General features: G+C 50.8%; 2 protein-coding genes and 1 pseudogene across 3 annotated transcripts; 2 read left to right on the forward strand and 1 right to left on the reverse strand.

Moving 5' to 3' along the window:
• The first annotated feature begins 23,376 nt into the window (after nucleotides 1–23,376).
• Nucleotides 23,377–47,656, forward strand: LOC128836846 (integrin alpha-D-like; annotated as a pseudogene).
• Nucleotides 47,657–56,952: 9,296 nt separating this feature from the next.
• Nucleotides 56,953–60,564, reverse strand: LOC128836891 (zinc finger and SCAN domain-containing protein 2-like). The gene is made up of 3 exons (XM_054027593.1): nucleotides 60,488–60,564; nucleotides 60,113–60,227; nucleotides 56,953–59,640 (listed from the first exon to the last, which is right to left on the reverse strand). Exons 2-3 carry the CDS (start codon nucleotides 60,189–60,191, stop codon nucleotides 58,493–58,495), a joined length of 1,227 nt encoding a protein of 408 aa, XP_053883568.1. The 5' UTR covers nucleotides 60,192–60,227; nucleotides 60,488–60,564; the 3' UTR covers nucleotides 56,953–58,492.
• Nucleotides 60,565–61,272: 708 nt separating this feature from the next.
• On the forward strand, nucleotides 61,273–69,608 carry LOC128836887 (zinc finger protein 436-like). 2 transcript variants are annotated; one of them, XM_054027580.1, is made up of 3 exons: nucleotides 61,273–61,468; nucleotides 61,757–61,871; nucleotides 64,345–69,608. In XM_054027580.1, exons 2-3 carry the CDS (start codon nucleotides 61,793–61,795, stop codon nucleotides 65,538–65,540), a joined length of 1,275 nt encoding a protein of 424 aa, XP_053883555.1. In that variant the 5' UTR covers nucleotides 61,273–61,468; nucleotides 61,757–61,792; the 3' UTR covers nucleotides 65,541–69,608. The 2 variants fall into 2 exon arrangements, with proteins under 2 accessions (XP_053883555.1, XP_053883556.1); XM_054027581.1 differs by having other exon boundaries at nucleotides 64,348–69,608.
• Nucleotides 69,609–70,755: the final 1,147 nt, after the last annotated feature.

Consider the following 70,755-nt stretch of genomic DNA (forward strand, 5'->3'; position numbering starts at 1 on the left):
GGGGAACCAGGGTGCAGGACCCAGCCTGTCTGACTTATCAAAGACCTTTCCCCCCTCGCCCCCCGCTTGAAACAAAACCAATCAGAAGAAAGACTTACAAAAAGCAATGGAAAGGCCATGGAGACACCCCTAAACCCCCAGGGTAAAGGTGACAGGATTAAGGAAACTCCCATAGTCTCATTTGCATCAAAGATGGGACAGGAAGGCATCTGCATTAGCATACAGAATGGAGACCAGAGATTCCAAGGCAAGAACTGCACAGAACTCTGGGACCAGAAAAGCAGGGAAGCAGTGCATGATGGGGGATCTCTGCTCCAGATGTTAATGCACCCAGGCCTGCACACACCCAGCTCAGCAGTGATCAGACCAATTCTAGTAATAAATCCTTTATTGGTATCCAAACTACTGAAGCTGCCTAATTACATTGTGAGCTCTCTCCAAGGAACACCGCCCATAGCCAGTAATGATTCATTGTCTAGCCTGATCTATTGTTCCTATTGTCTAGCCTGAACAAAACAATTTTGGTATACTCTCTTGAGTCGTCAGTTTACCCATAAACAAATCCAGTGTTCTCCCTTAAACCATTGTTGTTTCTCTACAAAAACCCCTACCCACGCTCAAGTAAGTGTTCCGATGCCTGGATCCAAAATCTGCATCAGTTCCACTGGGACTTCATCTTCTCCTGACTGATCATGCTGCCTGTCTCCAGCACTCAGACCCTCAGCTACCACCACCACTTGCGATCCCTGATCGATTCAAGCTCCACAGACTGGTGAGAACCCATCTCTCTCTCTTTCTCTCTCTCGGTGTAGCCTTCTGACCCTGACTTGTGTGATCAGTTATTGTTTTCTAAACCTGACTTTTATAATCAAATTTAAGTTAGATTTAATATTATAGCTGTTTTGTTTGTTTGGCTCCCCTATGGTTATTACCTGGCAATAAATAACTTTCATGGTTAAGCTGATTGCCCCTCTCTCTCTCTCTCTCTCCCTCTCGTGGGTGTTTTTTGGCTTCCTCATTCGCTCTGCAGCAAAGCTCCTCGTACCTAAGCTAAATATCCCGTGGGGTTTGCTCATCAAGGTCACTATCAGAACAATTGTAACATGAAACTGGGGATAGGGATGTGCTGAACCTGGGACATATGAAGGTGGCACCTTGGAAGTGTTGCTTGACCCAGTCTGCTGAGTTCAGGGGCATATAAGGGGTCAGCTTGGGAGTGCTGATTAACCTGGTCCTCTCAGATGCACTCTGTTGTTGTCTGTGTTCGTGGTCGTCTGATTCTGGAGCTGGAAGTACCCAGCCCTGAGGAACCTGGGTCCTGCAGGATAGCTCCATTGGGAGGGGACTTGCAGAAGGGAGAAGTAGAGCTCCATATGAGAACACAAGTGACACAAGCAGAACACTGATAGAATTACAGAACTGCCCCCCCCCCCAGAAGAATAAAGCTAATAAATGAGCGTACCCCAAAGTAATGGGAAAATCTGGTAACACTAGACAGGTCTGTTCCATTGTCTTGCTGCTCTTACAGTTAGGAAGCTTTTCCTGAGATTTAATCTAATTCTGCTATGCTGTAGTTTGAACCCACTGCCTCTTGTCCTGCCCTCTGTGGCAAGAGAGAACAACTTTTCTCCACCTTTTTTGTGGCAGCCTTTCAAGTATTTGAAGACCACTATCATGTCTCCCCATAATCTCCTCTTTTCTAAGCTTAAACATACCCAGTTCCTTCAGCCTTTGCTCATATAACTTGCATTGCACACCTTATATCATCTTTCTTGCTAGTCTCTGGATCCTTTCCAGTTTCTCTGTATCCATTCTATACAGCAGTGACCAATATTGGACGAAGTTCTCCAGCTGAGGCTTAATCAGCGCTGAGTAGAGTGGTACTATCACTGCCCGTGACTTGCATGCTATGCCACTGTTAATGCAACCTCAAATAGCATTTGCTTTTTTTGCAATAGCATCGCTTTGCCGACTCATGTTGAGGTTGTGACCCACCACAACTCCCAGATCCTTCTCAGCAGTGCTGCTGCCAAGCCAGTTATCCCCCATTCTATATTTGTGCACTTGGCTTTTCTTTCCTATGTGTAGCACCTTATATTTGTCTTTGTTGAATTTCATTTGGTTGTCTATAGCCCAGTTCTCCAATTTATCAAGATCCCTCTGAATTTTAGCTTCGAAGTATTGGCATCTTCCGACCCCAAGCTTTGTGTCATCTGCAGACTTGATCAGTAAGCTCTCTATTCGTACTTTCAGGTCATTAATAAAGATGTTAAACAACACTGGGTCCAGAACAGATCCTTGTGGAACCCCACTTGAGACCTCCCTCCAATCTGACATCATTCCATTAAAAGTTACAAAATTGGTTAAACAACCACAAACAAAGACTATCCACACAATTGTAGTTCTGCCCAGCTCCATTGCTCCAACTTACTTATGAGAATGTCATGTGGGACTGTGTCAAAGCCTTGCTGAAATTCAGGTATATTATGTCCACCGCATTCCCCCTATTCACCAAATCAGCTACCCTGTCAAAGAAGGAAATCAAGCTGGTTTGGCATGATTTGTGCTTGGTAACTCCATGCTGGCTGCTATCGATTACTCCTTCATCCTCCAGGTATTCGTAAATTGAATGTTTTATACGTTGCTCTAGTACCTTCCCAGGTATCGAAGTTAGGCTGACTGGTCTATGGTTTCCCAGCTCCTCCCTTTTCCCCTCTTTAAGGATGGGCACCACATTAGCCCTTCCCAAGTCTTCCAGGACCTCTCCTGTCAGCCATGAATTTGTAAATATTATTGCTATTGGCACTGAGGTTTCTTCAGCTAATTCCTTCAGCAGAATTGCCAACTCTCATGACTTTGTCATGAGGTTCATGATAATTATTGTTGTCCTTATAGCCCCAGCTCCTGGAGTCAAGTGGATAGGTGATGATTTCAGCCTTCATTCTTAACAAAAAAATTATGTTTCTAGCCCTTGTGGCTGTGGAGAAAGCTTCAAAATGTGACCCCAGTGCAGCCTAAAGGCTCAAAACGCAAAAGGCAAAGAAAAACAACTCAAAATTTCCTGTTTTTAGCTAATCTCATGATTTTAAAAAACAATCTCATGATTTTTCGTGAACCTGCCTCATGATTTTTGAACAGTTGGGGTTGGCAATATCGCTTCAGTACCCTCCAGTGAATAGCATCCGGCTCTGCTGATTTGAATTCATTGAAACTGGTCAGAAGAGCTCTGATGTGCTCTTTACTTATCCCGATCGGCATCCCTTCCCCTTTATTGTCTGTGGTACCTTCGCTAGTCATCCAAACACATGTTATTTTTTCTGAGAAGACTGAAGCAAGGTAGGCACTGAGCAACTCTGCCTTCTTATCATTCTTTTTTGTCTGACATATTTTGTCTGAACATGCAGAAATGGAAAGAAAAACACGGAGGGGGGTTGGTCATTTCAGAAAAATGGGGAACTAGTGAGGCAACCTGGCTTTTAATTTCCCCAGTTCTTATCTGGAATCAGCCTGTGGCATCTGATCGCACGACAGAAGGGGAAGTGGCAAAACCACACCGAGAGCCATGACCCTGTTCCCCATTCAAAAATAGACAGCGGGCCCCTCGTCCGTCACCTCGTGCCTTCAAACCTGCACAACAACAATGGGCTTTCCAGGCTGAGCATTTATACAGGGATCCCTTGCCCAGCACTGAGATGTAGCCACCTGCATGTGGGGCACAGAGTGTGACTTTCTTTACAGGACACCCAGAATTGTGCGCCACTGTGTCACCCCTCTGTCTTAGAAGGAGTGAGCTTTACTGGAGATTAGACTGGGTGGCAGCTCCCTGCTATCCATCTGTCCACATCTCCAGACAACTCCTCAAAGTTCTGCCAGTCTTTACCTTGCCTCGCCGGTAACGGTCAGTGGCCCCAGTTCCCAAGTTCCCCAGAGACGTTTCTCTGCAGTGTCCGGTCCCTCTCCCTGGACACTCACAGACATTTTTCTTTGCTGCCTCAGAAGAGACAGTGTCCACACACCAACCTGTTAGCTTAGCTGAGGACTTTCTACATACGTCAATACAACAGCATGGAGGTGGTTTGTAGTAAAACTAAGTTAATTAACACAGAACATTGTTTTAAGTGATACTAAGCAAGAGAAAAAAGGAGAGGTCTGGCTACGAACCAAACACACTTTCAAGGGCTTAAAACTTAATCTTAGTTAGTTGCAATCTTTGCTTGAGTCGTTTTCTCACTTATGCCCCAGTTACCAGCATCTCTAGCTCTCCCCAGCCCCAGGGTCCCAGCAGTCACAGAATCAGAGGGTGCTCTGCCCAATGTGCTGGAAACTAAAATGCCTTTTGGGTCCCCTTATACTGCCCCAAAGCCCATTGTCTCTGCCTCCAGAACCAGGAAGATTCCCAGGAGTGCCAGACTATGTCCCCAGGTGAGCTCACTAAGCTCTTCCCTCCATTGCTTGTTAGCTCGATTGCTTCATTTAACTTCTATTTCAATGTATTTTCATTGTGCTCGGCTTGCCGGCGAGGCAGGTAAATCCACGTTCCTTTGTCTAGGGCGGGCTTGGGGCAGGCACTTCCTCCCAAGCACATTCCAAGAACATATTTCCAGCACACATCTGTAACTCTGAACACAACCCCTATGTACATCACACAAAGGATTTTTGTGCCCAACGCGTCACTAGTTTCTATCCAATACGTACCTAAAAAGTGTCATGTAAGGTATTATGACAGTGTGTTGGGGGCAGTGAGTGCATCAGGCCTGGTATGAGTTACAGCAGGGGGTTCAAACTGGGGGTCGAGACCCCTCAGGGGATCATGAGGTTACATGGGGGGGTCGCGAGCTGTCAGACACCACCCCAAACGCTGCTTTGTCTCCAGCATTTATAAAGGTGTTAAATATATTTTAAAGTGTTTTTAATTTATAAGGGGGGGGGTCACACTCAGAGACTTGCTATGTGAAAGGGATCACCAATACAAAAGTTTGAGAACCACTAAGTTATAGTATGGGGGCTGTGACGGGTTAGACCACAGAAACCCCCTGGGAGCTGCCACCTGATGTGCCAAGACTACTTCTGCCCCTGCTTTCCTGCCTGTGCAGCTTAGGACTTCAGTGCCCTGCCTGGTTTGAGCCAGACCCACTAGCCTGCTGCAAACCCAGACCCAGGGTCTGAACCACGTCCCCTAACAGCTGTAGGCTTAAACTGAAAGCAGCTTACAGAAGTATTCCTGTCTTTAACACTCAGATGCCCAACTCCCAGTGGGGTCTAAACCCAAATAAATCCATTTTACCCTGTATAACGCTTATGCAGGGTAAACTCATGAATTGTTCACCCTCTATAACATTGATAGATAGAGATGCACAGCTGTTTGCCGCCCCCTCCCCCTCCCAGTATTAACACATACTCTGAGTTAATTAATAAGTAAAAAGTGATTTTTATTAAATACAGAAAGTAGGATTTAAGTGGTTTCAAGTAGTAAGAGACAGAGCAAAGTGACTTACCAAGTAAAATAAAATAAACCACACCAATCTAAACCTAATACAGTAATACAACTGAATACAGGTAAAGATCTCACCGAGTAAGTTTCCTTTTACAGACTATTTTCCTTCTAGTTGGGGTCCAGCAATCACTCAGACCCCCTGTAGTTATTGTCCTTTGTTCTTTCAGGTATCCTGGGGGGTGGAGAGGCTCTCTCTTTAGCCAGCTGAAGACAAAATGGAGGGGGTCTCCCACGGACTTAAATAGACTTTCTCCTGTGAGTGGAAACCCCTCCTCTCTCCTATGCAAAGTCCAGCTCCAAGATGGAGTTCTGGAGTCACCTGGGCAAGTCACATGTCCATGCATGACTCACAGTTTCTTACCAGGTAGCAGCCATGGGTCACATGCTACCTTGAACATCCTCAAGTAGACTTCTTATGTGGATTGGAGCATTCCAAGATTCATTGTCCTTTAAGTGTTTCTTGATTAGGTACTTAATTTCAACATTCCTTTCTCCAGGAACTGACCAAATGCAGTGTCCGGTCCCTCTCCCTGGACACTCACAGACATTTTTCTTTGCTTAGTGTGTTAAACTCAGTTTGCGGGTTTTGTTTATTTACTAAGGTAATCTGCTTTTTTCTGTTTTCTCCCCCTTATAGTCCCAATTGTATCCGGGGGAGGGGGGGACAAGAAGCTCTGCATCTCTGCAAATTGAGAGAGAGGACAAATTTTTAGGAGCTTGTGCTGTGCAGATATTTCTATACAGTGCAAGACAGTATTATTTTGGCTTTATTGCCCAATAGGGGTATATACACGAGTGCCAGGTGAGTCCTCTCACACAGAGCTGACTTCAGTCAGTCTGCAGCTGGGTGTGACCCAACCTGTGTGTGTGCTGCATGAGGCCAGAGAGCAAAACAGGGAGAGGGAATCCAGGCTGGTGGAGCGGGGGGGCTCAGTGAAACCCCAGTACATCAGGTGGTATCCTGAACAGGGTGGGCTAACCTGTCACACTGTTGTATGGCTGTGTCCCATCTTACCTCCCCATGTCTCTCTCTTCCTTTGAGGTTATTCATCTCAGGTCATCACAGCCAATGGGCAGAGCAACTATGTGGTGGGGGCCCCTCGCTACCAATATATCGGCAAAGTCATCCTGTTCAGCCGAGATACCAAGAGTGGGCAATGGACACCCAGATCAGAGCTGTTGAGAGAGCAGGTATGGGGAGTGTTATAGGTGTGTGGGGGTGTGTGTGTGTGTGTGTGTGTGTGTGTGTGTGAGAGAGAGAGAGAGAGAGAGAGAGAGAGAGAGAGAGGAAGCTTATAAATTTTGACATCGTATAATATTTGTGTTTGGCTTCACCCTCAGGAATGATTTGGTCAGAGCCTCAGGCAGGGAATAAACTTGACTGGTGTAGAGAACTGCACCGCAGCTGACATTCAGCATCTCTCCAATATCTCACTTGCAGTCTAGACAGAACTCATACAATGGATATGGACAGAGGCTTAGGCATTGTGATGCTACTGGGAGGCACCTCCCTCTGCCAGCAATCGATGAATGGGAGAGGGATGATAGGTACTCTTCCATCTTGCCCATGTGTTGGGCCTCATCCAATAGGCATGCTAGATCTTCACAAACCAGCCAGAGGAGACAAGAGAGGGTTTCCATTATAGCCTAGGACATGGGCGATCCCTGGTTCAATTCCCTGCTTTCCCTGATGAGGAAGAAGGCTTTAACCAGGGATCTGCCCTCCCTCAAGGAGTACTCTGACCACTGGATTGTAGGGTGGCTGTGATTTGCACATGTTCTGTGGCCCAACTGATACTTAATTAGTCAATTAAAGTGGAACAACGTTAACAGGAGAGACTGAGGAGTCCACATCAGAATACAGCTTAGGGGTTACGACTCTGACATGGGAAATATCAGACCCCTGTTCAACTCCTTCTCCTCTGATCAGACGTACCAGAGGGGTCCTGCAAGTGAATTAGGTGGAGGAACGTCTGTCTTCCCACAGTTTGTGGATAATGCTGGGATGTGGTGTAAAAGGGGGCAACTGGATGCTTAGAATAAGACAGCAGTGCACATGCCCTGCCCTTGAGGCTGCAACATAAGGAAATTCTACTGCAAAAACTTAGGCACCAAGTCTGGTGGTTAAGCATATGAGTACCTTTGTTGATCTGGGCTAAAGAGACTCAGGCAAGGAAAATAACATTACTAATGATATGAACAGAGTCTAAAAAGGATCACACTACACTAACAAAGTGCATTTCTCCGAACTCCAACTGCCTATCCCTTCCAGCTAAACAAAACTTATAACTTGTTACAGTGGCTCAGTCAGTGAATAAATTTTACTCGTGCTAGCACAACTTCTAAAAAGAATTGCACCACTATTAGCATTCAGCATCCGCGACCCTCCAAGAGCTAATTGCCTATATATTCAAGAACACTTACAGTGATCGCACCACCTAATGTGCTGAGGGAGGGTGAGGCTAAAGATGGAATGAATGATGGGACTGAAACCTTATCCCCATCAGGTGAGAAGGGTCCCAGTGGGAGAAGGAGGAAGTGACTAAATTGAAGAGGTGACTTATCTGCCTCTCCAGATTGGCTCATATTTCAGGGGTACATTGTGTGCTGTGGACCACAACAGAGATGGAAACACGGACCTGGTTCTAATTGGAGCCCCCAGGCACCACACATCTCTGAATGGAGGATGGGTCTATAACTGCCCAATTAACTGGCTGGTAAGAAAGAGGAGTGAAGCCAGAGGGAAGATGGATGGCCTGGGGTTGTTGTTTGCCTAGATTGCTGTGGGATTAGTCGTCTGGAACACGGCGTAGAACAGATCTTGTTAGCACAGAAAGCAGGAAGATTCAGCAAAGTCCATCCATTAAATCGTCAGCTTCAATCTGGTCATAGCCACAGGAGCTTAAACTTTGTACAGTTTGACTTGTGCAGCGGCAGGCTGCCCCAGGGCTGTGGCCAGGGAGGACAACTCCCCCTCCCGGCACTCACCCAACCCAGACTCCACTCATCCCACCTGGAGAACCAGAGTGCAGTATCCAGCCTGACTCATAAAAGACCTCCCCGGCCAGCCGCTGCTTGAACCAAAGCCCATCAGAAGAAAGACTTACAAAAAGCAATGAAATGTCAGTGGGAGACACACCTAAGCCCCTCCAGACAAGGTGACAGGATTAAAGAAACTCCCCTAACCTCATTTGCATCAAAGATGGGACAGGAAGGCATCTCCATTAGCATACAGCAGGGAGAACAGAGATTCCAAGGCAAGAACCGCACGGAACTCTGGGACCAGGGAAGCAGGGAAGCACTGCATCATGGGGGATCTCTGCTCCAGATGTTAATGAACCTACACCTGCACACATCCACTTATCAGACCAATTCTAGTAATAAATCCTCTGTTGGTATCCAAAATACTGAAGCTGCCTAATTGCATTATGAACTCCCTTGAAGGAGCACCACCAACAGCCAGGAATGATCAGTTCCTATTGTCTAGCCACTCAAAAGGGGTTCCGGTGCCTGGACTGAGAATTGATCTAGCCCTGGTGTGGCTGCCACAACAGCAGCTCTGGTGGAAGAGGTGGCCGAGCTTGATCCTGCTGTGAGCAGATTCAGATGATGTGGTGGTAACAACGCCTGGAGTCCCTGAAGCTTTGTCCCCTCTAGAACTCTCAGAAATGCGCCTCTCACTGGCTGTGACCCATAATATCAAGGCTGGAAATAGTTTAGGGCAAGATGCTGCACCATAGAGAGGGCCTGAGTGACAGGAAGTATCTACTGTGGCTTATCTGATCTAATGTTCAGTAAGCAGCCTGGAAACTGAAAGGTGCAGAAGATAATTTCTGATGGCATTTCCAGTTCTCATGTTGGGTCAGTGGAAGTTAACTAAAGCAATAAGAGTCCACGTGGGAACTACACATGCAGACCACGTTAAGAAATCTGGTGTTGGGTCTTGTATTTCAGAAGGTATGTGACAAAGCTCTGTCCTTGGCTCCGTGAGTCCCACGTTTTCTGGCGGATTTCGCTAGCCTTAGAGGCTCACTGTGACCCTCCACGTAGCCCTTCTCTCTAGAGACAAGGGTCACAGCCTTGATGAGTCATATTCATCATAAGCCAGCGAGGGAGGTGAGGAGAAGCAACCCTCCCTCGCACAGTCTCTGTTGTCTCCTAGTATCAGTGATTCATCAGGGGGCAAAGGGGGGAGTCTGGGCCCGCCCTTTACTCTGGGCTCCAGCCCAGGGACCCTAAAATTAGCAGCTATGGTAGCTGACTTTTTAGAAATAGGACACGTACAATTCCGTGTACTACTTCCCCACAGCAGCCCCCACTTCCTCAAATTCCACTTCACCCTTATCTCAAGGGCTCCTTCTTTGTGCCTGATATGGTGTGTACTGCTCAGTCTCTCCAACAGCACAACTTCCTCTTCCAGCTCCTGGCATGCGCCTCACTGACTAACTGGGAGGCTTTTAACTAGTTCCAGCCAGCCCTTGATTGGCTTCAGGTGTCCCAATCAACCTAGCTATCTCCACTGCTTTCTAGAAGGATCTTAAATGGCCCCAGGTGTCTTGATTAACCTGGAGCAACTGCCATTTGGTTACCATGGTACCAGGGATTTGTTTAGCCTGGGACTAACATACCTGTTTCTCACTATTTTCCTATAGCCATCTACTCTTGCCCCATCACAGTATATGTAGCCCTAGAGCTCCATTTACATAAAGGAACAACAGAATTGGCAATGTGTACTTGCATTTAACACACCTGAGTGTGTAATTGTGGTAACATGTGCTTGAATTCTATGAAAATCTGGCCCTAGCAGTCTGCCTAAACGTGGAATTGAAAAATAAATAAAAAGGAAAGGGGTAAGGAGATGTGTGTATGTAGGGACATATGTATATACAACAGGGTCTGTGGGAAAGCTACAGAAAGGAAAACTGCAGCATAGGAACAACATTCAAGCCAATGGATTTTTCTCCCTGGGGAAAGGCAGGAACAGTCTGAGGCTATGTCTACACTACAGAATTTTGTTGACAGAAGTTATGCCGCTTTAATTAAACCGATGTTGCATGTCCACACAATGCTCCTTGTGGGGATGCGCTCTGCTGACACTAGCAGCTCTTGCATTGATACAAAGCAGTGCGCCATGGGTAGCTATCCCACAATGGAACTGGCCACAGGGTGCTTTGGGAAGGGCTTGCAGTGCCTCGTGGGGCAGGTACAGCGTCACATGATGAGGTTTCTCAATCCCATTGTTCCATGGGCATCCTACTAGATTGGCAGCAGCTTTTCAACTGAAGTGTATGTGGGGGGGAAGGTGGGAGTGTGTGTGATAGGGAGTTTGTGGGGTGGGGGAGAGTGTGTGTGTTGGGGAAGTATGTGATGGGGGGCATAGGCACCAACTCTGTGGGTGCTGTGGGGCTGGAGCACCTCTGGGGGAAAATGGTGGGTTCTTGGCACCCAATCGCAGCCCCCCCCATCAGCTCCTCCCCCTCTCCCCAGTGCCTCCTGCCCGCTAGCAGCCCCACTAATCAACTCCTCCCCCTCCATCCCGCCATCATCAGCTGTTCTGCAGAATGCAGGAGGCACTGTGAGGAGGGGGAGAAGTGAGGGCAGGGCGTGCTGGGGTAGGGGGTAGAACGGGGCAGGGTGGGAAGGAGGCAGGGCCTGGGGCAGAGCAGGGGTCGAGCCCCCTCCAGCTGATTAGAAAGTCGGCACCTCATTGTGAGGGAGTGTCTCTGTGAGAGAGACAGAGTGTGTGGGGGGGGAGAGAGCTGGCATGCTGTCTCTAAGTTCAGAGAACAGGCTGAATGGTTTCTTCTTCCCTCCCCCCACATTCCCAGCAGCAGTAACCTGCTCGGCCTGCTGCTGGGTTCCTATGGCAGGGGAGAGCAATGTTTCACAGTAATGGTGCTGCCAGTCTTTTCCAGTTCTCCCACAGCCATCCCAGCAGCTCTGGGAGCGCCCCACGCTGGGGCATGTCAAAGCTTCCCAGAGCTTTGAAAGGGGAGGGGCCCATGCCTGCAGGGCAGCCGAGTTCAGAACAGTGAGCAGAGCGGTCCCGGTGGGCATTGTGGGATACAGAGGGAGGCCAGTTCTGGTGATATAACGAATGGCAGCATCTGCACTGACGCTTTGCCGCAAAAAGGTCTAGACCTCTCCTCGAGGTGGTTTTATTTTGTCAGCAAAGCAGCCGAGTTTTGCCAACAAAAGCAGCTTTATAGTGTGCACACCTCCCCTGTTTTGTCAGAAAAAGCTGCCTTTTGCTGACACAACCGTGTAGTGTGGACAAGGCCTTGTCAGGGTATTTTTCATGCATCTGTTATAATATGTTAATGCTGTTGTTAAAGTCACTGTTATTCTAATTAACGTCAGGATTATTCATGTGTACTGTGGAACACATTTATGGCTTGGACCCAATCTTGGTAGTCCACCACTATGGACTTTGGTGCTCTGTTCCCTGAAAGGCGGGAAAAGGGAAGAAGGTTCCGGAAAGATCCAGAGCCTCAGAACTTTTGCACCACTGAGACAACTTAAGGGCGCTGGGCACAGCAACTATTGCTGTCCGTCACAGAGGCAACCCGAGAACAGTCACTTTGTGCGGGCATCGAGGACCATCAACACCAGCATCACTTTTCTGGAGAAGATCCAAGAGCGATCCTGAGCCACAACATCTGCTCTGGTTCCGTGTTCCTCCTGCTCAAGCTACATTGGGACAGTAGAAGTGGAGCCCATGGATTGCCTGGGGACTGGTTCCAGTTGTCATCAGCTGCCGTCCATCTTCTGCTTGCCTCGGCCATCAGGAGCTGCAAGTATAAAACCCAGAGTGTCACCGAGGGTAGTTGGGAGCCAGGCTTCATGCCTGTATGGTGAAACCACTGAGGCGTTTGTTATTTATCTTTTCCCCTGGGTTTCCCTATTTTCTGTACACTTCCCTCAGTAAATGGTGGTTTGTTTTGCACCTTATTCTGGGTTAAGTCTTTACTTACCCGAGGCAGAGAGGGAGAGTCTAACATTCCAGACACAGATTAGATACTGGAAGCTGGGGCCAAACTGACAATCTTCTAGGCACCTGTTGCTATAATATTCTCAGTGCAATAGCCTGAGACTCAGGTGTCTTTCCACCCTCTGCTGTCCCAGCTGCCCATCAATCTAGAAACAGGTGCCCTGAGCCCCTACAAATAAAAGTAAGACAATCAGTTTTCTAATGTAACTGACGGCCCTGCCAAGTCTCTCACTCAGGGACAAATCCTACAGTCCGTATTCAGGCAAAAATCCTATTGGTTTCCAAGGAGCTTTGCCATGATCTTCCTAACGTGGCCTAGGAAATAAAAGGTCATTTTTAAAAAAAAAAAATTGCAACATGGCTACAGGCAACTGTGATTAATTCAGCCAGCTGGTTTTTTCTTGATGCAGCTCCGGTTGGTGAAAAGCAAAGAAGGAGATCTAATCTATGAATAAAAAAGGAGAACAATGAAAGTACATTTTAGGTTTCATTTTTCTTGCCAGCTGGGGCAGGATTTCCAAGAATTAAGAGCTGTGAATAGTGGGACCATAAACTAACACTGGGTTTTGGACAGGCTTGTAAAGAGATAGAGGGGAATGCCAGGCTTTGACCAATGTATTAGACCCAGCCCCAAGGCTGGACACACACAAATGCAATTATCCAGCCCAAGGTTATGCTTCCTGGGACGCTCAGGGGCTTTTTGTGGGCTCTGAGTCGTCAGGGCTATGCAGGGTTCATTTTTACAAAGTAACCACACAGTACCCAAACCTTTCCTCCAGAATGCCCAGGGGCTTGTATCGAGCATTTAAAACCCAAATGTCCCCTCTAGGGTACGCATACCTCACGCTTGCCTTTGTACCTTTTGAATACCAAACACCCCCCCCCCCCCACACACACACACACACTAATCAGTCCAAATAAATTGCATTTCTCTCAATCAAAAATGAGATACTTGCCCAAGTCTGGTTTCCCTGCTGTAATCAACTACCTACCATTAGCCTTCCTGTATCCATGCCCCTTCACTCCTTCATATGCCCAACCCAGCACAATCACGCGCAGGCCTGGGCGCATGGCTAGATGGCTTTGTTGAGATGTGAATGGCAAACACTGCCCCAAGCAGAGAGCAAAGAATTGGTGTCCAAGGGGGATGGGGATGGTTAGGAAGAAATGGCGGTCTCCTCTCTCCCCATAACTTGCATGTAAGCAGGTGGACTCACCCCTGCGGCACCTCCTGCTGGTCTGTCAGGGAATTAGCTTGATCTCCAGCCCAGAGCAACCTCTGCAGGCCAGTGATCTGCCACAGCTGGCCCCCGTGTCCCTCCCAGACCCCAGTGCCTGTTCTCCCAGAGGTGCTGCCCCGGCAATACCCCAACAATCTCTGTGGGTCTCCCTTCCCCAGGGAACCCCCACCCACTACCCCCACCTCACCTCAGTCTGGGCTACTGCCAGTCCTCACCTAGCCCCCGCTCACTGTATAAAAGCCACTCCTCACAGGCAAGGGGGTTTGACGTGCTGCCTTCTTCTACCAACCAGTACCTCCATGGGCCTGGAACCAGGCTCTGCAGCCTGGAGCTCCCCTGCCTCTTCCCCCACACTGCTTCACTCCCAGGTACACTCTTCCTCCCCTACAGCCAGGCCACTCTCCCTCCACAGCTAGAGGAGAGACTCTACTCAGCTTCTGAGCTGCCCTGGCCTTCTTATAAGGCCCAGCTGCCCGGATTGGGGCGTGGCCCAGGTGCAGCTCCTTCCCAATCAGTGTGGGCTTTTTCTCCTAGCCCCTCACCCTCTCCCAGGGCTGGCTTCTCCCCTGTCAGGGCTGGAGCAGGAAACCACCCGCTATGTTGCAGCAATGCAAATGTTCTTGACTCACCTGTTGGATCAGTGAATGGGGAGTGGAGGTGGGGGGTTTGCAGGAGTGGACTCCAGAACAACAAAAAGCTTCCCAAATAGTGGACCTAGATATCAGCATAGGGTATGACTGGAAAATCATTTGGCAAACACAGCCACCATGGAAGATAGCTTTTACTCTAGTATTGGGAGGGGATGCTGTCTGCTCAGAGCAAGAACACTCCCATCTTCTATGCAGTATTTTGTAAGATCAAATTGGAGTTGGTGTGAAAACCATCCTGACAGAAAGGTGCTATGTCAATATGTAAACACCTAAGACTGTATCAATGGTATTTCGTTAAATTATTTCCTTTCTGAGAGGGGAGGGTTTTGTTACAGGTCGGATAAACCCTCATTCAAACTGCCCTTTGTTCAGGATACATGTCAGGAACAAACCATCAAGTTCCTTTATGAAACATCTAGCTGAAACCACAGAAGCTGCTGCTCAAATGTTACCAGATTTGCCCGTTACTTTGGGGTACGCTCATTTATTAGGAACAGAGGATCCTGTGGCACCTTTAAGACTAATAGAAGTACTGGAGCATAAGCTTTCGTGGGTGAATGCCCACTTCATCAGACGCAAGTAATGGAAATTTCCAGAGGCAGGTATAAATCAGTCTGGAGATAACAAGGTTAGTTCAATCAGGGAGGATGAAGCCCTCTTCTAGCAGTTGAGGTGTGAACACCAAGGGAGGAGAAACTGCTTTTGTAGTTGGCTAGCCATTCACAGTCTTTGTTTAATCCTGAGCTGATGGTGTCAAATTTGCAAATGAACTGGAGCTCAGCAGTTTCTCTTTGGAGTCTGGACACCAAATTGGATACATTGACCCTCAAAGCGTTTGAGAGCCTGTGTAATAGTTTGCCGCCAGAACCATCTGTCCCAAGCTATCATTTCCAGATCATTGGGAGATATGCTGCATGACTTCATGTTGGCCTTTAACGCATCTTTATAGCACTTATACTGACCACCAATGGAGTGTTTTCCACTCTCTTCAAGCTGGCAGTAGAAGACCATCTTTGGTATCCACGTGTCATCCATCTTCATAACATGACCAATCCAGTGAAACTGTTTGTTCATAAGCATTGCTTCCATGCCCATGATACCACACAGCTTAAGGGCCTCCGTGTTTGGAATTCTGTCCCATCAATTCACATGGACGATCTTCCTGAGGCAGCACATATGGAACTGATCAAGTTTCAAAACGTGGCGGCAATATATGGTCCATGACTCCGATCCATACAACAGGACAGTCAGGACAACTGGTGACTGTCCAGCTGCCTGACAAACTGCTACCTTCGTAGGAAGTTTAACCCCAGGGTCATTCCATAGGCGTTTGGTCAATCTTCCAAAAGCAGCACTGGCTTTGGCTAATCGAGCAGTTACAACGTCATCGGTGTTTATACCGGAGGAGAGTACACTTCCACGGTAGCAGAACTTGTCACCAGCCTTAAGCACAGTATCAACAGCAGTGATCACTGGGGTGCTGGGCTCTTTCCAAACAGACTGAGATATAATTCTGCAGAAAAGGACCAGGGAATTACAGTGGACAAGAAGCTGGATATGAGTGAGCAGTGTGCTCTTGTTACCAAGAAGGCCAACGGCATATTTGGCTTCATTAGTAGGATCGAGGGAAGTGATTATTCCCCTCTATTTGGCACTGGTGAGGCCACACCTAGAGTACTGCGTCCAGTTTTGGTCCCCCCACTACAGAAAGGATGTGGAAAAATTGGTGAGAGTCCAGCGTGGGGGCAATGAAAATGATTAGGGGGCGGGATACATGACTTATGAGGAGAGGCTGAGGGAACTGGGCTTATTTAGTCTGCAGAAGAGAAGAGTGAGGGGGGATTTGATAGCAGCCTTCAACTATCTGAAGGGGGGTTCCAAAGAACTTGGCTGTTCTCTGTGATGGCAGATGACAGAACAAGGAGTAATAGTCTCAAATTGCAGTGGGGGAGGTCTAGGTTGGATATTAGGAAACACTATTTCACTAGGAGGGTGGTGAAGCACTGGAATGGGTTACCAAGGGAGATGGTGGAATCTCCATCCTGAGAGGTTTGTAAGGCTTGACAAAGCCCTGGCTGGGATGATTTAGTTGGTGTTGGTCCTGCTTTGAGCAGGGGGTTGGACTAGATGACCTCCTGAGGTCTTTTCCAATCCTAATATTCCATGATTCTATAATCTCTGTCTTCTTGAGGGTCACAGTGAGTTCAAAACAGTGAGCAAAGGTAGCAAAATGATCAAAAAGTTTCTGGGGGGTAACCATGTTAGTCTGTATCAGCAGACCTTGTTGTCAACTGTTGGGAATGGGCCACATCCACCCTGATTGAATTAGCCTCATTAGTACTGACCCCCCACACACACACTTGGTAAGGCAACTCCCATCTTTTGATGTGCTGTATATTTATACCTGCCTACTGTATTTTTCACTCCATGCATCTGATGAAGGGTTATAGCCCACAAAAGCTTATGCAGAAATAAATGTGTTAGTCTCTAAGGTGTCACAAGGACTCCTTGTTGTTTTTCCAAAAAGTTTCTGTGCATCCTCGACTGAATGAGCCAACAAAGCACAGTCATTAGCAAAGAGGAGGTCACAGATGGTTGTAGTGAACACTTTGGTGTGAGCCTGAAGTCTTCGGAGGTTGAAGATGCTGCCATCAGTCTGGAACTGATTGCGTATGCCCAATTTGTAATCCCTGAAAGCAATGAACAGCATCATCGAAAACTAGATGCTGAACAGGAGAGGAGCAAGGACACATCCTTGCTTTGTACTATTTGATACTTCAAAAGATACCGATGTCTCTCCATTGTCAAGGAAATGACCCAACATACCATCATGAAAAGACCGAACTATATTGATGAATTTTTCAGGGCAGCCCATTCGCCCAAGTACCTTCCAAAGCCAGTGTCTGTTGACCATGTCGAACACCTTGGTCAGGTCGATGAAAATCATATAGAGATTCTGATGTTGCTCTCTACATTTTTCTTGGCTCTGCCTGGCAGTGAATATCATATCAGCAGTGCCCCAACCAGCACGAACTCTGCACTGACTTTAAGGAATGATGTCATTTGTGAACCCATGTAATGAGAGCCAATTGTAGAGGATGCGGGCCAGCAAGCTATAGACAACAGTGAGATGCCTCGGTGGTCGTCACAGCATGCACGGTCACCTTTTCTTTTGTATATATCTACAATCAGGGCATCTTTGAAGTCCTGTGGAACTTGCTCTTTCTCCCAAATGATGATGAATAAACGGGTGAGATGGCACATCAATTGGCCACCACCAGCTTTGTAAATCTCTGATGGGGGTCGCATCACCGCCAGGCGTCTTTGCAGATTTCGTCTGCTTGGCGGCTTTTTGTACCTCGTCGAGAGTTGGGGGTGTAACCAGCTGTGAATCATTAGCCCACCGAGGAATCTCTTCAAGAACGCTGCTGTCAAGAGTTGATGTCTGGTTTAATACATTGCGAAAATGTTTGGCCCAGCAGTCAATGATTTCAGTACTCTCTGTAATCAGAGTGCTGCCATCAGCAGAGTGCATTGGTATAGAGCCAGCATCGGACGGCCCAGAGACTGCCTTCAGCCCATCACAGAATGCTTTAAAATCCTGTCTGTCAGCTGCATCTTGATGTTTGACCTCTTTACATTTCCACCAGTCCTCCTTTATTCACCGTAATTTGATTTGTGCCTTCTGCTTAGCTCAAATGTATGCTGATTTCCTGGAGGCTTTCTCTTTATCGTTAATCCAAGCCAGGTACGTCACATGCATCTCGTCAAGAAGAGCACGGGCATCTTTGTCCTTGTTGTCAAACCAGTCCTTGTGTTTGTGTGTTTGGAAACCCAGTACTTCGACAGCAGTGTTATAGGTTGTTTCCTTGATGTTGATCCAGTCCTCCTCAATAGTGACTCGCTGCTCTGCACCTTCATTGTTGATGGCTAAGGAGGCATCAAGACTGAGTTGAAACAATGCTCGTGTCTTGAGCATTTCAAGTTTACCTACATCCAACTCCTTCTGGCACACAGCAGAATGATGATGTTTTGGTGGAAAGAGGCTCAAGGAGACGACATTGTGTACCATACAATGGCCAGACTGGGAGCCAGTGACACGCATTGCACGAGTCAGCTTAACATCAGAGATGTCTCTTTGTTTTGTAATGAAATGAAATCATAGGCCAATGCTTAGACCGAGGGTGCATCCAAGTCGCTTTGTATTTGTTTGCTTGTTGGAAGAACATGCTTGCAATAGCAAGCTCATGGTGCGTACAAGTTTGAAGAAGGAGGGAACCATTTGAGTTCTCACTTCCAATGCCATGATGTCCAAGCACCTTGTGCCATGTGGTGGAGTCTTGACCAACTCTAGCATTAAAATTGCTGAGTTTATATATAGCTTGGAATTAAAAGGTAATGACGAGATCACTGAATTCAGGCTCTCGTAGAAAGTCTCCTTTTCATTGTCTGCAGCAGGCAATGTGGGTGCGTATGCGCTAACAAGTACAAGGCACTGTCCATGCTCCAGTCAGTCTAAGCTTTGCAGTCATGAGGTGAGGACTGATGGTGTGTGGGTGGGATTCAAGCTAGGAAATTAGTAATGTCTTGATTGCAAAGCCAACTCCTGCTTGTCTTGGACGCCCCACAGGATGACCCACGCAATAATTTGAATAACCTTCTCCAACCTCTGTAAACTGGCTGATACCAGAGATGTGTGTTTCACTTAAGGCTGTGACATCCATGTTATAATGTGCAAGTTCTCTACCAATCATTGCTGACCTGAGTTCATGGAGATCATCTCTGTCAAGAAGTGTGCGTACATACCAGTATACAAAGCGTAGTTTCTGTTTAGTCGTTGGTTTTCTCTTGTGACCGCAAAACTGGATATCAAGTTGGTCGTGGTTAACCAACAGGAGTCAGCTGGAACAAGCTGTGTTTGGGGATTGTATTCTCTCCCCCTCTTCTTTCAAAGAAAGTGGCGCTGTCCCTAAATAGGGCTTCCTGTTGCTTTCCTGGGCTATGCTCGCTTTTACTTCATGCAATAAAAAATGTTTCCAAAACAAAAAAATCCATTTATTGAAAAGAAACACAACTGCTGGAGAAACACACATGGCATGACACCTCTGTGCTGTGTGGGAGAAGAGAAGGGCAGGGTGGGGACAGAACATTCACGGATTTGCCTATGTCCAGGTATCATATGCAGCCTTGCTGTCTGGAGTGCCATGCAATGAGTGCTGCACTTCAGGCCGGCAAAACTGCATGGGGATGGAGGTTGAGTGCAGTGGGTAAGGGTTGGAGTTTGCAGGGGTGGATTTCTTGCCGGCGATCCGCATTCTCCTGGCAGACTCTCCTTTCGTTCTCCCACCACTCCTGTAATCTTTGATTTTCAGCAAGGGACTGCTGCATGACTTCATGCAGAAGGTCCTCCTGGCTTCCTCGCGGCCACTTCCTGAGGCTGCACAGCCTTTCGGCCGTTGAGAACAAGGAGGGCTGGGATCTCAAGGTTGCAGCTTTGAGGCCAAAATGCAACATTTTACAGAGGCAGCATTGTTAATGCTAGACAGAGTAATGATTCGACTGAACTTAAAGACAAGCACAGTTCACACAATAGCACAAACTGCCTGTCCCAAGGTGAGCGCACATAACCCACAAGAGCCCCAAAATGGTGAGTAACCATGGGGTCAGGGGGAACTGATTGTTCCAGGGCTGTACTGTCCCCTGGAGTCCTGTGTCTTGGGGAGAGCCAACAGCTGCAGGGGGCCCCTACACTCAACACTGTCCCCACATTTTCCAACAGGCTGGGTTCATCCTGGAAGATATCTCGCTGCTGAGGGTGACCTGGGAAGCAAGGAAGGGTCTTCTGCAAGAATGCGGCTTCCGCCCTGGCCCTTATGTGGCTTGCCTGTGTACAGCAGGCACAGTGGCGCGGACATGTTACCCTGACTGGGACAAGGAGCACAGTAACTCTGCCAAGGAACCTGCATAAGTGAAGTGCCCAGCTTCTGCATGAGACCTTTGATGAGACCACTGAGGCCGATTACCACGATGTGAGAGAGTAAATCAACGTCCTATTCCGCATCTAGGCATGCACACAGCCAAGCCTTCTTTCTGCAACCCTCCTCGCCCCAACAACCCACACCCAACAACTCCCTTCACAAAATCAAAGCCGCTTACCGGGCGCCTCCTCTGCTGTTTGCTCTTCCCTAAGCACTGGATGCTGTGATATGTAAGCTTCCTCCAGGCTTGAAAACAGCTCCTGGCTGCGTGCATCTAGGGATGCCAGGCCGCCCTCTGCCTCTGGGCCCCCTTCCTCCTCAGCACCCTCGCTCCCCCTTTCCTCCTCCTGGCTTGTTGCACTTTGGGCTGCCACGTCTTCTGAAGTGCTCTTCTGGTGCTCTTCCGAGTGGAGGTGGGGTCGCCCCCAAGTATCACATCCAGCTCTTTGTAGAACCGGCAGGTCGTGGGGGCAGCACCGGAGTGGCGGTTTGCCTCCCGCACCTTGTGGTAGGCGTTCCGCAGCTCCTTCACTTTAACCCTGCACTGTACTGTGTCCCGGTCATGGCCCCTTTCGGTCATGGCCCTTGATAGGTATCATAATTCCTACGGCTGGAGTGCAGCTGGGACTGGACAGCCTCCTCTCCCCAAATGCCGATGAGGTCCAGCACCTCGGCATTGCTCCATGCTGGGGATCGCCTGACGCATGGAGGCATGGTCACCTGGAAAGATACGCTGAGAGCACTCCACGGAAGGGGACTTTCAAAATTCCCAGAGAATTTAAAGGGCCGGCGTGACACTGCACTCTATATGCTTTATGGAAATATGCTTATGAATGTGAATATGATGTAACTGGAATATGCTTTATGCAGAAGGTCAGTAGAAAGCTTGTAATCTACTGAGTGTGTTCATCCTATTTGTTTGCATGTATTATTTCTATGTCTGGAGTTAGGGAAATAAGATATAAACTTGTATCACTGTTGTAGTCACACCAGGTGAGGGCCATCAATGGGGCATAAGGAACTTGATGGCTCCCATTGACTAGGAGAATTGATTGTAAATGGTTTATTTACCTGCAAGCCTTCCTGTGTACCTTGGGGCCAACCCAGGAGGAATGGACAGTAGAGGTCTCAGAGACATGTGACCATATCACATGATACTGGAATCCATCTTAGTCCTTGTACTTTTCCATGGATGAGGCAGGGGTGGGGACAAGCACAGACAAAAGGTTCCTGCCTTGTGCCAAAAATATAAAAGGGGGTGGAGCAGGACAAAGGGGGCTGCCAGTCATGAGGAAACTCCTGTTTACCACCTGAGATGTCTGCTGGAACTAACAAGGAATGTACCAGGGGAAAGGATTGGGCCCAGACTAGGAAGGAGTCTAGTCTGTGAAAGAAGCTGATTGGAACATCTTTGAGGGTGAGATATTACCTGTAATCAGTTTCTTAGTGTATTAGGCTTAGACGTGCGTGTTTTTGCTTTATTTTGCTTTGTGACTTACTTTGTTCTGTCTATTATTACTCGAAACTACTTAAATCCTACTTTTTTTGCTTAATAAAATCACTTTTGTTTATTAATAAACCCAGAGTAAGTGATTAATACCTGGAGAAGCAAACAGCTGTGTATATTTCTCTATCAGTGTAATAGAGGGCAGACAATTTACTAATTTACCCTGTATAAGCATTATACAGAGTAAAACAGTTTTATTTGGGCTTCGGATCCCATTTGGAGCTGGGTGTCTGGGTGCTGGAGACAAGTAATCTGCTGAGCTGTTTTCAGTGAAGTCTACAGCTTTGCGGACGTGACCCAAACCCTAGATCTGTGTTGTAGCAGGCTGGCGTGTCTGCCTCAACAAGACAGGGTTCTGGAAATCCCAAGCTGCCAGGAGAAATGGGCTCAGAGGTAATTTCAGCACATCAGGTGACAGTCCCAAGGGGATCACTGTGACCAAACCCATCACAGCAAGTCTGACGGTTGGTCACCTGAGGCCAGGGCAGTAGAGTTCAAACTGATGACCAGAGTGGCTAGAACAGGAATTGTGGGACACATCCCGGAGGCCAATCAGAGCACAGTAATAGAACAGGGTGTCCACACTGGCACCGCAGCACTTCAGCTGGGCGCAGCAAGCTCTATGCCTCTCATGGAGGTGGATTTCCAGGGGCGCTCCAGCCGCGGGGTCCGGGCACTCTACGTGCCTTGCCAGTGTGGACACCTCAGGAGTTATGGCGCCCAGGGCTGATTTAATGCGCTCCAACATGCCAGTGTAGACAAGGCCTAGATCCCCTCCAGAGGAAGACTCACCAGGCTGCAGTTGCCATAAAACAGGCATAGGAGGAGGCGGACGGGTGGATATTAAGACCCAGGGGTGCCCCCAAATTTTCAGGTGCCCTGCCCTATGCAGCTGCATATTCTGTGTATGCCCAAGTATAGCCCTGAGTTCGTGAGTGTGTCTGTTTAGCCGTGTGCATATCTCACTCCAGGTGTGTTTCTAATTGTGTATCTGTTGTCTGTCTCAGTGTAGCTGTGTGTGTCTGTGTCTCTGTCCAGTTGTCTATTTGGCAGGCTGCATGTGTGTTTGTTTCAGGATAGGTGTGTGCACAGTATTTTCTCCAAGATTTGAAACTAGAGGGTGTTTGAATTTACAAAGGCCGGGAGGGAGGGGGAAATGACTAGCTGACCACTAGCATGGAGGGGGAGAGGGAAGGGGAAGGGGAGGTCGCAGTTCAGAGTGTGTGTGTTTGATCGTTTTATTTGTTTGTTTTTCATCTGTATCCATACAGCTGTGTGTGTGTCTGACCAGTTGGGTGTTTCAGTGTAGTTAACTTTTTCCTTCCGTCTTCTCTGTTCTGTTCCCACCCTATAACACCCTGAGTCCCCCCTCCACTCCTGGCAGTGTTTCTCTCTTTTCAGGTATCACTTCTCTTTCCTCTGCACTCTGCTGCTTCTTCTCCAAGCAGTGCCCTTGAACCTCTCACATCCTACAAGAGCATCCCCGCTCCACACACACCCCTCACCCAGCACAGGATGGACCCCCTGCCTCTGCTCCTATACCTGTGCACAGGTAAGTGCCAGTCAGAGGGACTGGAAAAAGCTGGGCTCCTCCACCTGGGTGCCCAGCGAGTACCCCTCTGGCAGGGGGATGGGAGCAGTTGGATGCTCGGGACTCTTGGGTCCAATCGTTGACTGGCTGTGGGAGAGGCGTGGGGTCGGTGGGGTACAGCAGGAGGCCTGTGCACCAGGACTTGTGGGTTCTCTCCTCAGTTCTGGGAGAGGAATGGGGCTCTAGTGTCTTGTGTGGGGGAGAGCTGGTAATCAGGACTCCTGGGTTCTAGTTCCATCTCTGTTCTGTTCCCTCCAGACTCTCTGGGATGGGAGAAGGTCACAGGTGTGACTCCCCGTCTCTGTGGGGCATGTGTGCTCATTAGGATGGGGGGAGTGAGGAGTGTCCATCAGGTGTAAAGTGGATGCAGTGTTTGCAATTGTTCAGTCCTTGTGTAAAACCACAGCCACTTCCCCCTGCTTCAAAGTGACATCTCTTCTGTCTGTGAGGCCTGGACCCATCAGGGAATGGAGCAGGGCAGACTTTGGGGTGGCTGAAGATGAGGGGAATGGGCTGGGAAGGGGGGACAGACTGGGAGATGGGGTCTGAAAAGGGGATGAAGGGAAGAATGGGGGAGGCCACCTCAGCTCCTCCCCCACCCTCAGCTCCTTTGCCCCCAGTCCTCACCCAGCCCCACTTTGCTCCATATCTTCTCCTCCTATAGCTCTGGAGGGTCTTTACCACCTCCTCTGCCTGGAGGTGGCGGCTCCAAGGGGATTCTCCTTCCCAGGCCTCGCCTTGCTGGGAGGACGAGGGCAGAAGGGAGGAGAACTCTGCCTTAGGGGAGTTGGCTATGCTGTGCGTTAGGGATTCACATTTGCCACTGATTGGCTGTTTGGTGTTTCTTGTGTGACATGAGTTTGGTGGGTCCCAGCTATGGCTCCCACAACACAAGCTTACCAGGCCACCCTGCACTAATTGATAGACTCGGCAGAGAGACCAAGAACTGCCTGGGCCAAATTGCTGCCAGTGCAATGCTGCGGCCAACCCTTGGATGCATAAACAGGGGAATCTCGGGTAGGAGCGGAAAGTTTATTTTACCTCTGTATTTGGTCCTGGTGCAACCACTGCTGGACTCCTGTGGCCAGTTCTGGAGCCCAGCGTGCAAGAAGGATGTTGATAAATTCAAGAGGGTTCAGAGAACAGCCATGAGAATGATTGAAACATTAGAAAACCTCCCTGAGAGACTCAAGGCGCTCAATCGATCACTAATTAGATGAATGAAGTGAAGACTGATGAGTGCTTATCTCAGTCTATAAATACCTACCTGGGGAACAAATGTTTGATGATGGACTCTTCAGTCTAGCAGACAAAGGTCTAACACAATCTAATGCCCTTGGAAGTTGAAGCTAGACAAATTTAGACTGGAAATAAGGCGTAACATTTTTAACAGCAAGAGTAATTAACCACTGCAACAATTTACTGAGGGTGATGGTGGATTCCTTTGTTGGGATATAATATGAAATATGATATATGTTATGGGGCCTAGTGTATCTGTTGTGTGTTTGAAACATGAGTGCATGACTTGCATTTTGGCAACCAAAGCAAAAACTTCAAGATCAAGTGGTCAAAACCTATTTGTACAAAACACATTGAAAAAAATGAAGAATCAGCAGATAAGGAAATTACCCCAGCAGGACTGTTATAAAAATGTATAAGAATTGGAGGAAATGGTGAATCTTGGATCATGGCAGCCTGCCCAGGGCTATCTCTTTGGAACAGAGGGTGAAGGCCAAAGACAACAGACACACAAGACTAATGACATCACAAAGTGAATTATATCTAAATCTGCTCAATTAAAAAAAAAATTCTAGTCCACAATGGCCAAATATTAAAATTTTTAAAAAAACAACACCCCAAAAACTAACAGTCCACCATTGGTATAATGTTTTTTAAAAATGGTCTTCCAAACTTTACAGCTTTTCCCAATGTAATGTTACAACCTATGGTTATACTATTTATATTAATAATGTTATTAACCTCTGTTATGTTATGTTTATACTGCCAAATAAAAAAGCAACAAAAAGTTCTAAGGCAAATAATATATAAAATTAAATGGCTTACAAAATTATAAAGTAATATAATAATGAATGGTATTAATCATGTACCAAAAGGGGGAATATTGGGATATAAAAAATCTATATATCTATGTAACATGTTATAGGCCATGGGGTCTAGTGTGGCTGTCGTGTGTTTGAAACCTGAGTCCATGACCTGCATTTTAGCAACCAAAGCAAGAACTTAAAGGTCGAGCGGTCAAAACCTATTTGTACCAAACAACTTTGTTATGTCCTTGGAAAAAATGAATAATCTGCAGATAAGGAAATAACACCAGTGGAACTGCTATAAAAATGTATAAACATTTTAAAAATGGCGTGCCTTAGATCAGGGCAGCCTGCCCAAAATTGTCTCTTTAAAACAAAGGGTAAAGGCCCAAAACAACAAAAACAAAAAAAGAATAACATCACAAAGTAAATTATAAATAAAAGCTTCACACATTTGCAATTTCAAGTCTTTCAATAATCCAAAGCCCTGTTTATATATGGTGTGGTATTTGTGAACTCCCTGCACCTTGTAACTAAACTAAACCCCAACTAACCATCAAAACGTCTAACTACTGGGCTCTGGTATAGTATGTTTGGCGTATAAATGTAAAATAAATAAGATCCATTTTGTAAACCATAAAAAGTATTTAAAGTATTATATAGCAACACTGTGTCCAGTATCTGCCTGCTCCCCCATCCCGTAAAAAGGCCCCTGCTGAGGGTCTAACACCCTGTCACTGGAAATTTCAAATCAAGACTGGATCTTTTTCTAAATGTTCCAGTCTGGTTCAAACAGGCATTAATTCAGAGAAGCTCTCTGGCTCGTGTTACACAGTCAGACTAGATGCTCAAAGCGGTTCCTTCTGGCGTTATGGTCTGTAATTCTATGAAGGCTGATCTGCCCCTGCTACCCTACAGAAGTGTTCCCCGTTGCCCCCTATGAATCTGGGTCAGCAAGAGATAAATCAAGGGCTTAATTTACCAGTGTTAAATCCGTTCCTGATAGTTAGTCTTCACTTGGGAGTTTCTGCTGCTATGCAAATGAATGCATGGTATGATTCATGTAAAATGGCCCTCAAGGACTAGAAAAAGGGAAGCTTGAATGATCTGGGAGTCAGGACTCCTGGTCTCTATCCCCAGCTCTGAGAGGGGTGTGGGGTCTGGTGCTCAGTCTCAGAAAGGTTTTGGAATGAATTCGCTGAAGCAATAGCTAGGGATGGGAGTTTACTGAGGGTATTCAAGGCTATTAACATCGGGTGGTCAAGACCTTACATATCAACATGTTCCCAGCTGACATGCTCACAAGAGGACATGAAGGACGCTTGGACATGGAGAAATGTAAGTGCAGAGCCGGAGAGATATGGTATTGGCCACGAATGAACAATGAGAGAGAGAAAAATTGTTAAAATGTTTGAAACAGGCCCCCAGTGCCAACCTAAACAGAGTAAAAGAGGCTATGTTGATAAGCAATGAACAGTTCAGGGTGTAGTCTAAAGTTGGTGTGGATCTATTTGCATATGCAGGTGAAGACTATGTTTTGACCCGGATTATAATTCTCATTCTACAGAGGTTGTTTTGTTAGAAAATACCACATCAAAACATGTTACAATGCACATGAAATCCATATTTTGCTGGCATGGAATCCATGAAGTTATTTGGCACTGGGATGCAGGCACTTCTGGGGTGGGGCATAGGAGCTGTTTGTACAGCGATTCGCTTACCCGGCACTGAGATGTGGGCATTTGTTGGGTCTCTTTGGGAGGGCCTGGGGGTGTGTATGGCTCTCCCTCTCCATGCGTCATGTGTGCTTGGTAGGATGTGGGCTGGGGATGGGGTTGGTGGGCAAGAAGTGGACGAGGTTGGCACAGTAATTGCTATAAAGTCACCACAGGTTCCTCCTGCTTCAAAGTCACGTCTGCTCTGTCTGTGAGGCTGGGACCTCGCAGGGCCTGGGGGAGGGCAGACTTTGTGGTGGCTGAGAATAAGGATGACAGACTTGGGGCTTTGAGGCGCACTGGAGACAAGGCCTAAGAAGGGGAAATTGGGGGAGCCTGCCCCCACTCTCCCAGCACCCCTTTTGTCCAGCCAGCCCCACAATTTTCCAACCCCGCCCACCAGCCTCACAATTCTGCACCCCACCTTGCCCCACATTTGCTCCTCCTGCAAATCTGGAGGCTCTTTACCGCCTCCAAACCTAAGGGGGCAGCTCCAAGCACGGGACTCTGTTTCCCAGGTCCAGGCTTTCAGGAATGGAGCAGGCGGGGGAAGGGGGAGAAGAGCAGAGCCACCCTGAGAGATTATTACATCCCTACTTCTCTCCCACAATTCCTCTTGGCCTTGCTTGCCTCCTGCAGAAGCATTTCTCCAGGAGGTGAGGGATGTGGGGAAAGACAGCCAGTCACGGAGGGGTTTCCCCACTCACTCCCTTCTCCCAGTCAGTCCCATGCGGCGAGCTTTGCATCAGGAGAGTTAGATACCCTGTGTGGTTGGGGTTCAGTGTAGCCAGCCACTGACAGTTTGGTGTTTTGTGTGTGACATGAGTTTGGAGGGACTCAGCTTTGACTCCTGCGACACAAACTGACCAATGCGATGCTGTGACCAAACGGGCTAATGCGATCTCTGTATGAACAGGGGACCCTCGAGTAGGAGCAGAGCGGTTATTTTACTTTTGTATACAGCCTTGGTGTGACTGCTGCTGGAATAGTGAGTCCAGTTCAGGTGCCCAAAATTCACAAAGGATGTCGATAAATTGGAGAGGGGTCAGAGAAGTGCCAGGAGACTAACGAAAGGATTGGAAAACCTGCCTCATAGTGATAGACTCAAGGAACTCAGTCTAGTTAAGGGAAGGTTAAGGGCTGACTTAATCCCAATCTGAGTAGCTATGAGGAGGACAAATATTTAACATTGGTCTCTTTAATCTAGCAGGTAAAGGTCTAACATGATCGAATGGCTGAAAGTTGACACTAGACAATCTAAGGCCATGTCTACACTAGCGATCTTACAGCAGCACAGCTGTACTGATGCAGCCGTGCCAATGTAAGATCACTCGTGTAGCCGCTCTATGCTGACGGGCAAGAGCGCTTCGGTCAACGTAATTAAACAATCTCAATGAGCAGCTCTTCTGCCGCCATCTCTTTCTGCACATTACCACTGATGGCGGTTAAACTTGTGTCACTCAGGGGTGTGGTTTTTTCACACCCCTGAGCAACATAAGTTTTGCCGACATAAGTGGTAGTGTAGACATGGCCTGTGACTGCAAATAAAGCCGACATTTTTAACAGCAAGTGTAATTCACCATTGGAACGGTTTGCCAAGAGTTGTGGTGAATTCTTCATCACTGTCAAGTATCAGAGGGGTAGCCGTGTTAGTCTGGATCTGCAAAAAGCAACAAAGAGTCCTGTGGCACCTTATAGACTAACAGACGTATTGGAGCATAAGCTTTCGTGGGTGAATACCCACTTCATCAGATGCATGTAGTGGAAATTTCCAGAGGCAGGTATAAATATGCAGGCAAGAATCAGTCTGGAGATAACGAGGTTAGTTCAATTAGGGAGGATGAAGCCCTCTTCTAGCAGTTGAGGTGTGAACACCAAGGGAGGAGAAACTGCTTCTGTAGTTGGCTAGCCATTCACAGTCTTCGTTTAATCCTGAGCTGATGGTGTCAAATTTGCAAATGAACGGAAGCTCAGCAGTTTCTCTTTGAAGTCTGGTCCTGAAGTTTTTTTTTTTTTTTTTGCTGCAGGATGGCTACCTTTAAATCTGCTATTGTGTGGCCAGGGAGATTGAAGTTTTCTCCTACAGGTTTTTGTATATTGCCGTTCCTAATATCTGATTTATGTCCATTTCTCATGTACATGGGCCAAACTGGACAGTCCCTACGTAAAAGGGCTAGAATGCAATCCCATAGCCAGAAAGCCCCAGCCACTGGCATGGTCTTCATAGGGGAAGTTCTAACTGGAGACTGTTTAACCCTGCAGTGCTGGCACCGAGCCGTGGATTCAGTGTGGACGTGGAGGGACCCATCACCTTCCAGGAGACAGCTGAAGGGTTTGGGCAGAGCATGTTGCAGATCGGGAGTGCCAGCGGCGGGGGGTAAGGGCCGAACATGGGACCCCACATGACTTGTGCCCAACGCTGAGGGGCATGTGTGGCTGGGCTGCCTCCCCTGGGCCTCAGTCCCCTGGCAGTGTGGGGTATCCCCTGAGCCCCCCATACTTTTTCCCCACAGGCTGATCATCGGGGCCCCGCTGCAGACAGGAAATGTGAATGAAACAGGCAAAGTCTACAAGTGCGACCCGGACTCCAGACGCTGCCAGGAGATCCCCATCCAGAGTAGGGGCACCCTGTACTGTGGGGGGCAGCAATAGGATTGGGGTGGGAGTCAGGACTCCTGGGTTCTGTGACCAGCTATGAGAGGGAAGGGGGGGTCTAGTGGGTTAGAGCGGGGGGGGGGGCTGGGAACCAGAAATACTCATTTCTATCCTCACCTCTGGGAGTGGAGTGGAATTTATTTGCTCACCCTGGTGTGCATCTGTCCCCTGTCAGGGTCCCCAGATGCCATGGACATGTCCCTCAGTTTGTCTCTGGCTGCCCAAGGCTCCCAGTTCCAGGTAGGTACCACACCCAGGGGAGATGGGTGCTGGGACTGGGGTCCGACATTTTCTCCCTCGTCATTCCATGGGACAGCTCCCTCCCCAAACCCCAATACTCATGGATGGTAGTAACTGGGCGGTGTCAGCGTGGCTGGAGCAATGGTGCAGAGGTGACAATTGGGTGACATCCCCATGACTACACAATAACTGTGCGAGGGCTGTTGGTAACACCTGTAACTGGAGGGGTGGTAGAATGATGCCATGGGGAATGGTGGTAGCCAGGTATCCTCGCTTTGGCAACAGTGACCCCGTGAGATGATGTTGTGAGGGATGGAGGCATCTGGCTGATGTTGCTATGGTGACAGTGACTGTGTGCTGATGTAGCAGGAAGCGTTGTAACTGGCTTGTCTCCATGGTGACAGTGACTGTACATGGACATAGCAAGGAGCATGGCAAGCGGGTGACATTGCCATGGCAACAGTGATTAGACACTGCTATAGCAGGGAGTGTGGTAAGCAGGTGATGCCCCCATGTGACTCCCCTGTCTCCTTTCGGAGTTAGGTGCTGGGACTTGGGGTCCTGAGGTCCTGTCTGCCCCAAGGAGGCTCCTGCCCTGGCAGGGCCTTTCCCTGCATATCCATGGGGGGGGAGGGATCAGGCCCCAGGCTCTCTTCCCCACCCTCAGTGCTCTGTTCAGAGGGGCACCTACTGACCCCATGCCTTCTCATGCCCCAGGTGTGCGTCCCCATGGAGCATCAGGCCTGTGGGGAGAACAAGTACATCAGTCACAACTGCTACCCTCTGCAGCAGAGCTTCTCGCAACTCCAGCGCATCGCAGACACCCAGCCAGGTGAGGGGTGACACAGTGGCATGTGTGGGGCCACTTACACCCTGTGGTCACGGGCCATGGGAAGTTGGAGGGCCCAGGGTCTGACAGGGGGTGGGATACTAGGCTACATGAGCTCATAGGTTTGATTCAGGATGTCAGTAGGAGCTGGGAGTCAGGACTCCTGGCTTCTGACCCAGCTCTGGGAGGGGGGTGGGGTGTATTTTTTTCATCCCAGTGCATGTCATGCTCTACTCTCAGGGACCCTCCATGGCAGGGACAGGATGATATTACAACAGAGGGGCCGAGGGTGGCCTGATTGGGGTGGCCGGCGGGGGAGGGATATCAGGTTAGATGCGCCCATTGGTCTGGTCTAGCTCTTTCTGATGGGTTTCCCATGTTTGTGGAGTTGAGTCAGGACGTACTTCATTCCTGTCCCTCTCAGAGTGCCCCAAACATGTCACAGACATAGCGCTCCTCATCGACGGCTCGAGCAGCATCGACCCTGTGGACTTTGAAAAGATGAAGATGTTTGTCTCTGAGATCATGAAGCGTTTCCGCAAAACCAACACGCAGGTAACAGGCAGAGGCTGAACCCTGACTACGTACCCTGCCCCCCTCAGTCAGTGCTGACCCCAATGCCCCAGTGTGGCACTAGGGGGCGCTGTGCCGCTGGGAGCAGCAATAGATTTTGCATCCAAAACCAGGAAAAAATTCCTGCAGAACCAGCTACATCCTGACTGCCTGCCCCAGCCCTTAACTGAGTCTGATTCCTGCTTTTCTTACCCTCCACCCCTTGGGTTGTTTTTCTCTGTTCTCCCCATCTCCTGCAGTTCGCCCTCATGCAGTACTCACACAGATTTGAAGAGCACTTCGACTTCTCACAGTACAAGAGGAGCAGCAACCCTGATGACCTTGTCAGGGCAGTCGTGCAGCTCAAGGGTTTGACGCACACGGCCACTGCCATCCAGAAAGTGGTGTAGGTATTGCCCTCCTCCCTGTGCTGACTCCACAGGGAATGGGCTGTAAGGACATGTGAGCTAAGGGACAGGGACTCAGGACCCCTGGGTTCTATCCCCAGCTGTGGGAAGGGATTGGGGACTAGTGGTTAGAGCAGGGGGCTGGGCATCAGGACTCCTGGGCTCTGTGCCCAACTCTGGGAGGGGGATGAGCACTAGTAAGTTAGAGCGGGGAGGGAGATGCTGGGAGCAAGGACTCCAGGGGTCTATTGCCAGCTCTGAGCTTCTGAGCAAGTCACAGCCCCACAGCGTGCCTCAGTTTCCCATTGGTAAACTCATTGACACTGACCTCCTTTGTAAAGGACTTTGAGAACTGTAATGCCAAAGCAGTGGACGAGCGCTAGGTGTTGTTACGTATCAATAACCCTCCCATGCCTTCCCCACCCCCCTTTTCCAGGCGGGAGCTGTTCACCTCTGGGAGAGGTGCTTGGGATGAAGCCACCAAGATTCTCATGGTGATCACAGATGGGCAGAAATACAATGACCCACTTTCTTATTCAGACGTCATACCAGAGGCTGAGAGAGCTGGGATCATCCGCTACGCCATCGGGGTGAGCTGCGGCTGTGTGGAGAACTAGTATGGATCTGAGCCCATATCCAAGGACAGGGGATGGGGAGGGGGTTCCCATCACATAAGGGAGAAGAACTGACCCCCTGGGTTGTAACTGGGCCAACGTGTGACATTATAGGCGAGCTGGAGCTCCTCTGTGGTTCAGGTTGAGTGGCACTGTCTAGTTAAAGGTTGGGTTTTCTGCCTGCCCTACGGTCTACGTGCTGACATAGATTGTCATAAAATTTGGTTTGCCTCATGAGGATGCAGGTTAAGATCAGTGGTCTAAATTCTGGGTCATTTGAACAAGGGGTTTCTGAGATAACCCCCCCTCCCCAGTTAAACAGCAAAGTCACCCAGTTCTTATAAAGCCCTTTTTGCACATCCCTGGGGCTCAAACAACAGCTCTGATCCTCCCCAAACTGATCCCAATCACTTGACATTTATCTCCGTTAAACTGCTGAGCCAAAGAGACTGAAATGGGCAACAGCAGCAAGACAAAGGGCAAGTTTACACAACACACTTAAGTCGAATTAAGTTACGTCGTCACACATCCACCGCGGGAATTAAATCGTTTTTTCATGTCCACATTACTCTCCTGTCGGCGGTGCGCGTCCTCACCAGGGGACCTTATACTGATTTAACTGTCAGTGTCGTGCATTGTGCGGCTGAAGCCCGATGGCCCGGGGCCAACAGCCAGAGCCCCAGGCTATATTAGCCACACAGTGACTATACAGACACTGCATCAACCTAACTACATTGACCTAAAAGCAACGCCTCTTGTGGAAGTGGAGTTATGAAGTCGGTGCAGTGGGTGAGTTACATGGGTGGGAGCTACATTTTAGCGAGGTCGCTTACCGAGGTAGGTCGACGTAAGCTGCCTTTCATCAACAAACTCGGGTTTAGAGTCACAGATTCCCAGGCCAGAAGGGACTTTTGCGATGATCTAGTCTGAGCTCCTGTGTAGCATGGGCCAGAGAACTGATCCCAGTAATCCCTGCTGGAACCAGTGACCAGGGCCGGCGGTCGCCTAGGGCGGCAGGATTTGGGGGGTGGCATTTTGCCGCCCTCGGCAGAAATTCGGCTACGGAGGGTCTTTCCGCTCCGGGTCTTCGCCGGAAATTCGGCGGCGGGTCTTTCACTCACTCCGGGACCTGCCGCCGAAGTGCCCCGAAGACGCGGAGCAGAAGGACCCCCACCACCAAATGCTCAGAGGAGGAGGGCTGCCGCCTAGGTCGGCAAAAACCCTGGCACCGCTCCTGCCAGTGACTGGGAGGTGCCTGACTCCACTGCTGAACCGACTGCACACAACCCACCCGGCCTAGCGCAGTGATCCCACCTCTTCACCCCTTGCCCTGAGACATCCCCCAGAGACATTGCCCACACTCACCCCTCACTACGCCCTGGAGATTGAATCACAAAGGGCCCCAGAGCGCTGACAGTCCCCATGGCAAGATGCTCTCTGTGCCCCACTGCTGATGCAACTGACACAACTCGGAGCTGAAATGAGGCAGGTTCCAAAACTTCAGGCTTGTGGGTCTGTATCCTCAAAACAGAGTGACACTTGTGCCAAGATGTTTCAGCTCCCCACCCCCACACTCACTGGAGCGGCCCAGGGTGCTGGCCAAGCCGTGCCTATCGAGAGCCCAGCAGGGCTCAGGATGGGTGGCTACGTGCCATGGGCTCTTGGCTGTGATTGATGCTGATGCCCTTGTCTCCACTGTACATCCCTCTGCTCTGTGAAGGTCGGCCGTAAAGGCCAAAAGGAGTTCCAGGACATCGCCTCTGAGCCCACCAGGAAGCATATCTTCGGGGTGGACAATTTCGACACCCTCGAGTGCATCGAGACCCAGTTGCAGGACAAGATCATCATCTTGGAAGGTAACAGAGCTGGGGCAGGGGCCGCAGTGGCCCTGGTGCTCTAGAAATGGGTTTTCAAGGTCGAGATGGCCGGCATATTGGGCTGCATTAGTAGGAGCACTGGCAGCAGATAGAGGGAATTATTGAGGGATTATTCCCCTCTATTCGGCACTGGTGAGGCCACATCTGGAGTATTGCATCCAGTTTTGGGGCCCCCACTACAGAAAGGATGTGGGTAAATTGGAGAGAGTCCAGCAAAGATCAACAAAAATGATTAGGGGGTTGGGACACATGATTTATGAGGAGAGGCTGAGGGAACTGGGTTTATTTACTCTGCAGAAGAGACTAGTGAGGGGAGATTTTATAGAAGACTTCAACTACCTGAAGGGGGTTCCAAAGAGGATGGAGCTCGGCTGTTCTCAGTGGTGGCAGATGACAGAACAAGGAGCAATGGTCTCAAGTTGCAGTGTGGAAGGTCTAGGTTGGATATTAGGAAACACTATTTCATTAGAAGGGTGGTGAAGCACTGGAATGGGTTACCTAGGGAGGTGGTGGAATCTCCATCCTTAGAGGTTTGTAAGGTCCAGCTTGACAAAGCCCTGGCTGGTGTTGGTCCTGCTTTGAGCAGGGGGTTGGACTTGATGACCTCCTGAGGTCTCTTCCAACCCTGATATTCTATGATTCTGTGGGACAAGCAGCTGCTGGGAATCCAGAGCTGGGAGTGGTGGGAGCCTATGACTGGTCCAGTGGGATATACCTGTACGGGAGCAGTGGGAAGCTGAGTTTCAACAACATACCCACAACCTCTGAGGACAAGAATGATGCTTACCTGGGTAAAAAAAAATAAAAATTTCCTTTTACCTACTTAAACAGCCCCTGCTCATCACCCCAGAGGTGGCTGCATCTTAGTTCTGGGGAAGGGATCTCTGTGTAGCACTGTTTGTGACACCCCGACACCCTAATATTCATCACTGTCATGTAATTACGATATGTTTTGTACAAAGTATGTCTTGTGAGGGATTATTCTAAAAGTCTTGATCTGCTAAACATAAATCTCATTGGATTGTGTGTGTTATCGTTCTATGTGAAGTTATGAAGTTTGGCTACGTATGTGTTACTGAAACGTGTGGTGAGGTTCACAACACCCACAAGCAGCCTTTCAGGTACAACGGTAAAAAGTCCAGACAGTGTTAATGGCTTATAGAGTAAATTCACATAAGCACATGGATTACCCCAGGAAGTGGGTACAGTACAAAATTTCTCAGAGATAGCACTGCACAATTGAAACTGTTTGGCCCAGGTCACAGCAAGAGAGCTTTACAGCGAGTGGGAAGAAGATATAAAAAGGGGACAATGATATCATGGGGGATGTCACTCTCCCTACAACAACATGCCTGGAAATATCTGAGGGGCAAGGACGGAACTGTGGGAAGTGATGGTCCCAGGCTAGAGGGATTTTTAGCCTGAGTATGAAAACCTGGGAAAGCCAAGGCAACTTGTGCCTTAAGAATGTGCTGCCTGTTTATCACTCAGGGTGAGAATCTGCTAATTTGTATCCTAACTATCTAGTGTGTTATGCTGAGTTTGCAGGTTTTATGTATTTATTAAGATAATCTGCTTTGTTCTGTTTGCTTTCCCTATAATAACTTACAATTTACCTTTTGTAGTAAATAAAGTTATTTCTTGTTTATAGTAAGACCCAGTTTGTGCAATTCATACCTGGGGGTGCAAGAAGCTGTGCACATCTCTCTCCACATTGAGGGAGAGGGTGAATTTTTAGGAGCTTGCGCTGTGCAGATCTCTCTGGACAGTGTAAGACAGTATTATTTCGAGTTTATTTCCCCAAAGGGTGTGCACGTGAGTTCCAGGTGAGTCCTCTCACATAGAGCTGACTTCAGTCTGTATCTGCCGCTGGGTGTGGCCCTACCTGTGTGTATGTGCTGCATAACCGGAGAGCCTAATTCAGCAAAACAGGGAGAGGGAATCCAGGCTGGTGGAGCAGGAGAGGCTCAGTGAAAACCCAGTACATCAGGTGGCATCCCAGACGGGGTGTTCCAACCCATCACACTGTTGTATGCCTGTTTCCCATGTCACCTCCCCATGTCTCTCTTTCCTTTGAGGTTATTCATCTCAGGTCATCACAGCCAATGGACAGAGCATCTACATGGTTGGGGCCCCTCTATGCCAAGGCACCGGCAAAGTCATCCTGTTCAGCCGAGATACCAAGGGTGGGGAATGGACACCCGGATCGGAGCTGTTAGGAGAGCAGGTATGGGGAGTGTTACAGGTAATGTGGAGTGTGGGTGTGAGAGAAGGAGAGCACTGGAGGATGCCTGTAAGCTTTTGACATCGTGTAATATTTGTGTTTGGCTTCACCTTCAGGAATGATTCGGTCAGAGAGTCTCAGGCAGGGGTAAACTTGACTGGTTTAGAGAACTGCACCGCAGCTGACATTCAGCATCTCTGCAATATCCCACTTCTGTTACCTTCACTTACAGTCCAAATGGAATTCATAAGGTGGATACAGACAGAGGCCCAGACCCACCAAGGGACTTAGGCATTGTGATGCTGCAGGGAGGCACCTGCCTCTGACAGCGATCGATGAATGGGGGAAGGGGAGAGAGAGACACAGGCACTCTTCACCTACCCCACATGTTGGGTCTCATCCAATAGGCATGCTCAGAGCTGCCGAGATATTCACAAACCAGCTGGAGGAGACAAGAGAGGTTTCCCATATAGCCTGGGGGTTGGCGTTCTAACCTAGGACATGGGTGACCCCTGGTTCAAATCCCTGCTTTGCTTGATTAGAAAAATTTAACCAGGTAGCTGCCGTCTCTCAGGCTGTAGGGTGGTTGTGATTTGCCCATGTTCTGTGGCCCAACTGATACTTAATTACTCAATTAAAGTGGAAGAACTTTAAGAAGGGAGACTGAGGGAGCCCACATCAGAGTATCCCACAGCTCAGGGGTTAGAGCACTGAACTGAGAAATAACAGGTGCCTGTTCAATTCCTTCTCCTCTGACCACACCTACTGGAGGTGGAGGAGGAGTTAGATGGAGGAACACCTGTCTTCCCCCAGGCTGGGATGGATGGAGGGAGAAATGGGCACCGGGCAACCACATGCTTAGAGTAAGACAGTAAGGCACATGCCCTGCCCTTGAGACAGCAACAAAGGAGCTTCTGCTGAAAAATTTAGGCACCAAGTCAGTTTAGGCACCTATAGGGGTCAGCGGCAGCCAGGCAGAGGTTTTGCAGCTCACAGAGGCAGTAAAGTCCAGGGGGTTAAGCACATAAATACCTTTGTGGATCTAGGCTAGAGAGTCTCAGGCAAGGAAATAACATTACTAGTGATATTAACAGTGTCTGTAAAAGATCACACTACACTAACAAAGTGAATTTCTGTAAGTCCAATTGCCTGTACATGCCACCTAAACAAAACCTATAACAGTGGCTCAGTCAGTGATGAACTTGACTTGTGATAGCCCAACCCCTTAAAAGAATTGCACCACAGTTAGCATTCAGCATCCCCGGCCCTCCAAGATCTAGCTGCCTGTCTGTTCAAGAACGCTTACAGAGATAGCACCACTGGCTGCACTGAAGGAGAGTGAGGCTAAGGATGGAATGGACATTGGGACTGAATCCGTATCCCCAGAGGGTGAGAAGGGTCCCAGTGGAAGAAGAAGCAGAAGGTGACTAAATTAAGGGGGTGGCTTATCTGCCTCTCCAGAACAGCTCGTATTTTGGGAGTATACTGTCCACTGTGGACCTCGACAGAGATGGGAACATGGACCTGGTTCTAATTGGAGCCCCTTTGTACCATACACCCCTGAATGGAGGACGCGTCTATATCTGCCCGATTAACTTGCCGGTAAGAAAGAGGAGTGCAGCCATGGGGAAGATGGGTGGCCAGGGGTTATTGTTTGCCTGGACTGCTGTGATGCTGTGACAATTAGTATTGCAGTAGGGGCCATGGTGCTCCAGGGAGCAGGGTAGAGGCTCAGAAGGGGGCACTCTTCCCTCCCAGTCAGTTCTGACCCCAGGACCCAGAGTCGGGAGGGGGGGACACACACTGTGCTGCTGAGAAAGGGGAAGGAGCTTGGTAGGGATCACTCTCTGACGACAGCAAGTACTAATCCTTTCCCCACGTGTCTTTTTGGATTGGGTCTGCAGGGGACGATGATGATCTGCACCAAGACACTACATGGGCAGACGGGGGAAGTGTCTGGGCACTTCGGGGCCAGCATGTCTGAAATCGGGGACATCAGCGGGGACGGACAGACGGATGTGGCCATCGGGGCTCCCATGGAGAATGACAATCATGGGGCCTTGTACATCTTTCATGGGGAAAAGGGAGGCCTCAGTCCCCAGTACAGACAGGTGAGCCCAGCTCCTATGAGGAGTGGTCAGTACACAGCCCTGAAGGGACACCATGGGGTCCCACAGCCCCCTAGTGCCCATTATACAGTGTACTCACCCCTTTCCTAGCCCTTATCCTCTGGTGCCCCCTAGTGCTCATTATATAGTACACTCACCCCTTTCCTAGCTCTTATCCTCTGGTGCCCCCTAGTGCTCATTATATAGATACTCACCCCTTTCCTAGCTCTTATCCTCTGGTGCCCCCTAGTGCTCATTATATAGATACTCACCCCTTTCCTAGCCCTTATCCTCTGGTGCCCCCTAGTGCTCATTATATAGTACACTCACCCCTTCTGCATCCCTTATTGCTCTCTCTGCCCTACAGCGCATCGAGGGGTCACGGTTTCCCAGCAGGCTGCACTACTTTGGCCAGGCTGTCAGTGGCGGGACAGATCTGACGCGGGATGGACTGCCGGACATCGCGGTGGGGGCACAAGGGCAGGTCCTGCTCCTGAGGTAAGTAACTCTGTGTCATTGCACTGCTCTGCACGACAGTCTCAGGCCTTGTCTACACTAGATAGTGCTTTTGATACAAGTTATGCCGACGATCTAAAAGTGCAATAATTTCATCGCTATTCCATGTCCACACTACGGTCCTTGTGTCAGCAGAGCGCATCCACACTGTAGCACTGAGAGTGAGAGCAGTGCACTGTGAGACCGATCTCAGTGTGCTACTTACCACATTCCACAGCTAGGTGTTGTGGGAAGGTGGAGTGGATCACAGTGCATCATAGGTGTGGAATCAATGTCCCATGATGCAGTTCTTTCCGTCCCAGCATTCCAGGGGCTTTCGACTGCATTCTGTGGCATTTGTCAATGGTTCTTGTTTACTGTGCGCCTGCCACCTCTGTCTGAAAAGATGGATCCTGCGCTGATCTGTACTGTTGTGGTCGCTGTTACGAACACATCGTGGATGGTCATGCAGTATATCATGAGCTCCCAATCTGAACAGGAACCAGAGTTACCTGATCCGCTGTGTGCCATGGAAAGAAACAACACCAGATTACTTTTGGCGTTCATGGAGCAGCTGAACACAGTGGACCATCGCTTTTGAGCTTGGGAAACAAGCACTGATTGGTGGGATCACATTGTTATGCAGCTCTGAGATGACGAGCAGTGGGTGCAGAAAACCACCTTCCTGGAACTGTGCACAGAGCTCACCCCAGCCCTGCAGTGGAAGGACACCAAAATGAGAGCTGCCCTCTTGGTGGAGAAGTGTGTGGCGATTGCAGTGTGGAAGCTGGCGACCCTTGACTGCTACTTGGTGGTTGGGAATCAGTTTGAAGTCCATTGCAGGGGCTGCATTAATGCAAGTGTGCAGGGCCATTAATCAAATCCTGCTACAAAGGACCATGACTCTTTGCAATGTACGTGAAATAGTGAATGGCGTTGTGGAAATGAGATTCCCTAACTGCAGCATGTAGATAGATGGAACGCATATTCCAATTTTGGCCCCTGACCATCTTGTGACAGAGTACATCAACAGAAAGGGGCACTTCTCTATGTTATTGCAGGCACTTGTAGATCACTGTGGGTGCTTTGCTGACATCAACGTGAGGTGGTCGGGGAAGGTGCATGACGTGTGCATCTTCAGGAGCACTGGCCTGCACAGAAAGCTGCAAGCAGGGACTTTCTTTCCAGACCAAAAGATTCCAGTGGGGGATGTTGAAATGCCCATAGTGATCCTGGGAGACCCAGCGTATCCCTTACTCCCATGGCTCATGGAGTCTTAAATGGGAAACCTGGACAGCAGCAAGGAGCGCTTCAACAACAGACTGAGTAGATTAGAATGACTGTGGAATGTGCCTTTGGCAGATTAAAAGTGCGCTGGCGATACCTTTAGGGAAGGTTATTTCTTAGTGAGGAAAACATTCCAATGGTCAGAGCTGCCTGTGGGGCTAAGGGTGAAAAGCTTGCCTGGGGTGGAGTGCTGAGCCAGATCACCTGAATGCTGATTTTGAGAAGCCAGATAACATGGCTATTGGAGGGGCACAATGGGGGCTATTTGAATCAGGGAGGCTTTTAGGCAACATTTTGAGACTGAGAACCAGTAATCTGCCATGCTTCATTATGCTCAGTTATCTGTAGTGTAGACAAGGCCACACACAGCAGCAATACATTGTGTGTGTCTGTCTGTCTCACCTGTACTGGAGAAAGGCACAATAATAGCTTTGCTGCAGGGCTGGCGAGTTGCATGAGCCCGTGGTGCTTGGGCTCCAGGAATATTCTGTACCTAGGGGCCTGTCTCCACCAAAGTTTGGGTCCGAGTCCCACCTGCTGCCCCCCTACACTTCCCGAGTTCCTCCCCTTCCCTTGCTTCTTTTGGCTGAGGTGGGGCTGAGGGTGGGGAAGTGGTGGTGTTCACAGCACTGTGGATTTGTGGGTGGGGGTGCTGGGCATAGTGTGTCCAGCGAGTGTGGTATGGGGGACTCTGTTGCAACCCAAACCCCTCCCACACCCAAACTTCCTCCCAGAGCCTGCACCCTCAAGCCCCCTCCTCCTTCCAAACTCCCTCCCAGACCTGACACCCCCCCTCTGAACCCATACCCTCTGCCCCAGCCCAGAGCCCGCACCCAGCACCCAAACTCCCTTCCAGATCCTTAGGCAGATGTGAATGTGTGGCAGGGTGTGTGGGAGGACAGGACTTGGACCTGATCTGGGCACCACCAAAAATTATACAAACCTGCTGCCCCTGCTTTGCTGCTCCCTTATCTGCCCCCCAGCATCTCCTCTAGGAAAGCTGCATATCCATAACTTGTCTCCCTGGGGTGCTGAGAGCACATCCAGGCTGGGTGGGAGGCTCTGGGGAGGGAGGGGGTCTGGCCCCATTGCAGAGAGCAGCTGGGTGATGGTTCTGTTCCCCCCATGGCAGATCCCGGCCGGTGCTCAGAGTCACGGTGTCTATCAGCTTCCATCCCCCAACCACCCCCACCTCGGCCTTCGACTGCCAGGGGCAGGAGCAGCTCAGCACAGAGGCCAGCAGAGCAGAGGTCTGCTTCACCGTCACTAAGAGCACCATGGACAGCCTAGGTCAGACCAAACCCAACCCCCGCTCCCCTGCACTCTGAGTCACCCAGTTCCTTGCCCTGGAGCTGGACTCGAGCCAGCGCCCCCTAGTGGGGAAAGGCCCCATGTCCCATTTCCCCTTGAGTTTCCCACTGTGTCTCTCTCTGTCCCTCATTTCCCCTCCCCCGTAGGTGACGGGATCTACAGCATCATCCAGTACAGCCTGGCCCTGGACCCCGGGCAGACAAAGATCCAAGTCACCTTCGACTCCACCAGCCCCGTCCTGAGCAGGGAGCTGCGGCTCAGCATTGAGAAGAAATGTGAGACGTACGGGATAATGTTACCTGTGAGTGCTGGGGGGTCAGGTCCTAACTCCTTCCCCTCCTGCTGCGTCTGCCCCTCCAACCCTGCCCCTTGCTCCCATGTCACCCAGAGAACAAACCTCTCTCTTGGTCCCAGCTCCTCTTTCCTTTCAGGGACCCAACGTGTTTCTGTTTCCCCAGCTCTGTCCCGAAGACATTCTGGCCCCCATCACCCTACGCTTCAACTACACCCTGACGGGGGAGCCCATCGCTACCGCCGGTGGCCTCAGACCCATCCTGAGCGAGGACTCTGGCTTGGCGTCTGCAGGCTCGGTAAGGTGCCATAGCCAGGCCCCACGGTGGGTCTGCTGCAGGGATCAAACCAGTGACGTTGGCATTCAAAAGTGAGAGACTGCAAAGTTCAGAGCCAGCAGCAGCTTCCTAAACACCTTACAGAGTATAGACACTAGAGGGCGACAGAGACGGATGCTGAGTTTGCCTTGGCTACAGACCTGTCTCCACTAGGTGGAAACATTTGAACTTCTCCTCAAAGTTCCCAAAATTCCTCTCCAAAAACCAAAATATTTTTGGCTAAAAAAATGATTTTTTCTGAACATTTTTCAAAACTCATTTTGGCCAGGGCCCCTTAGAGGGGCAAGGCCCCATGCCCTGTTCCCCATCCCACCGTAAGCCAGGCTGGCCCCCTGCCCTGCCAGCCCTAGAAGAGTGATACTGTTGCTGGCCAGAGCCGGGAGTTGGAAGGGGGAGGAGGGGTATGAGTGAGTGGGTGGGTGGGTGGCAAGGGCAGGGCTGATGATGGGTTCAGCTGTCCCCTGTGCAGAGGACTGGGAGGTGCTGGGGTAATTGGAGGGCCCCTGGGTCCCTGCAGTGTCGCTCTGGCAGATGGTGCTGCAGTCCTCTCCCCATTGACCTCTGCCCTCCTGGTCTCCCCCCAGCTCCCGTTTCAGAAGGACTGTGGCACCGATGGCCGCTGCGATGACCAGTTAGCAGTCTCCTTCAATTTCTCTGGGTAAGTCACCGAATCCTCCCTGCAAAATCACCCGCCATGGAGGGACCCATCCAGCTTGATCACACCTTGGATTTCCAGTGCTGATGGATCCTGGGTGGCGGGCACTGCTGTGGTGAAGATTGCAGCACTGGGGTCCCTGGCTGGGCACTGCTAGAGGAAGTTCACAGAGCAGCCAGGGCACTGCCTTGAGGAAGCTCACCCCTTTCTCCCCTCCTTAGCTTGAGCACCCTGGTGGTGGGGGTCACCCCTGAACTCAACATCACCATCTCCATCCAGAACCATGGGGAGAATTCCTACAACACCAGGGTGCAGTTCTTCTACCCGGCCGCGCTGTCCTACCGCCGGGTCCTGCTGCTCCAGGTACCCCAATGCACACCGGGCATGAGGGGCAGCCTCTGCAGGTGGCACCGTGCTGCAGGGAGTGGGCAGGGGACTTGTCAGGGGATGCTTCTCTGCAGGGAACAGGCAGGAGGTCAGCAGGGGGCACCGTGCAGCGGGAAGTTGGCTGGGAACTCAGTTTGGAGCGCCGTGCTGCAGGGAGAGGGCAGGGGTCTCAGCAGGGGTCTCAGCAGGGGGCACTGTGGCTCCATCTCTCACTGGCTGGTCCCTGTGCTCAGTCTAACAGGAGGGCCATGACCATTAAGTGCAGCTCAGCGGAGGGCTTGGAGGAGCAATCTCAAAGGAACAGCATCTGCCACATCAACCACCCCATCTTCTGGAGTGGAGCCGAGGTAGGGACGGGCCCTGGCCTGTGAACTCCCCAGGGGTGAGCCCAGCTGGGGGCAGAGAGGGGCAGTTCCCTGGGGTCAGCCCAGCCCATGACAAGAGATGTGCTGGGGAAAGCGCCCGGAGAGCCCGGCGAGTCAGTGCAAACAGAGCCCTGAGGTCACTCCGGGGCTGGGGTCAGGCCCTGCCAGGGCTGGAAACCAAGGGCCAGACTTGGGGGGCTGGAAATCAGGCCTCACTGGGGGAGAAAAGAACAAAGGGAGGGGCTGTTCCCTCCCCCATTTGGGGTCCTTAAAATGATGGTTAACGGGGTGTTGCCACAGCACGGAGCCGGCTGAGGTCTCTGGATCCCAAACCAGGTTAACACTGTTTAATGTTGGACAGGGACAGGGTCATGTTAACTCCCTTTGCCGCTCTGGGGCCATTTATTCCATCTAAGTTCATACAAGAGCCCCCCCACGCCCCATCTTCCATGCCTGCTCCACCCCCGCAGTCTCTGGCAATTCCCCAGACCTCGTGCCCACTGCTCCCTCACCCCCCGTGTTTTCCAGGTCATCTTTGTGGCCACTTTCGATGTCTCCTCTGAGGTCGACCTGGGAGACAGGCTGCAGATCACGGCAAACGCCAGCAGGTGAGGGGGCTGTCTAGGGCCGGGGAGCGGGCTCGGGGGCAGTGGGAGGGGCCTGTACATGGAGCAGGACAGTGCAGAGAAGTGTGGTGCAGCCTCCTTGCACAGTTAACTGGCTGCATCTCCTCACATCTGTCTCCTTTGCTCCCCCTCTGCCCAGTGACAATGGCGGCCTGATCACCAAGAGCATAACTCAACAGGAGAAGCTGCTGGTCAAGTACGGCATCTTGATCATCCTCACCAGGTAGGTCAGTGCAGAGACAGAAGGGAGAGCGCCCCCTGCTGGGCCCACATCCTGTTCCCTGCAGGACAGCGCCGCCTAGCACCACATGGGGTCATAGGTGCCAGTGCTGACTGAAAGGGGAGAGTGCCCCCTACTGAGCCCTTTCTTGCAGCACAGCGCCCACTTCTGGACATGACACCCATCCCCACCCTCCAGCCCCATCCATCACACTCCCGTCTCTCTCCTTCTTTCCATCCTTTGCCTCCCCAGCCTGAAGGAGTCGACCAAGTACGTTAGCTTCTCCGCCAAGGAGGCAGGGACAAGCGTGCCAGTGACACATGCGTACAAGGTGAGGCCGGCACCTCAGAGTGTGAGGGGGGGAGACGGGGCAAGAGGGAGGGAGTGGAACTGCCTGAGTTAGACTTAGTGGGTTAGAGTATGGAGGGGTGGAGACGGGGAGGGAGCCAGGACTCCTGGGTTCTATCCCCAGCTCTGGCAGGGGAGTGGGGTCTGAGGGTCAGAGCAGGGGCTGGAGATCAGGGCTCCTGGGTTCTCTTCCTGCAGTGCCCTATGGTGAGTCTGTTTCTTTCAGGTCAAGAACCTGCAGCACCGAAGCGTCCCCATCTCAGTCACGTTCCAGTTCCCCGTGGAGCTGGGAGGGATCCGGGTGTGGGACGCCTCTGAAGTCGTCCCCTCCAAGGTACCTGCCTCTCCCTGCCCTTGTGTGTGTGTGTGAGATGGGCCCAGTGACACCTGTTTTGCCCTACAGCGCCCCCTGCTGGGGCAGGCTGCCTAGGGGGGAAAGACTCCTGCCCCTGCCTCTGAACCAGCCAGTCCTGTGCCCTGGTGCCAGATTGGTGCTGGTGCCCCCTAGAGGGGAAGTTCCCATGTCCCAATCCCACCCCAATTAACAACACTGTGTGTCTCTCCCTCCCCAGCCCGAGCTGGTTCAGTGCAACAGTGAGGTGGAAACACCCGGTTCGAAGGACTTTGTGAAGCAGATGAGCGAGCGCCCCCTGCTGGTGAGTACCCCTGCTGGTGCGGATCCCAGCAGCTCTTCTCCCTCTGCACTAATACAGACAGCAAGTGCTGTAGAGAGACCCAGACCCTCATGGCCATGCTGAGCCCCTGCACGCCCCCTCAGGGCTGGCTTTAGGCCGATTCAGCCGATTCGGCTGAATTGGGCCCCACGCTAAGAGGGCCCCGCGCCACAGCTCTCCACCCCGCCCCCAGCTCACTTCCCCCTCCTCCCCTCCCCTGCACGCTCCACCCCCTGCTCCTCCCCCGCCCCTGCTTCCCACGAATCAGAGGTTCGCGGGAAGTCTGAAAAGAAGCAGGGGCGGGCAGGCAGCACCTGGTAAGCTGAGTCGGGGTGTGGGAGGGGGATGTGAGAAGCGCTCCGGGGAGGCACGGCCCAGTCCGGCCCCGGCCGAGCACCTCCGGCCCCAGCAGCTCCGGCCCCGGGGCGCCGGCCCCAGTTCTGGCTGAGCGTGCTGGCCCGGGCCGCTTGGCTCGGCTCGGGTCCGGCCCCCGTGGCTCGGCTCGGGTCCGGCCCGGCTCCCTTGGCTCAGGCCGGGCCCGGCCCCCGCAACTCAGCTTGGGCCTGGCCTGGCCTGGCCCGGCCCGGCCCCCGTGGCTCAGCTCGGGCCCGGCCCCCCGGCTCGGCCCCCTGGCCCGTGTCCGGCCCCCCGGCCCGGCTCGGGTCCGGCCGTGTCCGGCCCCCCGGCCTGGCTCGGGTCCGGTCCGGCTCGGGTTCGGCTCAGGCCCGGCCCCCCGGCTCAGCTCCAGCCCGGCCCCGACTGAGCGGCTCCAGGCCAGACCCAAGCCCCACGACCCTGGCTGGAGCTCCGGCTGGAGTGCAGCCCGATTCCTGGGGGCGGGGCTTGCGGCAAGCCACGCCCCCAGGAATCAGGCCCCGCTCTTGCTAAAGCCGGCCCTGCGCCCCCTGACTCACCCGGCAATATTCTTCCACCCCCAGAACTGCTCCGTGGCCACCTGTAAGAAGATCCGGTGCAGAATCGCCTCCCTGGAAATGCAGCAACCACTGGAGTTTATGATCAAAGGGAACGTCAGCTTACAGTGGGTCTCCCAGGTACAAGAGCTTCCTCTGCCTCTCTGCACCAGGCGAGGAATCCCCCCCACGCGAACAGCCCCAGAGGTGGCTGCATCTCAATGCTGGGCAAGGGATTGCTCCTATGTGAACAGCCTGTAAATTGCTCTGGGTCCCCCTGGGACGATACTCTGGGCTGGTTTGTGTCGTTTCTGGTCAGGGACGGTGAATTTCTCTGTTCCAGACTCAGCAGCAGAAAGTGAGTCTGGTGAGCGAGGCCCGGCTTGAATACGAGGAGAAGAAATACACCCAGAAGGAGGGATTCGTCCAGCGCCAGGTACCAGAGTGACTGTGCCCAGGATAGAGAGAGCATTGGCCAGTGGTTAGAGCTGGGAGCCAGGAATTCTGGGTCCTGTCCCTGCTCTGGGAGGAAGTGGGATCTGGTGTGTTAGAGTGGGGAGGGTGAGGGTGCCAGGACTCCTGGGTCCCCATCTCATGGCTCCTCTCCCCCAGGTGCAGACTGTGGTGGAGCGCTACGAGGCCTATAACTACCTGCCCATCATTATGGGCAGCAGCATGGGGGGCCTGGTCCTGCTGGCTCTCATCACTGCAGCCCTCTACAAGGTGAGTGGGGCAGGGCTTGGACCCCTCCCCCACTGCCCATCACCCTGGGGGCGGGGCCTGTGGCTGTCCCAGCTGGTGGGGGAGGGGCAAGGGTCTTTCCTTCAGAGGTTCCCACAGCCCATCCCTCTCCCTCCTCGGCCATCAGCCTGTGTCTGTCTGTCTCTCCCCCTCTCCCCACTTCCAGCTCGGCTTCTTCAAGCCCCAATACAAGCAGATGATGGAGGATGCTGTGGAAGGCGAGGGGTCTCGCCTGACCCAGAGTGCAACCGCTGGCAACCCCCCTGCTTCTGATACCCCCAAACAATAGTCCCCCATGCGCTCCCCTAGATGGGTCACAGAACCCCCAAATTTTAATTGCTAAAGCTGGGCACGCTCACTCTGCCCTCCTCCTTGTCCCCCTCCTCCACCGGCATGAGTTGCCAACGTTGGCACACACACCCTGGCTTTGCCTCCCTCTGGGTTGTGCCAGATCCACCCCCGCCCCCTTATGTTTGCCGCCTCCAAGATGCAGACAGACTGGCCACTGCCCATCCCCCAACCAACAAAAGAGATCCTAGTGCCAACTAGAGCTAATCGTTACTCAATTCTATTTACCTTTTTATAATTTGAATGGAGAACACTGAGGTTATTTTTCTAGGCATTTTTTTTAGAATTCTATTGATTTAAATTTTGATGTGGAAAATTATGGGTTTTAAGCATCCCACCCCCATTTTTATCAATTTAAATGATCCCGGTTATGGGAATTTGTGTGTGTCGGGGGTCAGGCCATATGGGAAGGTCCGACAGTTATTTAATGGCAGTAGAGGTTGAGATTCAAAAAGTTAAAGCTTTATAGCTATGCTGGGAAGGATGGATTTTTATTGGTAAATGTTGAATTCATCACACACAGGCAAACTGCTGGCAAAATATTTCCATCGCTAATAATTGAAATTTTCTGCTTGAGAACATATTGGAGTTTGATTTAAGGCTATTTACTTCATATATTTTGACACGTGATGTCAATAATTTGTATTTGAATAGTTATAAAATGTGACCTTTTAAAATCAATGTCTGTTGTCTTTACAGAATTAGGGTCTGATTCCCCTCCCCTCAGTAATTTTCCACAACTGAAAATTTAAATGAATACAAATCAAAAACTTTTGCTTAGAAATAAACAGTACTGTGCATGGAAATTATTTTTAAAAAGAATTCTGCCAAGCTTATTTATAACCTTTAAAAACACAAACTGTCGACATCACATGTCAAATTGCACAAAGTAATTATCCTGAAAGCAGCCCCAGTGACACCCACACTGCCACAAGTTTTCTACACAATAAGATGGGACACTAGAAAGTTCTCCAGGAGCAATTTTCTTTCTTTGTCTAGCTGCATGTTTTGATTGTTATCGACGGAAACGTTTTCCCTCGGTTGGGGGGGCGGTTGCGGTGAAACTGATGTTTGCTGACAATTACCGCTAAAAATCTCACCGTCCCAAGCCTACCTAAAACGCGGAGTGAAAGGGCAACAAAATCGACCCCCAAAACCCCCGAACCACTATATAGGTATTACTGTGTTCTGTTAGGGAATGGACAGATCCTCAGAGCTGCATTCTCCTGCCCTGGTGAGATTCTAACAAATACATAAAGGATAAATGACATTCCCGTTGGGTGAATAGAAGAGATGTTCAGTGGTGAACAGGGGTGAGGTTCTGGCCCCTTTCCCCATAGCTGTGACCACAGCTGTTCTTTCTTGCACAAGGAGCCCTTGCCTTGCCCATCATGAGCCCCCACACCCGGCACCTCCTAGGAGATTCAGCCCAGGAGGGAGCCTTCCCCCCAGCATCCCCTCCCAGGAGACTCTGCCTCTCCCACCCTGCTCCTGCCCCTCCCTGTTGGTGAGCTCTGAGTCCAGCTCACGTCCTGGCACTGAGAGAAACTGCCGTGGTTCAACAGGCTGAGCAGGGCCAGCTGCACACCCGGCCACGTGTCCTGCATGGTAGATACAAATTCACTGCATGTGTGGCTGTCCACACTCACGTCTGGCAGAGGGACATCAAACCCCCAGACGTTAAATCTTTTCACTGGCAACAGGCAAGGCGGGACAAAAAGTGCCAGGCCAGTTAAAAATCATCCAGGTGGCAACGTTATGTGGGATGCTCCGAATCCATATCCTGATGCCCCTTGCTGAACTTGAAACCTCCCAACCAGAGCGTCCCTGGCAGGGCTGGGAGCCGGGACTCCTGGACTCTATCCCAGGAGCTGTGGAAGGGAGTGGGGTCTAGTGGGTTAGAGCAGGAGGTCCGCTCTCGGCTGGTGTCTGACCCATGCTCGGCACAAAGGGGGCTCGCTCTTGGCCAGGGTCTGTGCAGCGCCCGGCACAATGGGGGCCCTGGTCTCAGTTGGGGCCTTGAGGTGCTACTGGGTTACTTCCAATGAAACCAAGCTCTCAGAGTCATTCGCCTGCCTGGTCTGAAGTCTCAGGTCCCTTCAAACTGTCTCTCAATACTGTGGGTGTGTGTTTGTGGGAGTGACAGGGGCTGTGCTGTCCTACCTTCCACACCACACAAGGAAATGAAATCACTTTTAAATCTGATTTAAAAGGGAAAAAAATAAATGTCTCTGTTCTGCAGGTTTAGCCTGAGGAACTCCCTGCCACATGTAGTAATGAGGCTGGGACCAAATACGTTCCTGTATTCACACCCTACGTACTATTATACTAATCTTTGTACAAAGTATGCCTTGTGAGGTATAATTCGAAAACTCACAAGTTGTTGATCAGTATTGTCCTGATAAGCTATGTGTCTCAACATTGTCTGTAAAGTTTTATAAGGTTTCCCTGTATGATGATACTGACCTGTGTTCCCAACCCCACAGCCTTGCTCATGCAGAAGTTGGCAACCAAATGAGGTCTCAAGAAAGGAATGTCCTTGCCTGAGTTTGTCTTTAGGCCGTAAACGGTCATCAAGAAAGAAGGAAAACAAAGGAAGCTCAATCGTGTGAAGAAAAGCCAGCTGTGAACGTCCTTCCACATAAACTCTGTGTGTCCTAGTGCCCAGCTGGAAATGTTTTTCAAGAGTGAGACTGAAACTATAAAAAGGAGGGACAACCCCTCCTTCCCTGCCCATGGCATTCACTGCACCTGAAGAGACAGGAAGTATTCACTGGATGCCGAGGAAGAGGGCCTGACATACACAGTTTGATCTGGAAGGAAGCTGAAAGCAGGTGATGAGAAACTTTGCTTGAATAAGATATAGTCTAAATTAGGGACTAGTAAATGTTTCATCTTTGTAACCATTTCTGACTTTTATTCCTCATGAGTTGGATTCACTTCAAATCTCTCTCTTTGTAGTTAATAAACTTGTTTTATTCTTTTATCTAGTCTAGTGTGTTTGAATGGAAGTGTCTGGTTAACTCTGATTTGGGGTGGTAAATTGTGTGCACAGAAATAATCTTACAGGAATAATGGACTTAATATGATTTGTAGTGTCCAGGAGAGAGCTGGGCAGTACAGGACATAGATTTCTGGGAGAAAATCTAAGACTGGGTGTGTGCTGGGGTCACCCTGCTGTATAACCCGGCTGGTGAGAGCCAGAGTGTAACTCAGGTGTGGTTAGCAGGCTGCAGTTACACACACACACTCAGGCTGTGAGTTGCATGCTCTTAAGCTATTTGTGAGTCGCCCAAGTGGGAGTTATTTCAGTGAGACTTTGTAAGACACTCAAGGCTGCAGGGCCAGGAGGTGACAGAGCTGCTCATTAGCCTGGATTGTACCCTGGCATGCCAGAGATGTGTAAACAGGACTCTCACGTGGGAGTAAAGGGGTTATATTCTCTCGGTGTTTGGCACTGGAGCGACCGCTGTTGGAAAGCTGTGTCCGCTAAGCAGTGTGACATAATGTCTGTGCCACTCAGGAAAGACAAGAAGTCCAGGCACTTTAGTGCTATAAGGCCAATGTCATCACTTCCATGACATAATTAATCTAAGCAGTCCATGGCGTAGGCTCACCCACAGTCATTCCTCAAGCCTACTATGGGCTTTCAGATCCTAGAGAAATGTGTTTCCCAGATAGTCTCATTAAAGTTCCTAAATTACCATCTACCATCTTGGTAGAGGGCTGGTGGGTTCATCTTGTGTCTCCTTAATGATAAAATATCAAGACATTTTTCTCAAAGCAGCTCTTGTTTTTTTAAATAGCAAGTCGTTTCTAGAGAAAGCCGCTCTAAGTGTAACAAAGGCAGAGAGTCACATGTAGCAAACAGGACTACGGGACACAATGGGTGACAGGTGCCCTAAAATTCTAATCCGGTCCAGAGCTTCAGCACACTAACAAGATCCCCTCTTGGCTAACAAGGTACTGCTGCCCCCAAAGCCTCCACCTGCATGGCTGAGACCCTCCTTCCATGAGATCTCCCCCGTACTTCTGGGAGTGCCCCAGCCGGGAGCGCCGAGCCGTTAGTCCCCGCTGGGCTGGGAAGGGACAGGACTTCCTCTTCACCTGCATGGCTGCTCGGGGCAGGGAGGGAGATCACACCCATCTCTGGGTAGGGTTACCATATTTCAGCAAGCAAAAAAGAGGACGGGAGGAGCCCCGCCCTAGCCCCGCCCCTGCCCCTCCCACTTCCCGCCCCCCCAGAACCCCCAACCCTCCCCCCGTTCCTTGTCCCCTGACTGCCCCCTCCTGGGACCCCTGCCCCTAACTGCCCCCCAGGATTCCACTCCCTATCTAAGCCTCCCTGCCTCTTGTCCCCTGACTGCCCCAACCCTTATCCACACCCCCACCCCCAGACAGACCCCTGGGACTCCCACACCCCATCCAACCACTCCCCACCCCCTCCCCAGAACTCCCAACCCATCTAAACCCCTCTGCTCCCTGTCCCCTGACTGCTCCGATCCCTCTCCCCACTCCTGCCTCCTGACAGCTCCCCCCCAGAACTCCCAGCCCCCCACCCCCCCGCTCCTTGTCCCCTAACTGCCCCCTCCTAAGACCCCCCCCAACTGCCCCCCAGGACCCTACCCCCTACCTGTACCCTGACTGCCCAAAACTTTCTCCACTCCCCCCAAAAAGCCCCCCCCCGTTTCTTGACTGCCCCCTCCAGAACCTCCCTGCCCCTTCTCCTGCCCCCTGGCCCCCTTACCCTGCTGCTCAGAACAGGGTGTTGGGCTCTGTGCGAGCTGGCTCAGAATGCAGGGCGGATCCGGCTCCTCTACAGCTGCTCCGGAGTCCAGCCCGGGACTTTCCTGCAGCCCTCCCAGCTGCTCGCTCTGCTCTGCCGGGGGGGGAGAAATCCCGGACATTTTGAGTGATTTACAAATTCCCCCCGGATGCTATTTTTAGCACAAAAAGGAGGACATGTCTGGGTAAATCCGGACGAATGGTAACCCTATCTCTGGGTACCTTTTGGGTTGGGATTCCCATGGCTGCAACACTGTGAAATTTCAGATGTAAACATCTGAAAACCTGAAACTGACCAATTTAAAAACCCTCTGACCACAAAATTGATGAAAATGGACCGTGAATTTGGTAGGGCCTAGCAATAAGTGTCTTCCACCTCCCCGCTGGAGAAGTGTGTCTCAGGGGATGCTGCTTCTGAGAGACCTGCCTTTAAACGACAAGGCCTAGAGAACATAATACCCTGTCCCCAGGGAGGGGCTATATTCCACCACCCCACCCCTGGCCCACATCCCCCTGGTGGGGGAGCCTATGTTGGCTACATCTGATCGGATCTCTCCTAACTCTGCTGCACCATGGGGCGAAGGAGAGGGTCTGTGTAACTGAGCCCAGCAGGGTTCTTCCCCCCCGCAGCTCCAAGATAGCACAGGGAAGTCCCTGCAGTTGATTTTCCCTGGTGGTTGCAGCATGACAAGTTGTCCTTTATTGTTCCAACCTTGGGGCAGGGCGCCCTCTGCTGGGAGATTAGAGGAATGTAAATTTTCAAGGAGATAGTGGGCTACTGTTTCTGCTGATTCCCATTTTGCAGGCAATACAGGGACCCTATTTCAGAAGAGAAGGTTTATGGGGGACCCTCAGCAGCCATCCTGGCCAGATGGAGCTCTCCTGATACAAGAGGAGGGGAGGGTTGAGCTAGACAGTTCCAGTACTTGTCCCCTTTTATAGGGTTAAAAATGGACAAGTGGCTCCATATTGTGCTGTGAGCCATCCAGGCCACTGCCTCCTGTGTATTGGCATCTCACACACACAGACCCTGCAAGGTGTGCAGCCCATATCCCCCCGAAAAGGTCCCCAGGAACATTTCCCCATGTTGCTCCAGCAGAGAACGGGGCCAGGGGCTAAAATCAGGGAGTGTTCTCTGTACAGCGCCCTCCCAAAATCATTCACCAGGCTTTTGTTAAAAGCAAAGGCAAAGATTCCCAAAAAGGGCCAGAGACGGAGGAAGGGGGGATGGTTCAGGGGTAATGCCACATCTCCTGAACATCTGAAGGGACTGGGGGAGAGAGGAAGAGATATTATTACATGTTCTGAACATCTGGAGAGGGCTGAGGAATGATGTCACCTGCAGAACATCTGGAGCAGCTGGGGAGTGTTGCATGGGCTGAACATCTGGAACTCCTTAATGATCTGGTGAGCCCCAGAGAGTCCCCATGGGCTGTGGCAAGCTGAGGGTCCCTGCTCATCACACATATCGTCCGGACTTTTATCAGACCATGTGGGATGGCTCTGGGGTGGAACCTATGGCTTCAGCCAGAGGTCCAAGTAAGCCGGTACGGTATGGTACGGCATACCAGTAAGAGCCAGTACACAGCCGACTGTACCGGCAGGGGACAGCTTCCTCAGGCTGGCAATTTAAAGGGCCTGGGGCTCCCGGTAGTGGCCGAAGTCCCGGGCCCTTTAAATCACTGCCCGAGCCCCAGGACTCCCAGCCGCTGCCGCAGCTTCCGCTACCATGGGGCTCTGGCGGTGATTTAAAGGGCCCGGGGCTCCCAACCACCACTACCACAGCCAGAGCCCTGGGCCCTTTAAATCTCAATTTAAAGGGCCCAGGGATTTAAAGGGCCCACCTCTTCCGGTTGAGACCCCACTCAGGACTCCTGCGTCCTGGTAAGTCCTTTAAATTACTTTCACCCCTGGCTTCAGCTGTCCTGAACCTCCTGCTGCTGCTCTCAGCCTTCAGCCTGCTCTGGCCATGGATGTCCGGCCTGGGAGAGTTGGTAGGGGACTCCCCTGAAGGCCCTCTGCTTTCTCCAGCCTGATTTGGCTCCACGGCTCACCAGGGAACTCTCACCTCTCCCTCCTTCCAGACATCCCCTCCCTGAGGCTCCCAGCCCAGCCCATCTGCACTCTGCTCCAGAGCTCTGCATTCATGACTTCTACCTCCCTCTCTAGATTGTCACTTGCTTTGGGGCTCTCATTTATAGCTCCCAGGCCAGTCCTACTTTTCTCATTACACCAAAGGAGGATGCCCCTGCACTGGAACAGGATTTAAAGGGCGTGCTACCTTGCTGCACAGCCCATTTGAGATGGACTATTGGGGTGTGAGAGTTCCATGGCAGTTGGGCAGAATATTGGGGTCTGAAGATTCCGTGTCAGTTGGGTGAAATGTTGGGGTCTGGAGGTTCTGTGGCAGTTGGGGCGGGGGGAGGGATGTTGGGGTCTGGAGGTTCTGTGGCAGTCGGGTGGGGGGTGATGGGATTTGGAGGCTCTGTGGCAGTTGGGCATGTTGTGGTTTGGTGGCTCTGGGGCAGTTGGGTGGAGACTGGGGCCTGAGGTGGACAGGGGCTCACAGGTGTGAGGTAAATCCCTCAGTCACTAACCCTAGGGGGAGCTGAGGAGGCAGAAATGTCTCAGAGATTCATGGCCCCTGCTGTCACTGAGCCCACAATTGTGTGGGGACTGTGGTCAAGAGCACACGTGTCTGTTCCTATCTGGACTGAGACCCAACTCATTTCACACTAGGCCGAATGAACACAGCAAACGAGACTCACTCACTAAGGTCCTGGTCTGTATACCATTCCCTGCCCCCCTGAGCCAGCCAGTCCCCTGCCCTGGGGCCAGATCAGAGCCAGTGCCCCCTAGAGGGGAAGGCCCCATATCCCGTTCCCTGTCCCCCTAAGCCAGACACTTCCCTGCCCTGAGGCTGCTCAGAGTCCCTAGAGGAGAAAGGTCTGGGAATGGGACATGCAGCCTGAGAACAGAGGGGATAGTTCCTGTCTATATAAACCCAGAGAGGCTCTTTTTGGCTCATCTCTGGGTCCCTCAATCCTGGAGAGATATTGACAGATTCCAGGGAGCCTAGGGCAAAGCACCGAACATGATCAGAGGCTGCAGGGACCAGTTTACAAAGGGAGATTAAAGGAGCCAACTCAGCAAGGACTGAGAGGGGGATCTGCAAAAGAGGGTGGTGCTGGGATCCAAGGGTTTGAATCCCAGTCTGTGGCCCTTTGCCGCTCTTGCTTCAAGAACAAAGGAAATTCCCTGGTCATGAAGTTTCACATGACACTGGATCATAACTAATTTCTCTCCTTTTGCCTTTCCTTAAATCTGTGAGCCCTGGTTCTTTATTGCCCATCGGTAAAATTACACCACATCAGAACAATTCCCCAAAAGGATGTGGTAGACTTTCCCATCCACATTGGACTGGCTTCTCTCGAAGATACAGTGGTCAAGATTTTCAAAAGGGATTAAATGATTTGGTCCAGAAAGATTAATTCAAACTGGAACAGGTGTAGAGGAGGCAGCTAGGGTGATCAGAGGTATAGTAGGAAGACTGCCTGAGATATAAGCCCTTGTATTAGAGCTGCATCCATTGTCACAGGCATACGTATCTTAGTATCCTCGTAGCCTTAAAAGAACAATACTCTGATGTGGAAACTACAGAACCCGAACCACCAAAAAAGAAAATCAACCTTCTGCTGGTGGCATCTGACTCAGATAATGAAAATGAACATGCGTTAGTCTGCACTGCTTTGGATCATTATCAAGCAGAACCTGTCATCAGCATGGACGCATGTCCTCTGGAATGGTGGTTGAAGCATGAAGGGACATATGAATCTTTAGCGCACCTGGCACGTAAACATCTTGCAACAGTGGACCGAACAGTGCCTGTTCTCACTTTCAGGTGACACTGTAAACAAGAAGAGGGCAGCATTATCTCCTGCAAATGTAAACAAATTTGTTTGTCTGAGCGATTGGCTGAACAAGAAGTAGGACTGAGAGGACTTATAGGCTCTAAAGTTTTACATTGTTTTATTTTTGAGTGCGGGTTTTTTGTATATAATTCTACATTTTTCAGTTCAACTTTCATGATAAAGAGATTACACTACAGTACTCGTATTAAGTGAATTGAAAAATACTATTTCTTTTATTTTTACAGTGCAAATATTTATAATAAAAATAAATATAAAGTGAGCACTGTACACATTGTATGTTGTGTTGTAATTGAAATCAATATATTTGAAAATGTGGAAAACATCCACAGATATTTATATAACTAGTATTCTATTATTAACAGCATGATTTTTTTTTATTTGTGTGATTAATCACAATTAATTTTTGTAATCACTCGACAGCCCTATTTTTAAGCATTATTTGAGATTATCTATTTAAGTTTTCACAGTTGTACGGAAAATATTGGGGGATGTCAGACAATTATTTAATGACAAAATCCACTGAGATTCAAAAAGTTGACGTTTTATAAACCATTAAAACACAAATTGTCAACATCACATCACAATATACAAACTATATATCCTTAAATCAACAAATCATACCTGGTTTTACCATTCATTTGTCAGTCCATTTGTAACAAACCCAATTCAATAATCTAAATCATTGGATTTTGACTCTAATAAGTTCTCAAGCAGCATTTTTCTTACTTTGCCTATTTGTACATTTCAATTATTATTGATAGAAATATTTTGTTGATGGTTTGTGTGTGTGGTGAAATTGACATTTACAATAAAGAGCTAACCCTTCCAAACCTACCTAATATGCAGGCTGAGAGGGGATCTGACTGCTCTCTCTAAATATACCCTGGGGAAAACACCAGGGAGTGAGAAGAGCTATTGAACTAAAGGACAATGTTGTCACAAGAACAGATGGGGACAAACTGGCCAGGAATCAATGTAGGCTGGAAATGAGAAAGTTCCTGACCATCAGAGGAGGGAGGTTGTGGAACAGCCTCCCACTAGGAGCAAACAGCCTAACTGGTTTGAAGATGGATCTGAGTAAGTCTCGGAGTAGGATTCCATGATGGTCTCAGTGATCCAGGAGGGCTCTTCCAGTTCTAAGTTTCTTGGAGACATATTAAGGGGCTGGTTTTCAGAGGGCAGGCGCTCAGCATCTTTTGAAAACCATCCCGCTATAAGAGGGTAAGAGGGGTCTCAAGCTGATCAACCAAAAAAAAAAAAAAAAATCACTAGTCGCTTTTGAAAAATCTTGGCCACATTCAAGTGGAACCATGAGCTTCTTGGCTGGATGCAGGAAACACTGGGTGAGGTTTTTCTGGTCTGTGTTATACAGGAGGTCAGACTAGAATGATCTAATGGTGTCTTCTACCCTTGAAATCTATGGGCAACTCAGAGCCATAGATTCATTTGGGGCATCTAATTTCTGGCCTCGCCATGGGAAACATTGTCCATTACAGAGTCCTAGATCCCAACGCTAGAAGGGACCATTGTGATCATCTAGTCTGACTTCCTGTGTCTCATAGTCCAAAGAACTTCCCTGAATTAATCCCTGTTTGAACTAGAGCAAATCTTCTAGAAAAACATGGTTTTAAATGTGCTGGTGATGGAGAATCCACCATGACACTTGACAAATTGTTCCAATGGCTAATTACCCTCAGTGTTAAAAAATTGTGCCTTGTTTCTCGTCGGAATTTGTCTAGCTTCAACCTCCAGCCATTGGATCGAGTCAGACCTTTCGCTGCTAGCCTGAAGAGTGATTTGTTCCCCATGGAGATACTTCTAGACTGTAACCAAGTCACCCCTTAATCTGCTCCTTGTTAAGCTAAATAGACTGAAGGAGCTCAATCTATCATTATACGGCAGGTTTTCCAATCCTTTCATCATTCTAGTGACCCCTCATAATCCTTCTTCTCCGACGCCGTTCCAATTTATGAACATCCTTCTTGAACTGTGGTCACCAGAATTAGTACCACTATTCCAGCAGCAGTCGCACCAGGGCCAAGACAGAGCTATGCAAGACCTTATTGCACCTTCTGCGGAGACTGCTCTGCCACGTGGGTCCTGGCATGTTTGCTGAGCTTGGAGCTGTCGATGAAACTCCTCCCACACTGGGTGCATTTATAGGGTCTCTCTCCCGTGTGGGTGCGCAGGTGTTTGACCAGGGTGGACTTCAGATTGAAGCACTTCCCACACTCAGGGCATTTGTAGGGCCGCTCTCCACGATGGATCCTCTGGTGCTGGATGAGGTTGGCGCTCAGGTTGAAGCTCTTCCCGCAATCCGTGCACTCGTAGGGCCGCTCCCCGGTGTGGATGCGCAGATGCTTCCCCAGCGACGAGTTGAGGCCGAAGCTCTTCCCGCACTCGGGACACTTGTAGGGACGCTCGCCCCGGTGGATCCGCCTGTGCTGGATGAGGGTGGAGCTCTGGGTGAAGCACTTCCCGCACTCAGTGCAATTGTAGGGCTTCTCCCCCGTGTGGGTGCGCTGGTGCTTCACCAGGTTGGAGCTCTGGCTGAAGCCTTTCCCACAGTCCGAGCATTTGTAGGGCCGCTCGCCCGTGTGGGTGCGCTGGTGCTGGGCCAGGTTGGAGCTGCTGCTGAAGCCCTTCCCACAATCAGGGCAGGTGTAGAGCTTCCCGGGCAGGTGGGATCGCAGGTGCTGAGGGAGGGAGCTGAGACTGAAGCTCTTCCCGCACTCAGGGCAGATGTAGGGCTGCGACCCCATGTGGGTGCGGACGTGCTTAGCCAGCGTGTGGCTGCGGTTGAAGCTCTTCCCGCATTCAACGCACTGGTAGGGCCGCTCCCCGGTGTGGATGCGCTGGTGCTGGGCGAGGTGGGAGCTCTGGCTGAAGCTCTTCCCGCAGTCAGGGCAGTTGTAGGGTCGCTCCCCGGTATGGATCCGCTGATGCTGGACAAGGTGGGAGCTCTGGCTGAAGGATTTCCCACAAACAAGGCATTTATAGGGTCTCTCTCCCATGTAGGTGGTTTCCAAAATAATGATGTTTTCAGGGATCCCATACGCTTCACACTCATCAGGTCTCTCCTCCACGGAGTCTCCCTGCTGCCATCCTGGCCGGCCAGCATCTCTCCGCTCGGGGCTCTGGGGCATCCCGTGTGGGTCCGCTCCCATACACTCTTCCTGCTGGGGATTCTCCTTCGCTTCTGCACCTGCTGGGAAACAGAGAGAATCCAGACAAGGCTCTTCCCCAGCAGAACCAGCCCCTCCTCAAAGCCCTCAGAGAAAGGCTCGGGAAGGGGGGGGGGCTCCTACCAGAGGTGGGGGCCGGAAGTCACACCTGGAGGACAGGAACCTGCGGGAGATGATACTGAGCAAGACCAGAGAGAACCGGGAGGGCTCCAGGCGGCTTTGCTGGGATCCCTTCACTCTCCTGAATTGCCAAACTAACCTATGTAATTTGACGCCAGTTTTACTACTTCAAGGCTCCCGTGGCTTTGTGGCTCACTGACATCAGCCCTATGGGTTTGCGGTGCGGTTCTCTGGCCTGGGTTTGGCAGGACGTCAGACTAGCTGACCAGAATGGCTCCTTCTGGCCTTCCCCCATCTATGGCTCTAGCATGGCACCCCGGGGTGCTGGCTGCTAATTCATGGAGGGTCCCCTAGCCAGCCTCATTCCTTTGTCACCTGTGCAAGTGACGGCCAGTGTCTCCCTTTCCTCGGTGCCCTGGAGATCCCGGACACACGGCTCGTCCCCGTTCTCCATCCCGGAGATCCCAGAGTCAGGGACCAGGAATCCTGCCTGCAGGGGAGCAAAGAGAGGAAGTCCTGGTTTGATAGATTACCATTAAACCCTTCAAAAAGCCACCCCGAAACTCCCACCCCGGGCTGCCCCGGAGCTGGGGGGTCTCTCCGGTCCCCACTGCAGGTCGGGCTCGGATCCCCTGGTCTCTGCAGCCATTTCTCCGGGCAGCGATTTCCTGCCTCTGCTGCTGCTTCTCTCCCTGCCCCGAGAGCTTCCTCCGGCGGCGCTTCTCCGCGCCTCCCCGGTGCCCCGCTCACCGCCGGGCCGGGCCGGTCCCCTCCGGACCCCGGGGCTGCAGGCGGGGACTGACCCCGGAGCACACAGGGAGCCGGAGTCGGGGGCGCTGGGACAGGAAGGTCCCTGCGCTATTTGCAGCCCCGCTTACTGCCCCGCCTGGGAAGGGGAGGGATTAAGAAATTGGTGGTTTTAACCCCTAAGGCTCCTTCAGTGCACGTCCCAGCACCGTCCCACTGGCTTCCCTGCGCCACCCGAGCGTCCGCCCGGCAAACCCGGGCTGGGGGGTCTTGGATGGGAACTCTGCAAGTGCACACACACTGGCTGCATGCACACAGTCCACACGCTACAGCCGTAGGCTCCAGACACAGGTTGCACAGCACAGTGCATGCGCGCACACACACACACACACTGGCTGCATGCACACAGTCCACACGCTACAGCCGTAGGCTCCAGACACAGGTTGCACAGCACAGTGCATGCGCGCACACACACACACACACTGGCTGCATGCACACAGTCCACACGCTACAGCCGTAGGCGTCAGACACACGTTGCATAACACAGCACACGTACACACACACACACTGGTTGCGCCTCTGGGATTAGTTCGAGGAAGTTCTCGGGCCTCTATTACAGGGGCGCTCAGACTAGATGATCAGCTCTGGGTCGCTTTGCTGTGTCTCCCTGCCTTGCACCGTTTCAACGCGCGTCGGGCAGCCACGCCAGGAAACGTGCCCTGGACTGGGCTCTGATCGGCTCGCTCCGGATGGGAACCAAACTACACAGGGTGGTGGCGTGTAGGGAGCGAAGGGTTAACCCCACACTCCTCCCCTTCCCAGAGCACATGGTGCCACCATCAGGGGGCTGGAATAGCGCAGGGACCTTCCTGTCCAGCCCCCCCCCAGCTCCTCCTGCCCTGGCGGGTCTGCTCCCGAGCCGGACTCCTGTGCGGTGCTGGGCGAGTCCCCGCCTGCAGCCCCGTGGATCGCCCCGGCCGGGCGGTGAGCGGGGGCGCCGGGGAGGCGCAGCCAGAGGCGGCCCGGGGAGGGAAACAGGAGCAGAGGCAGCAAATCGCTGCTGGAGGAAGCGGCCGCAGGGGCAAGGGGATCGGAGCCGAAGTGGGGCTGGGACTGGAGAAATCCCCCCCCCCCCCATTCAGCAGCACCTGGGGGTCTGTGTAACTGAGCCCACAGCCCCCCCCCCCCAACCCCGGGCTGCCTGGGGGGAAGTTTTGAAGGGTTTAATGGTAATTTATCAAATCAGGACTTCCCCTCTTTGCTCCCCTGCAGGCAGGATTCCCTGTCCCTGACTCCGCGATCTCCCAGATGCAGCGAGGGGAAGAGCCGTGTGTCCCGGTTCTCCAGGGCGCCGAGGGACGGGAGATCCCCCGAGTTGCCTGCACAGGTGAGGAAGACCCTCCGTGAGTTAACAGCAGGCCCTGCTAGAGCTGGAGATGGTGAAGGCCAGAAGGGGCTGTTCTGGGGATCTGGAGTCGCACCCCAAAGCTGGAGGGCCAGTGTCAATGATCCACAACGGCAGGGGGGAGCCGGGAGGTGGCGAAAGTGGCATCCAATTATTTCGGTTGCTGTAGCGATTCATAATCTGCCCTCCAGTGTATCTCAAGCCATCAGTGCCACCCACCACCTGCACATGAGCCCAGCAACTGAATTTAACCAAAGTATCACAGCCCACCGGAGGCTAAACTATGAGATGCCACAGGCAGAGAATAGGGGGGACCGAGGCGCACCAGTGCCTGAGGCCTCCACAGTGGAAGGTAAATGATTAAGTGAGAGATCCCCAGATGATCCTAGCCAGTGATCCACACCCACACGCTGCAAAACTAAGGCCTGGTCTACACTGGAGGGCACGGGGGGAGGGGAGGGGTCGATCTAAGTTATGCAACTTCACCTACGTGAATAACGTAGCTGAAGTCGACATACTTAGATCTACTCACCATGGTGTCTTCACCGCGGTAAATTGACAGCTGACGCTCCCCCGTCTACTCCGCCTGCACCTCTTGCCCAGGTGGAGTACCCGACTTGATGGGAGAGCGCTCGGCGGTCGATTTATCCCATCTAGACTAGACAGAATAAATCAACCCCCGCTGGATCGATCACTGCCCGTAGATCCAGCTGGTAATGTAGACAAGCCCTTAGAGGAAGATGTAAAACACCCAAGGTCTCTGCCAGTCTAACCCGGGGGGGAATTTGTTCCTCACCCCATATATGGCAATTAGTTAGACCATAGTACCTGGGAGTACGCAGAGGTCTTCCAGGGGGTACATCAACTCATCCAGATATTTGCCTAGTTTTATAACAGGCTACATAAAAAGCACTCGCAAAGTCAGTACAAACTAATGTCATACAGACAATGGCTTATTTATACGGCTCTATAGTCTATACACTGAAACGTAAGTACAATATTTATATTCCAATTGATTTATTTCATAATTATATGGTAAAAATGAGAAAGCCATTTTTCAATACTACTAAAAAAAGAACAGGAATACTTGTGGCACCTTAGAGACTAACAAATTTATTAGAGCATAAGCTTTCGTGGGCTACAGCCCACTTCTTCGGAACTTATGCTCTAATAAATTTGTTAGTCTCTAAGGTGCCACAAGTACTTTTTGCGGATACAGACTAACACGGCTGCTACTCTGAAACCTGTCAATACTACTGTGGCTGTGACACTTTTGTATTTTTATGTCTGATGTTGTAAGCAAGTCGTTTTTAAGGGAGGTGAAACTTGGGGGTACGCCAGACAAATCGGGCTCCTGAAAGGGGTCCAGTAGTCTGGGAAGGCTGAAAATCACTGAGTTAGACCCTGAGCATGTGAGCTCAACCCAGCCAGTCGAGCACCAGAGAGTGCTCAGTGCTACCTCAGAGCCCTGCCCCACTGCTTGTGTCCCATCTCCAGCCATGGCCATCACCAGTGCTTCAGAGGAAGATGACTGGGGAAGAAAAGCCAGCCTCCGAAAACACACTTGGGGGAAAAAAATCCCTCCCTGCCTCATGCCGGTGGACATAGGGTGACCACACAGCAAATGTGAAAAATCAGGATGGGGTGAGGGGTAATAGGAGCCTATATAAGAAAAAGACCCAAAAATCGGGACTGTCCCTATAAAATCAGGACATCCGGTCACTCTAGGTGGACAACTGAAACCCTGAAGTATGAGTTTTTAGGAACATAAGACATAAACCAGAAATGAACCCCGCCCTCCCACATCCCATTTGCACTCAAATTTGTCCAGTTCTCTTAAAATTAATCTTTATTTCCCCCCCCCCACACACACACACACTCCCCATTGGGAAGCTGTTCCAGAATCTCACTTCTCTGATGGTTAGAAACCACCTAATTTCCAGCCAGAATTTGTTCTGCCCTGTCTTGCTCAGTATCCGACCCGCACAGATCCCAAGGCCGGAAGCTTGGGATTTATCTCGTCTTGCCAGCTGTATAACACGGGCTGTTGAACTTCCCCAGAATAATTCCTTTAGAACTAGAGAAAATCTTTTCAGAAAGAATCCTATCTTGATTTAAAACTTGCCGAAGATGAAGAATCCATCGTGACCCTTGCCAAGTTGTTTTCATGGTTAATTCTCCTCAAGGTTAAACATGTACACCATATTTCCAGTCTGAATTTGTCTAGCCTTAACTTCCGGCCTTTGGATTGTGTTAGACCTTCATCTTCTAGATTGAAGAGTCCATTATCAAATTTCCCTCCCAAGCTTTCCTCTGAGGGCTCAGCTGGATCGTTGGAGCAAAGCCACTTCCCCTCTGGGGAAGGGTTTGGGGAAATTCACCTCCTACCCATCAGATTTGCCACTCACTCTCTCCCCAGTGAACGAGCCCTGGCTGAATTCTCCCTCTCTCCCAGTAGGTGCCAGGATGGAGGGGAAGAGTCCAAAGAAGGAAGGGCCTACGGGAGCAGAGCCATACTGGATGTCCCAGAGCATTAAGCAAGAAGAGGGCAGCGGGGCTGGATGGCCGGAGGAGATCAACGCGATGTCTCCAGAGGAGATCGGCATCAGGATGATGATGGAGCACAACCGAGCCCAGCTGGGGGAGAGCCCCTACAGCTGCTCGGACTGCGAGAAGAGCTTCAGCCAGAGCTCCCACCTGGTCCAGCACCAGCGCATCCACACGGGCCAGAAGCCCTACAAATGCACCGACTGCGGAAAGAGCTTTGTTCTCAGCTCCAACCTCCTGGAGCACCAGCGCATCCACACCGGGGAGCGCCCCTACAAGTGCGACCAGTGTGAAAAGACCTTCAGCCAGAGTTCCCACCTCTTCCAGCACCAGCGCATCCACACGGGTGAGCGGCCCTACCAATGTACCGAGTGCGGGAAGAGTTTCAACCGCAATTACACCCTGGTGAAGCATTACCACACCCACATCGGGGAGCAGCCCTTCATCTGCAGCGAGTGCGGGAAGAGCTTCAGCCTCGGCTCCTTCGCCCAGCACGTCCGCACCCACACGGGCGAAAAGCCCTACAGCTGTGCTGAGTGCGGTAAGAGTTTCAGCAGCAGTTCCAACTTGAGCCAGCACCGGCGCATCCACACCGGGGAGAAACCCTACAGCTGTGGCCACTGCGGGAAAAGCTTCAGCCAGAGCTCCAACCTCATCAAGCACCGGCGCATCCACACCGGAGAGAGACCCTACAGCTGCCCCGAGTGCGGCAAGACCTTCAACCAGAGCTCGTCACTCATGCAGCACCGGCGGATCCACCGTGGCGAGCGGCCCTACGAGTGCACCGAGTGCGGGAAGCGCTTCAGCGTCAGCTCCCACCTGGTGGAGCACCGGCGGATCCACCGGGGCGAAAAGCCTTACAAGTGTGTCGACTGCGGGAAGAGCTTTGGCTGCAACTCATCCCTGATGAAACACCAGCGCATCCACACCGGGGAGCGGCCCTACAAGTGCCCTGAGTGTGGGAAGTGCTTCATCGACAGCTCCAAGCTCAACAACCACCGGCGCACCCACACCGGAGAGCGGCCCTACAAATGCACCGACTGCGGGAAGGGCTTTGGAGACAGCTCCGCGCTCATGAAGCACCAGAGGACGCACACCAAGTAGACACCCAGCAGATGGAGAGGGGGGCACTAGTGTCTCTCTGGAGGGTGAAATTGACATGCTCTGGGGATCGGGGGCCTCTATAAGGGAGACATTGATGTGCCTTCTGGGGGGACAAGGGCACCTTTATAGAGAGTAAATTGGTGTCCTTTTTTCCAACCCCTATTGGTCAGCAAGACATACCCATCCATCTCGGAAACCCTGGCCCCTACCCCCAGTGTATGCCAATGCCCTTTTGCCTGCAGCAAGCTACAGGCCACTTCCTCCCTCCCCCACTTACAGTGGATCAAGGTGCAGGTGGCCTCTGCGAGGATCCCAAAGTGGCAGGAAATGCTAAGGCAAATCATCCAGCTGTGATGTCTGCCACAGGGATTTGTACAGAGGAAATAAGCAAACATAGTGAGGTTTAGTGATTAGTCCTGGGAATCAGAACTTCTGGGTTCTGTCCTCGGGATGGGGAGTAGGGTCTAGTGGGTGATAGCAGAGGGGGCTGGGAGCCGGGACTCGTGGATTAGATTCCCAGCTATGTGTGGGTTATAGAAGGTGAAATCCGAGTTTGTTTGCAGTCGTGGATAGGTGTATAGTTTAGAGCAGGGGCCTGACAATCAGACCTCCTGGGTTCTACACCCAGCTCTGGCACTTTACCTTTCTGTGTCTCAGTTTCTTCTTCATCTGTCAAATGAGAATAATGGTACCCAGCTTTTTTCTAGTGTTTTGAGAGTCATAGATGAAAAGTGCTTATTATTCTGTATTTGATGAGTAATTGTCTAAGCCAGAAGTGACCCTCATTTCACCTGCTTTGTTCATGCTCTGAGTTAGCTGTAGAGCATAGATCTCTAGGTCTTTTCTTAATCTGGTTTGCAGTAATTAAGATCCACGATTGATGTCTCATTTCTCTCAACCAACTAGGAGAAGAAATGTAAAGGGATCCTGGAAAAGGAAATAAAACTGGGGATTGTGCCTTTTAATTTTACTACTTTATGATGCACAAAACAAAGCCTGGGGAAGGGGCGGAGGGAATCAACCTGCTTGGGACATTAGAAATTTGGGAGTTGTATAACTTGGAAGTCTCTTGGGAAGACTCGAGAATTGGGTCTGATCAGTTAAACCTGGAGAATGGCTTTAAAACTTAAGTTAAGGCCAGGAGTTTTCAATAGCAATCTCAGAGGATGTCCATTGTGTGAGATATCTTAGAGGCCTAATTTTCAGGTGGAAGTGCTCAGCATTGTCTGAAAATTGGGCCCCCTTAACCATTAAAAGTTGGCCACTGCCTGTCACCATTGAAAGTTTTGGTCCAAATCTTTAAAAATCAAGATTTTCTCTCCCAACATGTTCCTTGGGTAACTGAGGTAGATGAGTGACAACAAAGTGAGCCTCTCAGATTCTTTGCCTGTGTGAATATTGAGCTAAGTCAAATGTCTGGGTCATGGGGTGCTCTACTCACCACAGGAGCACCTTCTTGTGGCCACAGTTGGGGATTAGTTCTGCCAGTCTGACGCCCCTTCCTACACGTGCTCACTCCGTCTGTCTCTCGGGATTCAATGGCTCCCTCTTCGTGGCTTGGCCCTCTGGCCCATCAATGGGGCCATTTCCCCAGTGGCTGGTAGAGGAACCCAGGCCTGGCCCCTTCTCTGTTTTCCAGCTCAGGGAGCCTACCCTGCTCTGTCCCACACATCACTGTTGTTTCCTTGGTCTGCTTCCTACATTGTTTCTGTCCAGCTTCCTCTCCATCCTCCTCCAGGTTTGCCTTTCCCTCTGGGCCAAGCTCCCTGCTCTCTCAAGCCCCACAGAGTGACTGTAGATCTCCTCCCTGCAGCCCCTTTCTGCCCTCAGCTACCTGGCTTTCTACAAGCCCTTCCTATTGCTGTCCAGGTGAGCTTCATCCTTTAATTAGTCCTCTCTGCCCCCCTCCAGGTGCAGCCTTGGTGGTTAATTGGTCCAACTAGTCATGTTAAGCTCTTCAGAGGTGGTGTGGAGTGAATGCCCCATCAGACATGGGTTTACCAGGTCTGCTACATTCTGGCCTTTAAACAATCTCCTGGGAGTAACCCTTTTAGTGTGGCAGACCTTCAGGGGGACACACAGTTCCACCAGGGGAGGCCATGCAGCCTCTCCGACTCCAGGATTGGGCCTTCAGGCTCCAGCACCCCTGTTTGCCACAGGGAGCTCCTTCAGCGAGTCCGACTGAGATCAGACTTCTGCGGAGACATTCTTGTCTCAGGGAACGATGCAGCCCATTGCGTATTAGCAGTGATACTGAGCTCTTTCCTCCCTGTAGAGTGTCGGAGGAAGTTGCCTGCTCTTTCCAGGCCAGCATTCTTGTTCAGTCACTGGGGCTCCCATTATGTCTTCCGGATCTTTCATTCAGGTGTGTTGATTCTTTTCTGCTCCTAAAGACCCCTTGGTACCATTTCAGACAGTCCACCTGCCATTCTGCCAACCCTCATTCCCCGCTCTACTCAGTGTGTAGCCATACAAAGTGCACGGGAAACTGAGACACGCATATGGATCATAAAAATATTACCAACGATCCCTTGTACATCACAGCATAACAGACACTCTGGAGAAAAATCTTTGTTAAAAGTTCACCAACCCTTTGCCTTGGGAGTTCTGTTAAGCTCTCGAGCCTCCTCACCCGATGCTTCACAGGGAAATAAAATAAGAACATACATTCCTGGTGTTGCTAAGGTTTAAAAAATAAACCCCAGCTCTTCCCCCAGCCCTATTGTATTTCTACAGGCAAAGCTGTCAATGGGGATCAGTGGGAGCTTTGATGGAGTTATATCTGCAAAACAGAATTCTTTATAAAACCCCAACAGCCATGTGAAACTATTTATACTTAAGAAAAGATGATTCTTCTGTTCTTGGAGCTGAATAGGTTAGAGGAGGGCTTTGAGTCAGGACTTCTGGGTTTTCTTCCCAGCTCTGGTAGGGGAATGGTGGGTAGTGGTTTAGCGTGGGCGAGGGGGCCTGGGAGTCAGGACACCGCGGTTCCGTCCCTGGCGCTCTGCGGGAAGTGGGGTCTAGAGATTGGATCAGAGGACGAAATGGAAATCTAGACTTCTGGGAGAGAAGAGACCAAAGCTTTTTAGAACAACAAGCTAGCATCAAGATGTGGCACGGAAAACCTGTGATTGAACAATAGGGTGGGAGAGGGGGAAGGAGGAGAAAAAGCAAATTACAAAGATTGTTTCCAAACTGGCTAGTTATTTTGGGGTGCTCAGTTTGACTCTGATTTTCAGAGGGCGAGCACTGAGCGCTTTTGGGGGAATCACTTTCCATGTACGGGGGTCTCCCCCAATTTGACTCCCATAAAAACGGAGACACCCCTAATCACTCGCTGCTTTTGACAGTGGTGGCCACTGAATCTTCAGAGTAAACTGGCTAGAATCCCTGCTCTCTGCTTAGCCAGGTCTTCCACCCACCCCTCACCCTCTCCTTAAGTCAGTTATTTGCTTCTTTGATTCACGCAGGGAAACCTTTTCTAAAACCAAAGGAAACCCAGTTTGCTTTAGAGAAGAGACTGCTGTTAAAATGCCCTTTTTAAGTAATATTTTTGAGCCTTTTTTTTTTTTTTTTTTTATAAAGGGGAGGTCATGTCTATTTTAATTCCGGGGATCTTTATAAACACAGAGAGGGGAAGTAAAGGGATTGGCAAGATTTCATCTTAGCAGGAAAGAGGGAAATCTTTTTCCCACAACTTCACAGGACATTATAACCCAGAGATCTTTCTCCCACAGCTTCATGAGTTGTCATAACCCAAAGATCTCTCTCCTGCAGCTTTGTGAGTTGTCATAATGCAGAGATGTCTCTCCAACCATTTCAATCAACGTTACGAGGAGCTGAGAGAGACAATGCAGGAAATCTACTTGTGGCAAGATCAGGGCCTTCACGCTATGTAGCTTTTAAGGGAGGGGTGTTTGAATTTATCTAATGTTTTTCTGTAGGGCTGATTTTTTAAATTCTGTATCTTTCTTTTTTTCTTTTTTAGTAATACTATTTTTCTATTGGTGTCGGGAGCTTCCTGTAGTTAGATCTAAGAGGTGACAATAAATATTTGGAGCTAAAAGATGGCATGTGTTGGGTTTTTTTTTTTTGTGGTCTGTGGTGTCCAGAAAAAACACAGCTGTGGGGAAGTGAGGTCTGTGGGTGTAGGGATTCTGTATGGGTGAACTGAGCTCCTTAGAGGGTCACAGGAAGTGGAGGGTGAGGGTGGGAGGTCAGAGGTCTGTGTGAAGGATTTGAATCCTAGTGCCTGGATTGCTGCAGGGTAAGATGGGGATTTGAAGGAGCATTCTGTATCTCTCTGTCACGTTGGGGGGTGCTCTGATTCCTGGAAAAGATTCAAGGGAAACAAAGAAAATGATGGGGAGTCTTTAATAGAGCTCAATTTCTTTGTAACCCCTGATTGCATCAGCAGTGGGGGCAGATTCTATTCTTCATGACTGGTGTAAATCCGGAGCGGCACCCCTCACGTCTCTGGAGTCAGGGTTGCATTCTGGTTGTTCTTATTAGCAAATAGGCTGGAGCGTGCTGGTCTCTGTTTGTTCCTTTAAAATCTAGAGCCATGTTCAGATTGTGGATAACACCTTGTAGCACAGCACAGACTCACCCCTGCGGTTTCTTCCTACTGGTCATCCTCAGGAATTAGCTCTTCAACCCAGGAGCACCCTCTGCAAGCCAGTGATCTGCTTGCCGTTGGCCCCCATACCCCTCCCAGGACCCCGGTGCCCTTGTCTTGGGTGCTGCCCCCCTGGCAGTACCCCGCTGTCTCTGGATTTCCCCACCCACTATCCCCACTTCACCTCAGTTTTGGCTACTGCCCAGTCTCCATCTAGCCCCCGTTCACTGGGGCAGACTGCAGTATCAGCACTCATCATAGGCAAAGGGGTTTGGACTGGCTGCCTTTACCCACCCTCAGGCTGCCCCTCTACAAGCCCAATACCTAAGTGGGCCTAAGACTAGGCCCTGCAGCCTGGGGAGTTGCTGGCCTAGGATTTCCCAGTTCCTAAGGCCTTTCCCCAGCCCTGCCTCACTCTAGGTCCCCCAGTGAATTCCCCAGCAGCCAGGCCTGTCTCCCTCTCCAGTCAGAGAGAGACTCTGTCTGCTTGAGCGCCTGGCTCAAGCCTTTATAGGGCCAGCTGGGCCCTGACTGGGGCATGGCCCCAGCTGAGCCTGCTTCCTCCCAATCAGCCCAGGCATCTGCCCTTCCACAGCC

This window comes from Malaclemys terrapin, chromosome 4 (genome assembly GCF_027887155.1).
Source record: "Malaclemys terrapin pileata isolate rMalTer1 chromosome 4, rMalTer1.hap1, whole genome shotgun sequence".
Classification (NCBI taxonomy): domain Eukaryota; kingdom Metazoa; phylum Chordata; order Testudines; family Emydidae; genus Malaclemys; species Malaclemys terrapin.

Coding starts and splice junctions, on each gene's coding strand:
- LOC128836891 (XM_054027593.1), bottom strand. CDS start 60,191: ATGGAGAACGGGGACGAGCCGTGTGTCCGGGATCTCCAGGGCACCGAG. Junction 59,641..60,112: donor ACTGGCCGTCACTTGCACAG/GTGACAAAGGAA, acceptor TCTGTTTCCCAG/CAGGTGCAGAAGCGAAGGAG.
- LOC128836887 (XM_054027580.1), top strand. CDS start 61,793: ATGCAGCGAGGGGAAGAGCCGTGTGTCCCGGTTCTCCAGGGCGCCGAG. Junction 61,872..64,344: donor CCCCCGAGTTGCCTGCACAG/GTGAGGAAGACC, acceptor CCTCTCTCCCAG/TAGGTGCCAGGATGGAGGGG.